Source organism: Ambystoma mexicanum, chromosome 11 (genome assembly GCF_040938575.1).
Source record: "Ambystoma mexicanum isolate Mex_15411 chromosome 11, UKY_AmexF1_1, whole genome shotgun sequence".
Lineage (NCBI taxonomy): Eukaryota > Metazoa > Chordata > Amphibia > Caudata > Ambystomatidae > Ambystoma > Ambystoma mexicanum.
Genome location: NC_090934.1, coordinates 1,377,123,100 through 1,377,195,188, shown reverse-complemented (window position 1 = coordinate 1,377,195,188; position 72,089 = coordinate 1,377,123,100).

Below are 72,089 nucleotides of genomic sequence, written 5' to 3'. Positions count from 1 at the left end.
CAGCAGCCCGCTGCGCGCCCCCTCGACAGCAATGGTGGCAGGGCCAGTCCAGGCCCACGGGAAAGACAGGATGGGCCGAAAAGCGGTCCCAGTACATCAATTTCGGCCAGAACTGCACACGCAGAGAGCCCAATATGCCAACAATGCAGGGAGACTAGTAGAGATGCAAGATGATGAAGAATGCCGCAGATGACAGCGGATATAGTACGGCAGTGCACAGAGCTAATAAGCTTGGCAGCCATTTTGTCGGCTGCTCAACAGCGCCCCTGCAGATGTAGTTTTTTTGAGGTGCAATAATGGCTTTGAGACGGAGTGCTCATTTTATTGTTAATTCTTTTTTGGGAGTCAAGCAAAGTCGATGGAGAGGTCTGAGCTGACTCACAAGTGGGCAAACCGTTGCTTCGTCTCACGCATTTATATTTAACACTTTCCCAGATATCTTTGTTTGAGTCTGTGAGTTTGGTGCTGTTTCTCTTTAAAGACATTTTTGTAGTATGCTCATTTTCTAAAATTGGATCTCGACCAACATTGAAACCGCCTCAAGTGTCCAAAACGCAAGAGTACTAAGGCGCCATTAGAAGTTATAGATAGGTTAGAAGTGGGAGTGGTATGAGGATCCACCAAGGGTGCCGCACTGAAAACTTCATCATGTGAGCCTAAATCAGCCAAATTAATCGACTCATGGGTCGCCAGAGGTCTTCCTCGCATCTCTGTCCTGTTAAGGTTGCTAATTTCATGTGAAGCATCTCTTTCGTGACAAGTAGCAGCCATGCCACATTGTGTCAGTGCAATGTCAGTTTGATTTTGAGCCGTCTTGTGCTGAGATGAAATATGTTCCGGCATAGGAGACCGTGGTATATGCCTGACACCGGCTACCCCAGGCACTCCACCCGCGTCACTACTGGAACTACAGGCCAGGCTCGAGGGGGAGCCCCGCCCCTCCAGGCCAGCTGCCGTGGATACGGAACACAGGCCATGTCCAACTCCAAAGAAGGCAGCCGCCCGCCACGGCAAGCCGCGCAGAGAGCCGGGTGCAGCACGCCCAAAGTCGCCCCCGTCCCCGAGCACGGCAGCACACGAGACCAACGAGACGCACATCCCCTGGGACGGCGACGCACCCGCCCCCCGCAGGGAAGACGAACTTCTTGTTGAACCAGTAGTAAGTCCACTTGAGCCATACTAATAAGCATGGTGTGCACCAATGTGGAGTCAATCAACAAAGCGTCTTCCTTAAATTCCACATTTAAATCAATAAGGCTTGTGGCAACAGAAGGCAACGTTTTTCCTTGTTGAGCATGCATAGTAAGATTCTCAGTATCCTCGGTATCGGATACACATGAATAATATTGACTTACTTGCGTCTGTCTGGAACGTCCCACCACGACTTCTTTTTTCTTAGCGCTCCGCTTTGTTTCAGCGCATGTCCGTGGAGAACTAGTCACAGAGAGCGCCGTCCGCATTGCACAGAAGACATCCTATGAAATTAGTTTCGAATGAAGTCGTGGTTTCCGAGAGTCCGCCACATCCCGCCACTCGCCAAACAGCTCAACAGCAGCTCTCCGCCCTTTCTCCTCAGGGCTTTACCTGTTTACTGTCTTTATGATCCAAACAGACAGGGATTGCACAGAAAAAGACAATTCTCCGGCATTCCCATCTTCTGAGCCTGTGTCACACGGTTTTATACAAGTATGACGTCACAAAATTGAGTCCACCCCAAAAACCGACAGGGTGTCCCCATTGGTCAGTTTAGGCTAACTATTTATATAACTACACTGTTACAGAGTCCCAAGAAGACCATTGGCCCTTGCAACATTTTATACAACCTCACAAATGGAGCTTCTGGATTGTATAGAGCGGGTCCTCCCAGGATTGGGACCATGTATGGTCACACAGTTGATTGTACCTATTCAAGGTGATGGGAATGAACATGGAGGGCTGTGTTTTCCATATTGTTACCACTGTCTGATCAACTAAGCCGGAGAGAGTGCCTGCAGATTGCAGTTTTGGTGGGCAACACTTGTATCATTCCACTCCGTCTGGCTGGGAACAGCTTCTCTTCCCATCAAAAGTAAATGGAATTGTCCTGTTCTGCTGGGTCACATGTGAGAGGACCGCAAAACAAAGTTCTTCTTTCTGCAATTATGAGAATTTTATTCTGAATTCTTACAGGTGGCTTGCTGCCTCGGGAACCAGGAATTTTCAACCCGTCCCTATCCCTGGCTGTGAACAGTAGCTCTGCGTCTCATGCTGCAGGGATCATGTCTCCCCTTCCATGTATCTGAGACCTGTCTTTCCAACCTGATTCACTTCCGTAACCCTATAGTTTCCCAATGTGTCTTCCTGGCTTCTTGTGGTTAGTTGCAAAAACAAGGGGGGTTCTGGGAGTTTCTCTACTACTGGTCTATATCCCAGGTTAGAGCATCAACCAGAGTCTTTAGCTAACCAGCCTTTCACAGAAGATTAATTTCCACTACATATCAGTCTTTGTCCTGCCCAAGGCATTCCAGCACCGAAATGCCTGGCAATTCTCTTCTGAACAACAGTAACAACAGCAACCCCAGACACGTGTTTCAGCCTGGTTGGGCCTCGTCATTGAGGTAGAGCTGTGCCGCTCTAAGAACAGTGAGCAAGGGTTCCACGTCTGGATTACCATAGTAATTTAGGGTGAAAACCCAAAGCTACTTAATATGCAAAAACACAGGGGTTTCTGGAACTTTCTCTACTACTGGCCTATATCCCAGGTTAGAGTCTCAACCAGAGTTTTTAGCTCATCATCCTTTCACAGAAGAGAAATTTCCACTACATTTCAGTCTTTGTCCCCTATCCCTGGCTGTGAACATCAGCCCTGTGAACACCAGTTCTGCATCTCATGCGGCAGGGATCATGTCTCCCCTTCCATGTATCTGAGACCTATCTTTGCAACCTGATTCACTTCCGTAGCCCTATAGTTTCCCTATGTGTCTTCCTGGCTTCTTGTGGTTAGTTGCAATAAAGCATAAGCAAGCTTGGTCCACCTATATTCTGCATCTTGCGGTTTCGCTTTGGCGATTTAAGAAAAGGTTCTTAGCATTATGTAAATGTATCTGTCCTCTACCTACAGGAGTTATAAGGATGTTTTTCATGCCTACAAGCTATAAACTAGTGCATGTTTGTATGCGGCTATGCCATGATGTCCATAATGATGTCATAGATACCTGGCTTTATTGTCAGTCGACCTGGTCCATTGATGAGACCTCTGTCTCCTCGAAACCATCAACTGGAGACGGTTTAAATGGATGTCTGAGAGAATATCTCTTGTCATATCTGTGATACATTTGTGCAGTCAGTGACTGGCCAAAGAGCGAGTTACACCTTTTATTCTTCATTCTGCGGGTTCACAGTCACATAGAGGTCATAAGGGTCATTTCTGGGACCCTCTCTTCAATCCCTCCTTTGGTCGACTTGTCAACCACACCTCCAGCCTTATTCCCTTATTCAGCTTCAGCTTTGGGAGCCAGATCTTTCTCACTTCCCTAGGTGTCCATAGTATCTTGCATAATCTTCAAAGCTACATGCTATGTAACTGCAGTCTCCTCTAGGGTTGCATCAAACCCATTTTCCCCAATATTACTGGTGTCGTAGGGTTACTCAAACAATACTCAAGCTGTAAACAGAGGATAGTCTGTGATTTGAGCCCGCAGCATGTCTCAAGCCTTTATTATCTTGTCCCCGTCTGCTTCCTAGTATACTAGTACTTTCATCCCTATAATCTTTTCAGTTGTCTTTCGGCATTGTGTGACCAATATTCTGATAACACTGTTAGGAGTGCATGTATCTTGCTCCCCACCACTCTTTATTTCCACCCGTCAGCTATGTATACTTGTCCATACACCTGCATCTGTGGTCTTTCGCAGCATCCATATTCTCCTACTATCTCTACTGGTGCTCTTTTGGGACATGGCAACTCCTTTTGTGTCACTACCCGGTTTGCTGCCTTTTGTGGACCTTCAGTTATGTATTCTATGGCCTGATCTTTTTTCCATTTATAATCCATCATTTCTTGAGTCTTGATATAGTTATCTTCATATGGAAAAGTCTTTTTGGACATCCATATTAAGGTAGCTCTTTTCCCTTGAAATTATGGTGCACAACGATAAGTGCATAAGGCATTGTGCTCTTGCTGCTTGGATTTCAGTTGCCACAAACGTTCTAGAGGCACACATGGCATAGGGGATGAGAGAACAGACATAACAACTTCTCCAGTAGTTTTTTTACCTACTTTGGTCATGTGCTTATACCACATGTTATAAGATACCCCGGCCGAATCAGTTCGATATGAATCAACCTGACATAAATCTAAGTCTTCACTGCACCTACTTCTCTTTTCTGGTTTGGCAGTGCTTATCGCCTGACCCGATATGGCAGCCATGCCTGCCTGGATTGGGGTTGCGTTAGTAGGGCTCACATCTTGTGCATATACAAAAAAAAATCTTTGTACGATGATGAGGGTAAAGAAGTAGAACCAACAGAAGGCACAGGACATCACAATTGCATTAGTAATAATTGTACCCATAACTTACTGTGTTGCTCCAAATGTGATGAAAAACCCACCTGAAATTCCTCAAATATGTATGAGTATGTTGTTAATATATGTTAGATCAAGCTCTATGGGTATAGTACTGTGCAAGTGCGATGAAGAACAATCGTTCCCACACAATACAGATTCTGGTGTCACTGAGCACTTCTATGGCAGATGGGTTTCTGTGATTAAGTTGTGGATACATTTGGGCCAAATAAAGCCAAAAAGCCTGAAAGAATAGACTCGAAGGCGCCTTCTCTCTGATTAGGAATGTATCACAAATTGTACAAAGTGCTCCTGGAATGTCAGTGGCCACTGGGCAATCATGGAGCACAGAAATAACAGCCTCTACTTTCACAGCAAATAGCTATTTGTAAGAAAAAGACAGCGTGCCTAGTCTCAGTGTACAGGAAGTCCTTGCCTTAATTCTCTTGCTTTAGAGCGTGTGAGTCTTGGCTGCAAGTCTTCTGTTTGTATTTGTCTTGGCCTGGTATTTGGTTCTTCCCCTTCCCCCAAATCGCCCTTTCTTCTTCGCGGCTGGGAGAGGTCTTTGTCCGACAGGGTTTCACGTTCCCAATGTAATTCCAGGCTCGCCTTCCTGGAATTTTCACTGCTCGATCGGTTGCTTCCTCAACGGTATATGGGCTTCTAAACCTAGGCTTATACGAAGTCTGGGTAAAATTCCTGAGCAGCACTAAGGTAAAATAGTGGTGGTGCTAAGCAATTTTCGTTGGCATCTGGAATGTTGTCCTCATGCTCTTTTCTTTGACTTCTCCTGCCGTGCCGGAAGTTGGTGAGAAATAAAAGATGCACTAGCCAGCAAAGAAGCCACATACTCATACATCTCTTTACTGAAACCATTGGAAACAGAATTAGCACCAGTTAAAGCCCTAGTGGGGGGTTCCATAGGGAGTCACATGCATGTCCGGTTACCACCTTGGGTGGCGTTAAATGATGGTCGGACCCAGGCTTATTGCGCAATGTGAACAGGGCCAGGGGCAAGCAATGTAGCAAACTCTTATTTAAAGTTGCTTTTATTTTAGCAATTTTTTTCTTTCAACTGGCCATTTAGGCATTCATACATCCCATTCGCTTGCGGGTGATAAGCACAGGAAAACCTATGCTGTATCCCCAGTAAACTTGTTATGTGCTGGAATACCTTATTGGCTAAGTGAGGACCATTGTCAGACCGCAGGACCTAATCCCCAGCGTGGGAAAACCTCTCTAACCAGGAACCTTGCAGCTCTAAGATCATCGGGTGTGAACAAGGACTGGCCTCGATCCATTGGGAAAATGGGCATACAGCCACAATTATATAGCGGTAGGCCTGACATATTTGGATCATATCGATATATTCTACTTGGAGATGTTGGAAGGGACCTAGCGGACGAGGTATGGCTCTTCTCACTACCCTCAAAGTATGACCTGCAGTAAAACACTTACAGGTAATACAATTCTCTACAAAGGCGGTCACTTGTTCTTGTCATGATGCCTACCTCCAAGGAGCCAGGTCCGACCCAGCAACCCCAGAGGCAGGCATCATTTCCCCCAGGGAAGTGCCAGCGGGCGCAAGCTCGGGCCCTTTGGACACAGTCCTGGCGCCTTAGGCGCCAGGCTCATGTTGGACCCCTGTCCTGGCGCCTTAGGCGCCAGGCTCATAAAGCTAGACATGTGTTCAAGTGTGTTAAGGTGCACTTACCTGATGCAGACCATGCTGCTACATCCAGGCCCTCTTGAGGCCAGAATGGAACTACTTTACCTGTGGACCTACTTTCCCCTGGGTGTGGTCGGGGAAGGATACATACCTGATCGGTGGAAGGATACATACCTGGAACTTCTTCCAAAGCTATTTAACCCACGCCTGATCAGCAACTCACGCTTCGCATTGTTCTGCTCCTCGCAGCTGGACGCTCACCCTGTCAGCTCCTGCATCTGGACCTCAGCCACGCCTGTCAGCATCCTGGGTCACCTGCTAAGAGAGAATTGGAGAGAAAGAAGACCTTACCTGCTAAAGCTGCATCACGGAGACTTCACACCGACGATCCTGAAAGGGAAGACATCATTTTAAAAGCATTTCGCTTCGATCGCTGCAGCGCTGCATTTCACTCACCTTTCCTGGGCACCCCCATCTTCAGCAGCGATCATCCGGATCCGCAGCCACTTCCCAGAGCCTAGAGAGAAAAAGACAAGAACACAAGGTGAGAGAAGGAAGGGAATAGGAAAAGCTCAGTTTCCTTCTAAGACTTACCTGTTGGGTCATTCCCATTTCATTTCGGGTCCTGCCGCTTCCTGGCATTCCGGACCCCGGCCCCTATGGGGAAAAAAGACAAAGACATTGAATGAGCGAATGCAAAGACATTACCCGAACGCTCATCCAGAACTTACCTGTCATTTACTGGAACTGCACGTTTCACTTCGGGTCCGCGCCATAGCTCCGGCATTCCGAACCCCGGCCCCTAAGGGGAAAAAAGTCATAAGCGTTAGCGCTTGCTGCAATAAGACAATGAACATTATTATTAAGCTTGAACTTTTGAACTTGCTACAGAACTCTTACAGCGCCTTACCTGAATAGTCAAGCTTATTTGAACTCCCATCAAACCTCAATCCAGTGAAGTAACTGGGTTTCAACGCGCCCCTGCATCAGAAGCAGGATGGAGAACTCATCCTTCCAGACCCTAAGGTGAGACTTCACGGGGAATCGAGGAAGGGTATCGTGGAGGGCTGGAAGGGAGTGGGAGGCTTGAGCATTATTCCGTCAGTAGGTAATACTCCCTTTTCACGCACAGGGGAATATTCCAGCGAGCCAGTGAGTTCATCTTCAGAGTCCTGCGCTTCACCATAGAAGAAGCATCAGCACTCGAAGCCAGACCTGCGCCTCCGTGGGAATCAGGTGAGCGTGACAGAACGCGAAGCCTACCCACAATTTCCCACCCGGGCGCTATGGAGACTTCCGAGACAGATCAGCTGGCCCAGCTTTTGGGGGAATTACGGGCAGAAGTGCACTCTGCCCGCCAGGAGACTAACGCTCTCAAAAGAGAACTGATCCTATCCAAGGAAAGAACAGATGACCTGGCCAAAAGGTTATTGCAGGCCCAGGCAGGGCACACTCCTTTACCTAATTCCAGAGATACTTCCACATCAATGGGTTTGAATAACCCGGTACAAATCAATCTACCTGGACACATGCCTTTGGCCCCGCCTGAACGTTTTGCAGGGGATCCCAAGAAATATGCCGTCTTTATGAACCAAAGTCGTTTACACTTTCTATGCAGACCCGGGGCCTTCCCTAACGACCAGACCAAGGTAGCCTTTATACTATCTTACCTCAGTGGCAGTGCTGCCGATTGGTCTATTCCATTGGTAAATCAGGATGATCCCATTATCCAGAATTTTCAGGGTTTCCAGGCCAGCATGGAAAGATTGTTTGCTCGACACTCTCAAGGACAGGCCCTTGATAACGAACTGCTATCCTTACGACAAGGTAATCAGGATCTTCTGCCCTACGTTGCCACCTTTAATAGACTGGTTGTGGAAACTGGATGGCCAGAAAACAAAAGGATCACATTGTTTCATCGAGGCCTGCGAGGAGAGCTTAAGGATGTTCTAGCTCAGATAGTAGATCCACCCCAGGTCTGCGCAGACTACATAGACTTGGTGGTTCAACTTGATCACAGACTTCAAAATAGAAAAGCAGATCGGTTCAAGTACGAAACCCGAGTACCGATCAAAACCCACGCTAACTCCAAGAGTACCGACGTATCCGAACCTATGCAAATCGGCGGTGTTAAAGGACCATTAACACAGAAGGAACGAGAGAGAAGGCGGAAAATGCAACTTTGCCTGTATTGCGGGACTTCCGGTCACTTTCTTCGAAATTGTCCGGTTAAACCACCTAGGAAGGTGGTTGGAGCCACTGATAACGATTTATTGACAACTGATTCGGGAAACGACCTAGCCCGACAAGCGTAGGGGTCCGCTTGCCGAGCTTGAAAACAAACTCTTTGACCTCGCATTTTGTCATGGCAATGGTGCTCGTGGACCCAAAACAGCCTCAGCTGTTGCATGCTATAAAAGCATATATCGACAGTGGAGCTATTGGAAATTACATATACCGTGAATTGGCTTCCAGGATTAAGCTCCCTCTCCGCCCGAAAGTAACCCAAGATGTCATTACTACAGTAGATGGAACTGAAATTGCCTCAGGGCCTGTAACGCATTCCACTGTTGAAATGACACTGGTGGGTCAGGATGGTCATCGGGAAGCAATCTCCCCACAATTTCAAGTAATTCTTGGAATTCCTTGGTTAGAAACACATAATCCCAGAATTGATTGGCGAGCAAAGAAGATAAGTTTTCCTGATTGTGAACCAACTTGTTACCCAAGAAATCCAGTTATGGGTCTAGCCTCAGCAACTTCCACCCCTGTACAGCTACCGACAGAATACCAAGAATTCCAAGACGTTTTTCAGAAGGAACAGGCTAACACGTTACCTCCCCATCGGTCTTATGATTGCCAAATCGATCTGGTACCCAATGCTCAACTACCTTGTAGTAGGATTTATGCTCTTACGGAACCTGAGAACCTACATTTGCGTCAGTATTTAGATCAGTACCTAGCCAATGGTTTTATTTGCCCGTCCAAGTCTCCTGTCTCCTCAGCTCTGTTCTTCGTGCCGAAAAAAGAGGGCGACCTTAGAACATGTATAGACTATCGCGCCCTAAATCAAATAACGATTAAGAATCTTTATCCTCTGCCCCTGATGCCTGAGCTTATCGACCAGGTGAAAGACGCTTGTGTGTACACCAAGTTAGATCTCCGAGGAGCCTATCACCTGGTGCGTATAAAAGAAGGCAACGAATGGAAGACTGCATTCCTCACCAAATTTGCGCTCTTCGAATATCAGGTGATGCCTTTCGGTTTGTGCAATGCACCTGCCGCCTTTCAGTACTTTATGAATGATGTTCTTCGGGAACTTATCAACGTCTGTGTCATTGTTTATATTGATGACATCCTGGTGTACTCCTCTTCAGAATCCGATCACAGAAAACATGTTAGGGCAGTTCTTGAGAAATTGCGCCAGCACAGACTATTTGCAAAGCTCGAAAAATGCGTTTTTCATACCACAGAAGTGGAGTTTCTCGGCTTTATCCTGACACCTCAACGAGTCCGAATGGACTCGCGAAAGGTGGACGCCATCCTCAAATGGCCATCTCCTAGCTCGGTGAAGGGAGTTCAGAGCATTCTCGGCTTCGCCAATTTCTATCGAAGATTCATCCCGGAATTTTCCCGAACAGTCCAACCCATCACAGCTCTCCTAAAGAAAAACAAATGCTTTGAATGGACTCTTGAGGCCGAACAAGCCTTTCAGGACATGAAAACCAAATTCACCTCTGCACCTATATTGAAGCACCCGCACCCAGATCTCCCTTACATTGTGGAAACCGACGCATCCAGTTCGGCCATGGGAGCTGTCCTGTCGCAAAGAGACCCAGAAACTAACCAACTACACCCTGTGGCCTTTTGGTCCAGGAAATTTTCTCCTCTTGAAATCAACTACGCAATTACCGACAAAGAGTTACTGGCTATTAAACCTGCTTTCAAGGCTTGGCGTCACTACCTTCTCGGGGCAAGACACACCATCACCGTAATTACGGACCACAGAAATTTACAGTATTTAAAGACGGCCAAGGCTCAATCTTCACGACAACTCAGATGGGCTCTATTCTTTGCGGAATTTGATTTTGTAATTACCTATCGCCCTGGCTGCAAGAATGGTAAAGCGGACGCCTTATCCCGGATTGGCATGGAAGAACCCAATTCGAGTTTAGAACCTGTGCCAATCATACCAGAACAAAGGATCTTAGGCCTAACTTCATTGCAAACTATTGAGGACATCCAAACACAAGTAAAACAACTTCTAGACTCTTCAGCCTTACTGGAATGGAGTCAAAAGGGTCCTCATTACACCGTTAAGGATGACTTACCCTACTTCCAGGAGCGGTTGTTTCTGCCTAGTAAAGAATTGCAAGAACTTGTTATTGCCCATCATCATGAATCATTAATGGAAGGACACCTTGGTATCGCTAAAACGGAGGAAAAAATCAAACGCCACTTCTGGTGGCCTTCTTGGAGAAAAGACATAAAGTCTTTTGTTTTGTCTTGCGGAATTTGCGCCCAAAACAAGGGTCAAAAGAAAAGGCCAGCCGGCCTACTTCAACCCTTGGATATTCCACCGGCACCATGGCACACCTTGTCAATGGACTTTATAACTGACCTGCCTCCTTGTGCTGGTTACAACACTATCCTTGTAATTGTGGATCTATTCTCCAAAATGGCCCACTTTATCCCTTTAAAAGGTTTGCCTTCAGCTTCCACCTTGGCCAAGGAATTTCTGGAGAATATAGTTCGCATACATGGTTTCCCTTCCATATTAGTCTCGGATCGTGGAAGTCAATTTATCTCCCATTTTTGGAAGAAGTGTTGCCAACTAGTACAAATAGATGTGCGGCTATCCACCAGCCACCACCCACAGACCGACGGACAAACCGAGAGAACCAATCAGACTCTCGAGCAATATCTTCGGTGCATGTTACACCAATCCGAGTTAAATTGGAAAGACATCCTTTGGATCGCAGAATATGCATACAAAAATTCAGTGCATTCTGGAACCGGACAAACTCCTTTTTATACTTTGTATGGTCACCATCCTTGGACCTCTGATCTAGATCCACCTCTGACCCTGGAAATGCTCGCAGTAAATCATCTGCATTCCACAATAACCCAAGCCTTCAAAGAAGCTGCAACTCATTTACAGCAAGCCAAGAAAAAGTATAAAGAAAACGCTGATTTGCACCGAAGTAAAACTCCTCCTTACCAAGTAGGAGATCAGGTATGGCTAGCAACGAAACATTTACCCCTCAAGGGCCCGCGAACCTTCAATCCCAGATTCATAGGACCTTATCCCATCAAGGCTATAATCAATCCCGTGGCCTTTAAACTGGATTTACCGTCTAACATGCGTATTCATCCAGTTTTTCATGCATCACATTTGAAGCCTGTACAACCAGGGACCCGACTGTCCAAGCCTCCAGACCCAGTTCAAATTGAAGGGGAATTAGAATTCGAAGTTAAAGACATTTTAGACTCCAAGGTGTTAAAGTCCAAACTCTTCTATCTTGTTGACTGGAAGGAATATGGACCTCAGGAGAGATCGTGGGAACCTAGTAACCATGTTCACGCACCTAGATTAATACAAAGGTTCCACCGGAGATTTCCGAACAAGCCAAAACCCCTGGAGGGAACAACCTTGGGAGGGGCCTTGCGGGGGGGTACTGTCATGATGCCTACCTCCAAGGAGCCAGGTCCGAACTAGCAACCCCAGAGGCAGGCATCATTTCCCCCAGGGAAGTGCCAGCGGGCCCAAGCTGGGGCCCTTTGGACACAGTCCTGGCGCCTTAGGCGCCAGGCTCATGTTGGACCCCTGTCCTGGCGCCTTAGGCGCCAGGCTCATAAAGCTAGACATGTGTTCAAGTGTCTCAAGGTGCACTTACCTGATGCAGACCATGCTGTTACATCCAGGCCCTCTTGAGGCCAGAATGGAACTACTTTACCTGTGGACCTACTTTCCCCTGGGTGTGGTCGGGGAAGGATACATACCTGATCGGTGGAAGGATACATACCTGGAACTTCTTCCGAAGCTATTTAAACCACGCCCGATCAGCAACTCACGCTTCGCGTTGTTCTGCTCCTCGCAGCTGGACGCTCACCGTGTCAGCTCCTGCATCTGGACTTCAGCCACGCCTGTCAGCATCCTGGGTCACCTGCTAAGAGAGAATTGGAGAGAAAGAAGACCTTACCTGCTAAAGCTGCATCACGGAGACTTCACACCGACGATCCTGAAAGGGAAGACATCATTTTAAAAGCATTTCGCTTCGATCGCTGCAGCGCTGCATTTCGCTCACCTTTCCTGGGCACCCCCATCTTCAGCAGCGATCATCCGGATCCGCAGCCACTTCCCAGAGCCTAGAGAGAAAAAGACAAGAACACAAGGTGAGAGAAGGAAGGGAATAGGAAAAGCTCAGTTTCCTTCTAAGACTTACCTATTGGGTCATTCCCATTTCATTTCGGGTCCTGCCGCTTCCTGGCATTCCGGACCCCGGCCCCAATGGGGGAAAAAAGACAAAGACATTGAATGAGCGAATGCAAAGACATTACCCGAACGCTCATCCAGAACTTACCTGTCATTTACTGGAACTGCACGTTTCACTTTGGGTCGGCGCCATATCTCCAGCATTCCGAACCCCGGCCCCTAAGGGGAAAAAAGACATAAGCGTTAGCGCTTGCTGCAATAAGACAATGAACATTATTATTAAGCTTGAACTTTTGAACTTGCTACAGAACTCTTACAGCGCCTTACCTGAATAGTCAAGCTTATTTGAACTCCCATCAAACCTCAATCCAGTGAAGTAACTGGGTTTCAACGCGCCCCTGCATCAGAAGCAGGATGGAGAACTCATCCTTCCAGACCCTAAGGTGAGACTTCACAGGGAATCGAGGAAGGGTATTGTGGAGGGCTGGAAGGGAGTGCGAGGCTTGAGCATTATTCCGTCAGTAGGTAATACTCCCTTTTCACGCACAGGGGAATATTCCTGCGAGCCAGTGAGTCCATCTTCACCATAGAAGAAGCATCAGCATTCGAAGCCAGACCTGCGCCTCCGTGGGAATCAGGTGAGCGTGACAGTTCTGCTAAATTGGGACAAAACCAGCTGACCACAATGTGAGCAGCAAGTACATCCTTCGTCTTGTGGGTAGGATGACATAGTTGTATGACAGCAGTCTGCAATATTGATAGTGTAATTACTAGCTTTCCTGTACTTTCCTGTCACTATAGGGCATCTTGTGAGAAACCTAAGTGTATTCTCCCAATAAGACCTTGACAATCCCTTATTCAGGTGGCCAGGGAAGGGCTGACGCTCTCAGGTCCCAACCCTGGGGGTGGACGAGCGAGCGAGGATCACCTGGGTAGGAGAACCCGGGGTCATGCTTTGGGGGATACCCCAGGTGAGATGCAGTATTATACAGGACAGAGGGGCAAGGAAGATGAGGTCTATGCAGCCTTTATAGGCTGTACCAGATTGACCTCCCTTCAATCCAATAAACCTCCTCTTCTAAAAACCAACAACCCCTCCGTATGTAACAAATCCCTAGGATCCAAATTTCCATTGCTCCCAGAAACTACCTATTCCAGAATCTTTGCTTTTCTATTTCCTACCTGAATGATTCCAAACTTTCTTCTTTAATGTCCCTCTGATTATTGTTTCCCACACTCCCAACAGGCTCAGATAAAACACTATTGTTCCCGCAACCCCTATTATTTATTTTATGATACAAATCTTGGTCAGTCCCGTTAATTTCACAAATCCTACCAATCTTCCCCTTTTAAGGCCATCAAACCTCCTGACGTGAGGGTTGTAATTCCCTATAACACCTCAAACCCCTCCTTTCCGACACAAACACTTGGGTACACTACAGACAACAGACTAACATGCAACCGGTTCACCTGACATGTCCCAACCCCAATGTCAGGCAAAGTCAGGCAATTAACCTGAATCGCACACACCAGGGATAAAAGGTAGAGCAAGAGAGCACAGTACGAGCATGGCAGACAGCACAAAGGGATGGCTAATCAGGCACGGCAGTTCAAGAGAAGGAGAATGGCGGCAGGAATCTAGAGGGTGGAGAGGAGAGAAGTGACCTTGCCCTTTTCGTCCCAGGCCCGCAGAACCGTTGTGGAAGAGAGCCTAAGAACTGCGAACAATAGCACAAATATTTTGCAGCAGTTGTCAACGGTACACTGGGCAAGTCTACGCCGATAAGCAGGAGCGAGGGAAGCTCCCATGACCTTCATACCAGTCTTGACTTCAGGGAGGCTGAAAGCCAACCGGTCAATCACAGCCAGTGAGTCGAGGGGAGAACCGATAAGAACCGGGCTGTGTTGAGTGAGAATCGCAAAGTGGCAAGTTTGACCCAAGTTCAATGAACTTTGAAAGAACTGTTAAAAGTGTAAAAGAGGGAGACCAGCTGCAGAGGGATACCGGCACCAGGTTGGTGCTAACTGAAAAGACTCTGGTCGGTCCCCATCTGAGCGAAACTACAGATACCAGAAAGCCATAGGAGGGTCAAAGTGGTCATACTGAGGGTCAAGCAAAATCCTCATAAAATCGAAAGACTTTGATCTACAAACTGTGTGAAAGCAAGGGGCATGAATTCCGCCATGTGAGAAAGTAAGGGAAGTGAATCCTGCAAACAATTGTGAATGTGAAGTTGGTAAGAGTGAACCCGACTGAGGGATGCTGACAAGAGGTGCGAAGTCTAAAATCCAGAGCAATAGCGTGTTGACAGAAGTGAACCCGGCCAAGGGATGTTGTCAAGTTTAAGAACTTCCTCCCCCTCCTCCTCACCTGGCTCCTCAGAGGTATACTCTATTGGGATGGTCTTGGTCTTCTTTCGTTCCTTCCGTGAAGTGGGGGTATATCTCTTGGGTGTCCTGATCTTCTTTTCGTGCAGGTAGGCCACCTTGGCAGAGAAGGAACCCTAACCGCGGGGACCCCCGTGGGGGGCCAGCCTAATCAGGGAAAAAGCACAAAGGCTGAAAAAACCCTGTAAGTTCAGATGGGTTCGGTTGGCTGTAATTCACTTCCTTGATGACCTGAAGGCAGCCGGTGTAGGTAGAATTCAAGGGAATGTTTGTTTGTGGCTATATAAATCCTTGGAGTTAGGGTAGGAGTTTGATGAATAGCTGGAAAAGGAGGGTACACAAAAATAGAAAGGAGTCAAAGAAAAACCCGATAGTGAAGGTGACAAGGGATAGTGAGAAACAGTCAGAGCTTGTAGTAAGTACCGAACAAGGAGCAATAAGGTAAGCCGACAGGAAGATGCTTACGGAGCGAGAGACCGCTCAGTAAACGAAATTGAGGAGCCGGGACCGGCTGCAGAAAATAGCAAGGGCGTAGTAAAGGCAGCCCTAGCAAAGTATAAGGCAGGAAGACAGAAAACCTGGAAGAGTGGACAAACAAACTAGGAAGGAACCTGACAGAACAGGAGGATGCGAGGAAGTAGAACAGTAGGACGTAAGAAACCAAAAACAATACAGGTAAGTCTGGAGGCGGCAAGGATAAAAACGGATAAGGACTAGGGAGAGGCAGGCAAAGGGGGCTACAAAAGGTAGAAGGGAAGTAGACGTTCCGACGAGACGGACCAGGAAGGCTGTAAAGGAAAAAGAAGGGAAGAGGCAAAGAGAAATTCACGGACAAAGTTTTCTCATGAACCGTAGCGTTGGTAAACAGATACAACGCGTAGGTCGGTGGGAGGAGTCAGCATATAAGGACTCGTCCGCCATCTTGGGTGAGGACTGAAACGCGCGTACGGCAATCAATACCTCCAGCGTTTCCAGACCCTCCAATCCGAGTTCCTGACAGATGTCCACTATGAACTGTTTGAAAATACATTGAGAAACTAAGGGAGGAGACATCATCCTAAAAAACTACGGGGTCCAAGCCCGACCGAGGGAGATCCGGGGGTGAAGCCATCACCCAAGTACTGGCAGTCAAGAGGGATCCGAGCCTGACAGAGGGAGATCCAGGGGTGAAGCCATCAACCAAGTACTGGCAATCAAGAGAGATCTGAGCCCGACCGAGGGAGATCCAGGGGTGAAGCTATCATACAAATTTCATTGAGAAAAGAACTGATAAGTAAATTAAGGAATACGATATGTGAAAGGTCAGCGCCCAGACGAGGAGGAACCAAAGGTGAAACCATCACCCTGTGTGTACTGTGGATAACAATTGAGAAGGGTCAGCGCCTCCGTGGGAATCAGGTGAGCGTGACAGAACGCGAAGCCTACCCACAATTTCCCACCCGGGCGCTATGGAGACTTCCGAGACAGATCAGCTGGCCCAGCTTTTGGGGGAATTACGGGCAGAAGTTCACTCTGCCCGCCAGGAGACTAACGCTCTCAAAAGAGAACTGATCCTATCCAAGGAAAGAAGAGATGACCTGGCCAAAAGGTTATTGCAGGCCCAGGCAGGGCACACTCCTTTACCTAATTCCAGAGATACTTCCACATCAATGGGTTTGAATAACCCGGTACAAATCAATCTACCTGGACACATGCCTTTGGCCCCGCCTGAACGTTTTGCAGGGGATCCCAAGAAATATGCCGTCTTTATGAACCAAAGTCGTTTACACTTTCTATGCAGACCCGGGGCCTTCCCTAACGACCAGACCAAGGTAGCCTTTATACTATCTTACCTCAGTGGCAGTGCTGCCGATTGGTCTATTCCATTGGTAAATCAGGATGATCCCATTCTCCAGAATTTTCAGGGTTTCCAGGCCAGCATGGAAAGATTGTTTGCTCGACACTCTCAAGGACAGGCCCTTGATAACGAACTGCTATCCTTACGACAAGGTAATCAGGATCTTCTGCCCCACGTTGCCACCTTTAATAGACTGGTTGTGGAAACTGGATGGCCAGAAAACAAAAGGATCACATTGTTTCATCGAGGCCTGCGAGGAGAGCTTAAGGATGTTCTAGCTCAGATAGTAGATCCACCCCAGGTCTGCGCAGACTACATAGACTTGGTGGTTCAACTTGATCACAGACTTCAAAATAGAAAAGCAGATCGGTTCAAGTACGAAACCCGAGTACCGATCAAAACCCACGCTAACTCCAAGAGTACCGACGTATCCGAACCTATGCAAATCGGCGGTGTTAAAGGACCATTAACACAGAAGGAACGAGAGAGAAGGCGGAAAATGCAACTTTGCCTGTATTGCGGGACTTCCGGTCACTTTCTTCGAAATTGTCCGGTTAAACCACCTAGGAAGGTGGTTGGAGCCACTGATAACGATTTATTGACAACTGATTCGGGAAACGACCTAGCCCGACAAGCGTAGGGGTCCGCTTGCCGAGCTTGAAAACAAACTCTTTGACCTCGCATTTTGTCATGGCAATGGTGCTCGTGGACCCAAAACAGCCTCAGCTGTTGCATGCTATAAAAGCATATATCGACAGTGGAGCTATTGGAAATTACATATACCGTGAATTGGCTTCCAGGATTAAGCTCCCTCTCCGCCCGAAAGTAACCCAAGATGTCATTACTACAGTAGATGGAACTGAAATTGCCTCAGGGCCTGTAACGCATTCCACTGTTGAAATGACACTGGTGGGTCAGGATGGTCATCGGGAAGCAATCTCCCCACAATTTCAAGTAATTCTTGGAATTCCTTGGTTAGAAACACATAATCCCAGAATTGATTGGCGAGCAAAGAAGATAAGTTTTCCTGATTGTGAACCAACTTGTTACCCAAGAAATCCAGTTATGGGTCTAGCCTCAGCAACTTCCACCCCTGTACAGCTACCGACAGAATACCAAGAATTCCAAGACGTTTTTCAGAAGGAACAGGCTAACACGTTACCTCCCCATCGGTCTTATGATTGCCAAATCGATCTGGTACCCAATGCTCAACTACCTTGTAGTAGGATTTATGCTCTTACGGAACCTGAGAACCTACATTTGCGTCAGTATTTAGATCAGTACCTAGCCAATGGTTTTATTTGCCCGTCCAAGTCTCCTGTCTCCTCAGCTCTGTTCTTCGTGCCGAAAAAAGAGGGCGACCTTAGAACATGTATAGACTATCGCGCCCTAAATCAAATAACGATTAAGAATCTTTATCCTCTGCCCCTGATGCCTGAGCTTATCGACCAGGTGAAAGACGCTTGTGTGTACACCAAGTTAGATCTCCGAGGAGCCTATCACCTGGTGCGTATAAAAGAAGGCAACGAATGGAAGACTGCATTCCTCACCAAATTTGCGCTATTCGAATATCAGGTGATGCCTTTCGGTTTGTGCAATGCACCTGCCGCCTTTCAGTACTTTATGAATGATGTTCTTCGGGAACTTATCAACGTCTGTGTCATTGTTTATATTGATGACATCCTGGTGTACTCCTCTTCAGAATCCGATCACAGAAAACATGTTAGGGCAGTTCTTGAGAAATTGCGCCAGCACAGACTATTTGCAAAGCTCGAAAAATGCGTTTTTCATACCACAGAAGTGGAGTTTCTCAGCTTTATCCTGACACCTCAACGAGTGCGAATGGACTCGCGAAAGGTGGACGCCATCCTCAAATGGCCATCTCCTAGCTCGGTGAAGGGAGTTCAGAGCATTCTCGGCTTCGCCAATTTCTATCGAAGATTCATCCCGGAATTTTCCCGAACAGTCCAACCCATCACAGCTCTCCTAAAGAAAAACAAATGCTTTGAATGGACTCTTGATGCCGAACAAGCCTTTCAGGACATGAAAACCAAATTCACCTCTGCACCTATATTGAAGCACCCGCACCCAGATCTCCCTTACATTGTGGAAACCGACGCATCCAGTTCGGCCATGGGAGCTGTCCTGTCGCAAAGAGACCCAGAAACTAACCAACTACACCCTGTGGCCTTTTGGTCCAGGAAATTTTCGCTTCTTGAAATCAACTACGCAATTACCGACAAAGAGTTACTGGCTATTAAACCTGCTTTCAAGGCTTGGCGTCACTACCTTCTCGGGGCAAGACACACCATCACCGTAATTACGGACCACAGAAATTTACAGTATTTAAAGACGGCCAAGGCTCAATCTTCACGACAACTCAGATGGGCTCTATTCTTTGCGGAATTTGATTTTGTAATTACCTATCGCCCTGGCTGCAAGAATGGTAAAGCGGACGCCTTATCCCGGATTGGCATGGAAGAACCCAATTCGAGTTTAGAACCTGTGCCAATCATACCAGAACAAAGGATCTTAGGCCTAACTTCATTGCAAACTATTGAGGACATCCAAACACAAGTAAAACAACTTCTAGACTCTTCAGCCTTACTGGAATGGAGTCAAAAGGGTCCTCATTACACCGTTAAGGATGACTTACCCTACTTCCAGGAGCGGTTGTTTCTGCCTAGTAAAGAATTGCAAGAACTTGTTATTGCCCATCATCATGAATCATTAATGGAAGGACACCTTGGTATCGCTAAAACGGAGGAAAAAATCAAACGCCACTTCTGGTGGCCTTCTTGGAGAAAAGACATAAAGTCTTTTGTTTTGTCTTGCGGAATTTGCGCCCAAAACAAGGGTCAAAAGAAAAGGCCAGCCGGCCTACTTCAACCCTTGGATATTCCACCGGCACCATGGCACACCTTGTCAATGGACTTTATAACTGACCTGCCTCCTTGTGCTGGTTACAACACTATCCTTGTAATTGTGGATCTATTCTCCAAAATGGCCCACTTTATCCCTTTAAAAGGTTTGCCTTCAGCTTCCACCTTGGCCAAGGAATTTCTGGAGAATATAGTTCGCATACATGGTTTCCCTTCCATATTAGTCTCGGATCGTGGAAGTCAATTTATCTCCCATTTTTGGAAGAAGTGTTGCCAACTAGTACAAATAGATGTGCGGCTATCCACCAGCCACCACCCACAGACCGACGGACAAACCGAGAGAACCAATCAGACTCTCGAGCAATATCTTCGGTGCATGTTACACCAATCCGAGTTAAATTGGAAAGACATCCTTTGGATCGCAGAATATGCATACAAAAATTCAGTGCATTCTGGAACCGGACAAACTCCTTTTTATACTTTGTATGGTCACCATCCTTGGACCTCTGATCTAGATCCACCTCTGACCCTGGAAATGCTCGCAGTAAATCATCTGCATTCCACAATAACCCAAGCCTTCAAAGAAGCTGCAACTAATTTACAGCAAGCCAAGAAAAAGTATAAAGAAAACGCTGATTTGCACCGAAGTAAAACTCCTCCTTACCAAGTAGGAGATCAGGTATGGCTAGCAACGAAACATTTACCCCTCAAGGGCCCGCGAACCTTCGATCCCAGATTCATAGGACCTTATCCCATCAAGGCTATAATCAATCCCGTGGCCTTTAAACTGGATTTACCGTCTAACATGCGTATTCATCCAGTTTTTCATGCATCACATTTGAAGCCTGTACAACCAGGGACCCGACTGTCCAAGCCTCCAGACCCAGTTCAAATTGAAGGGGAATTAGAATTCGAAGTTAAAGACATTTTAGACTCCAAGGTGTTAAAGTCCAAACTCTTCTATCTTGTTGACTGGAAGGAATATGGACCTCAGGAGAGATCGTGGGAACCTAGTAACCATGTTCACGCACCTCGATTAATACAAAGGTTCCACCGGAGATTTCCGAACAAGCCAAAACCCCTGGAGGGAACAACCTTGGGAGGGGCCTTGCGGGGGGGTACTGTCATGATGCCTACCTCCAAGGAGCCAGGTCCGAACTAGCAACCCCAGAGGCAGGCATCATTTCCCCCAGGGAAGTGCCAGCGGGCCCAAGCTGGGGCCCTTTGGACACAGTCCTGGCGCCTTAGGCGCCAGGCTCATGTTGGACCCCTGTCCTGGCGCCTTAGGCGCCAGGCTCATAAAGCTAGACATGTGTTCAAGTGTCTCAAGGTGCACTTACCTGATGCAGACCATGCTGTTACATCCAGGCCCTCTTGAGGCCAGAATGGAACTACTTTACCTGTGGACCTACTTTCCCCTGGGTGTGGTCGGGGAAGGATACATACCTGATCGGTGGAAGGATACATACCTGGAACTTCTTCCGAAGCTATTTAAACCACGCCCGATCAGCAACTCACGCTTCGCGTTGTTCTGCTCCTCGCAGCTGGACGCTCACCGTGTCAGCTCCTGCATCTGGACTTCAGCCACGCCTGTCAGCATCCTGGGTCACCTGCTAAGAGAGAATTGGAGAGAAAGAAGACCTTACCTGCTAAAGCTGCATCACGGAGACTTCACACCGACGATCCTGAAAGGGAAGACATCATTTTAAAAGCATTTCGCTTCGATCGCTGCAGCGCTGCATTTCGCTCACCTTTCCTGGGCACCCCCATCTTCAGCAGCGATCATCCGGATCCGCAGCCACTTCCCAGAGCCTAGAGAGAAAAAGACAAGAACACAAGGTGAGAGAAGGAAGGGAATAGGAAAAGCTCAGTTTCCTTCTAAGACTTACCTATTGGGTCATTCCCATTTCATTTCGGGTCCTGCCGCTTCCTGGCATTCCGGACCCCGGCCCCAATGGGGGAAAAAAGACAAAGACATTGAATGAGCGAATGCAAAGACATTACCCGAACGCTCATCCAGAACTTACCTGTCATTTACTGGAACTGGACGTTTCACTTTGGGTCGGCGCCATATCTCCAGCATTCCGAACCCCGGCCCCTAAGGGGAAAAAAGACATAAGCGTTAGCGCTTGCTGCAATAAGACAATGAACATTATTATTAAGCTTGAACTTTTGAACTTGCTACAGAACTCTTACAGCGCCTTACCTGAATAGTCAAGCTTATTTGAACTCCCATCAAACCTCAATCCAGTGAAGTAACTGGGTTTCAACGCGCCCCTGCATCAGAAGCAGGATGGAGAACTCATCCTTCCAGACCCTAAGGTGAGACTTCACAGGGAATCGAGGAAGGGTATTGTGGAGGGCTGGAAGGGAGTGCGAGGCTTGAGCATTATTCCGTCAGTAGGTAATACTCCCTTTTCACGCACAGGGGAATATTCCTGCGAGCCAGTGAGTCCATCTTCACCATAGAAGAAGCATCAGCATTCGAAGCCAGACCTGCGCCTCCGTGGGAATCAGGTGAGCGTGACAGTTCTGCTAAATTGGGACAAAACCAGCTGACCACAATGTGAGCAGCAAGTACATCCTTCGTCTTGTGGGTAGGATGACATAGTTGTATGACAGCAGTCTGCAATATTGATAGTGTAATTACTAGCTTTCCTGTACTTTCCTGTCACTATAGGGCATCTTGTGAGAAACCTAAGTGTATTCTCCCAATAAGACCTTGACAATCCCTTATTCAGGTGGCCAGGGAAGGGCTGACGCTCTCAGGTCCCAACCCTGGGGGTGGACGAGCGAGCGAGGATCACCTGGGTAGGAGAACCCGGGGTCATGCTTTGGGGGATACCCCAGGTGAGATGCAGTATTATACAGGACAGAGAGGCAAGGAAGATGAGGTCTATGCAGCCTTTATAGGCTGTACCAGATTGACCTCCCTTCAATCCAATAAACCTCCTCTTCTAAAAACCAACAACCCCTCCGTATGTAACAAATCCCTAGGATCCAAATTTCCATTGCTCCCAGAAACTACCTATTCCAGAATCCTTGCTTTTCTATTTCCTACCTGAATGATTCCAAACTTTCTTCTTTAATGTCCCTCTGATTATTGTTTCCCACACTCCCAACAGGCTCAGATAAAACACTATTGTTCCCGCAACCCCTATTATTTATTTTATGATACAAATCTTGGTCAGTCCCGTTAATTTCACAAATCCTACCAATCTTCCCCTTTTAAGGCCATCAAACCTCCTGACGTGAGGGTTGTAATTCCCTATAACACCTCAAACCCCTCCTTTCCGACACAAACACTTGGGTACACTACAGACAACAGACTAACATGCAACCGGTTCACCTGACATGTCCCAACCCCAATGTCAGGCAAAGTCAGGCAATTAACCTGAATCGCACACACCAGGGATAAAAGGTAGAGCAAGAGAGCACAGTACGAGCATGGCAGACAGCACAAAGGGATGGCTAATCAGGCACGGCAGTTCAAGAGAAGGAGAATGGCGGCAGGAATCTAGAGGGTGGAGAGGAGAGAAGTGACCTTGCCCTTTTCGTCCCAGGCCCGCAGAACCGTTGTGGAAGAGAGCCTAAGAACTGCGAACAATAGCACAAATATTTTGCAGCAGTTGTCAACGGTACACTGGGCAAGTCTACGCCGATAAGCAGGAGCGAGGGAAGCTCCCATGACCTTCATACCAGTCTTGACTTCAGGGAGGCTGAAAGCCAACCGGTCAATCACAGCCAGTGAGTCGAGGGGAGAACCGATAAGAACCGGGCTGTGTTGAGTGAGAATCGCAAAGTGGCAAGTTTGACCCAAGTTCAATGAACTTTGAAAGAACTGTTAAAAGTGTAAAAGAGGGAGACCAGCTGCAGAGGGATACCGGCACCAGGTTGGTGCTAACTGAAAAGACTCTGGTCGGTCCCCATCTGAGCGAAACTACAGATACCAGAAAGCCATAGGAGGGTCAAAGTGGTCATACTGAGGGTCAAGCAAAATCCTCATAAAATCGAAAGACTTTGATCTACAAACTGTGTGAAAGCAAGGGGCATGAATTCCGCCATGTGAGAAAGTAAGGGAAGTGAATCCTGCAAACAATTGTGAATGTGAAGTTGGTAAGAGTGAACCCGACTGAGGGATGCTGACAAGAGGTGCGAAGTCTAAAATCCAGAGCAATAGCGTGTTGACAGAAGTGAACCCGGCCAAGGGATGTTGTCAAGTTTAAGAACTTCCTCCCCCTCCTCCTCACCTGGCTCCTCAGAGGTATACTCTATTGGGATGGTCTCGGTCTTCTTTCGTTCCTTCCGTGAAGTGGGGGTATATCTCTTGGGTGTCCTGATCTTCTTTTCGTGCAGGTAGGGTCCGGCCCCTCCGGAGGCCACCTTGGCAGAGAAGGAACCCTAACCGCGGGGACCCCCGGGGGGCCAGCCCTAATCAGGGAAAAAGCACAAAGGCTGAAAAAAACCTGTAAGTTCAGATGGGTTCGGTTGGCTGTAATTCATTTCCTTGATGACCTGAAGGCAGCCGGTGTAGGTAGAATTCAAGGGAATGTTTGTTTGTGGCTATATAAATCCTTGGAGTTAGGGTAGGAGTTTGATGAATAGCTGGAAAAGGAGGGTACACAAAAATAGAAAGGAGTCAAAGAAAAACCCGATAGTGAAGGTGACAAGGGATAGTGAGAAACAGTCAGAGCTTGTAGTAAGTACCGAACAAGGAGCAATAAGGTAAGCCGACAGGAAGATGCTTACGGAGCGGGAGACCGCTCAGTAAACGAAATTGAGGAGCCGGGACCGGCTGCAGAAAATAGCAAGGGCGTAGTAAAGGCAGCCCTAGCAAAGTATAAGGCAGGAAGACAGAAAACCTGGAAGAGTGGACAAACAAACTAGGAAGGAACCTGACAGAACAGGAGGATGCGAGGAAGTAGAACAGTAGGACGTAAGAAACCAAAAACAATACAGGTAAGTCTGGAGGCGGCAAGGATAAAAACGGATAAGGACTAGGGAGAGGCAGGCAAAGGGGGCTACAAAAGGTAGAAGGGAAGTAGACGTTCCGACAAGACGGACCAGGATGGCTGAAAAGGAAAAAGAAGGGAAGAGGCAAAGAGAAATTCACGGACAAAGTTTTCTCATGAACCGTAGCGTTGGTAAACAGATACAACGCGTAGGTCGGTGGGAGGAGTCAGCATATAAGGACTCGTCCGCCATCTTGGGTGAGGACTGAAACGCGCGTACGGCAATCAATGCCTCCAGCGTTTCCAGACCCTCCAATCCGAGTTCCTGACAGATGTCCACTATGAACTGTTTGAAAATACATTGAGAAACTAAGGGAGGAGACATCATCCTAAAAAACTACGGGGTCCAAGCCCGACCGAGGGAGATCCGGGGGTGAAGCCATCACCCAAGTACTGGCAGTCAAGAGGGATCCGAGCCTGACAGAGGGAGATCCAGGGGTGAAGCCATCAACCAAGTACTGGCAGTCAAGAGAGATCTGAGCCCGACCAAGGGAGATCCAGGGGTGAAGCTATCATCCAAATTTCATTGAGAAAAGAACTGATAAGTAAATTAAGGAATATGATATGTGAAAGGTCAGCGCCCAGACGAGGAGGAACCAAAGGTGAAACCATCACCCTGTGTGTACTGTGGATAACAATTGAGAAGGGTCAGCGACCAGAAGAGGGGGACCTAAGGGTGAATCATTATCACCTTAAAGAACTTTCATTTGGTTAAAGGAACTTTTGTTTTTGTCATTTTAAACACGTCAGGCCCTCGAATGCAAGAGACTTTCAAAAGAAACAAGACTTGGTCATCAACGGTCCTGAGAGCTGCCATTGGAACTGTCATCTCGTGTTGGAGAGGCCAGAGAGTGTACTGTACTCCAAGCTCCCATTTTATCCCGCGCTCACAACATGGGGAAGGGAGACCCAGGCTACTGCATCCTGACATATTATTTGAGAACAGTTCTTTCTTTTCTTGAGAACTATCCCACAGCCCTTTTTGTATTAGCTGTAAGGTTTGGCAATAGGTTTCTTAGTATAAGCCCTTTTATTTGACACAACACCACTGGGACTGCCTTATTTTTATTTGATTCTTGACGCTTGCTCCCATCTTAGATTTAGGTTTATATTAGGTGTTTTTCCAACCTGCATACAGAATTCATTGTTCAATAAACACCTTGGAACTGTGATCACTTGCGTCTGTCTTACTTATTGCCACCATGAGTTCCTCACAATCTGACAGAGATATAGAGCATTCCCTTTTTACCCATAATTCCTTTTCTTCCCTTGGTGCATTTTCCTGTAGCTCCATTATCTGTGTCACTGGTAGCGTGCTGTACCCTTCCTTTAACACCATCGAACGCACATGAATACGTGTGTGGGATGGAGTATCAAAATCTGAAACATCAACAAAATATGCTGCACGCTTCACTTCTGCATCTGCTGCTTCGTTGCCCGTGGAGACAGGGTCCTCCCCCCTCGTGTGGGCCTGGCACTTGACGACCGCTACGTCTGTGGGAGTTGAAGCGTCTCTATAAGTCTGCCCAATAGGGGTGCATGCTGCACTAGCGTGCCATCAGCACATCCAAAGCCCCTCCTCTGCCATCATGACAACTCAGAGTGTACTGTAGAGGTCCCATAGTCAGAGTCCGAATACACCGATACTTCCTGGTCCTTGCTCTGCTCTAATGCTGGTATAAGAGCTACTAATTGTGCCGCTTCTGCTGAAAAATGTGATGGCAACCGTGCGCTTGCTACTACTTCAGCTGTTCCGTCTCTATTCATTTTCAATATTGCCGTCCCAATGTGTCTCTCTCCTGTAGTCTGGTCTATCGTCGAAGAACCATCAATATAAAGCACTTCTCCCCTCTCAAGTGGCTTCTCTTATACCTTTGGAAGGTTGTCATACTGCTCCATGTATGTGGTACAATCGTGCATGTAGTCTCCCTCCTCGATTGGTTTGGCTACAATTATCGCTGGGTTAATGGCTCTGCATCTTACTATCTTTATGGCTGCATTCGAGAGTATTATCTCATTCCCTGAAGCCCTCTGTGTGGTCAGAATACTTTTAGGTCATTGAGTATTGCAAAGAGAGCATTCTCCACAAAAAGAGTGGTGCTGCACCCCATTGTGATACTCGCTGACTTCTCTACTGCAATTGCAGCAGCAGCCACAGCTGGCTTGCAAGGGTAATGTCCCCTCATTACTGGATCTAATTTTCCACTATAATATGCTAATGGTTTGTGTCCTAAAGTAGTCTTCTGTGTGAATACCACAGTCATCACTACTCCATACGAGTGTGAGAACAGATAAATGTGTCCTGGTAATATGGGATCCCTAGCATGGGAGATGTGCATATTGCATCTGTCATCCCTTCTGTACATTGTAGTATGCCCTCCTCTCTTTGTGCTTATTTCAGTGCACTTAATGAAGGTCTGGTGTAGGTGCTATAGTCAAACACCCAAGTTGTGCAATAATTACAGAGACCTAAAACCTGTTGCATCTGCCTCACTGTTGGAGGTGTCGGTGTCCTAAGGATAGCCTCCACCCTTTCTGTTGTCACTGTCCGCCCTTCCTGTGAGATTAGCTGTCCAATGTACTGCACCTCCTTCTGGCAATACTGTATTTTCGCCTTATCTACCTTGTACCCCTTCTCTGCTACAACTGTCAACATGTGCACTGAGTCATTTATGCATTGTATTTCTGACTTTCTGAAAATCAAAATGTTGTTAATGTACGTTATGGCGGTACTTTCCAATTGTACGTTGCCTAGGTCCATCTAGAGGACCCTATTGAATATGGAGGGTAATTCACAGAACCCTTGTTGGAGTGCCGTGTGTTTCCACTTCCGGTTTCTATATAGGAAGGAAGTCAAGTGCTGTCACTGTGTGTGAAGTAGTATAGAGAAGAAAGCATTCTTCAAATCTATTACCGTGAAGTGGGTAGCTTCTGTTTATGTACTGCACAGAATTGTCACTGGATTTGGAACTAAAGGAAATTCTGCCTCAACAATCGGGTTCAAAGGGTGCAAATCCTGTATAAAACACCAAGACCCTCCTGTTGCCTTTTTCACAGGGTACACTGCGGTATTGCACTGTAATTCTGATTGTACTAGAATGCTCTGTTTCACAAATGCTGCAATTGCCTCATAGATGCCCTCATCTGCCTCTCTTGACTAGTGATACTGTTTTGCCATCGGTAAAATTGCGCCTGGTTTAAGCTTTATCTTTACTGACCCTATCCCTTTCAGTAGCCCCACATTATAGGGACTTGTAGTCCATAAGACACTGGATACTGTGGGAAACCTGAAGGGCACAGCCATCGCTATTGGATCCAGTTCCTTGGGGTGGACCATTGTGGGAGGCTCACCTGGGTGAGGGGTCTTCAGGGAGTGGAAGTGGGACGACGAAGGGTGAAGCACGGTACCCTCTTCCTTATGACACCTTTTCCCCATCCTACCCCATTGGGTATCTGAAAACACAACCGCCCCAACCCCCTTTCTTGTCACAAACACTTTCTCACTGACCGATTATAATGAAAGACGATGGACTAACACCAGAGCCGTACACCTGACATGTCCCAACACCAGGGTCAGGCAGAGTCAGATAATTGCAGAGAATTGTCCCAGGAGGATAGCTCAGCGGCAACGTGTTCACCTTGGAAGCAAGACGACACAAAGCAACACAGGTTCAATGCCCGGGTCCGCGCTTAGAAAACTCTGGGTATTTAAGCGCATTATAAATACGCAACTAAGACAAAAGGAAAAAAAACAATACCAGAAACAGCGACTCCATGCCCGCGGGCTGTGTGAGTGCTTTAAAAATGCAAAATAAATAAATAAAGCATTACACACACCTGACTTCTCTTCCCTTTCCCCGTAGGGATAAAAGGCAGAGCACGAAAGCACACTCTGAGCAAGGCCGAACGCACAAGGAAACAGCTATTCCAGGACGGCAGTTCAAACGGAGCAGAAAGGCGGTGAGACCTGAAAGGACGTCAAGGAGGGAATTGCCCTTGTCCTTTTCAACCCAGATCTGCGAAGCCTCTGACAAAGGAAACATAAGACCGGGAATTGCATCTGGCGAATGGTGTGACAGATGTCAATGGTACGTGGAACCCTCCCGTTCTGATAGCCAGGGCGGTGAGACACGGTTGACATTGTGGTACCGTCCTTGACTCCAGCAGCCAAACAAGTTCAGCACAGCCGGTGAGTCATAGGAACCTGATACTAGACCAGTCTGTGTTGGGCTCAAGGTTGTGAAGAGCAACATTGCATGAAGAAAGAAGATTAAAGCATGGAGGTCTTTTGGAAGCAGAATAAGTTAGAGTGGTCCGGCACCAAATGGGCGTTCAATCAAAGGACTCCAACTGATACCCTGCTCCTTTTTTAAAAACCTTTTTTTTAACAACCGTAATTAAGTTTGCACCAGTTGAGTACCCATTACACTGTCAAAGCATTGAGCGCAAGGCTCCAAGCAGCACACAATTGTACAGCTACAATGAACAACAACTTCAGAGGTCAAGAGAAGCACTCATGTTTTCATGTTTCCCGCCCAGATGGTGCTCCTTCAACATTCCAACAGATTTCCGGCAGTTCAGAGATCAGTCTCCACCATTGGCGGAGTCCGCCAGGTACAGATAGAAGTTTTGCCATATGTCTTTGGGGCAGCTGGGTCCAGCCGCCAACGAAAAATATAGCTCCTCCACCGTATGGGGCCACATTACATCATGCAGCCAATCTGACCACATGTTTTTTTTATGTCCATCTCTGTAAAATAGCCCTTTTTGCCAACACCAAGCACAAATTCAACAGTCTGCGGTTCGTTGCATTCATTTTCTCTGTGTAACCCAGGATACACTGCACACGTGTAAGTTGCAGCGTACGGCCCTTTATTGCATCTAAAGTCATTCATACACACTCCCTTTATCAGTTGGCATGCACACTCCCATAACGCTAGTCATTCATACACACTCCCTTTATCAGTTGGCATGCACACTCCCATAACGCTTCGGGAACCTCTTCCCCAAGGTCAGCCTCACACTGTATTGTAATGTCAGGGCGCTTACTCATTGTCCTTGCCTGGGCCAGCCTATAGAGAGTTGAGACAGACATCTTACTCCCGCCCAAAGCGAGTATATATCTCAGACAAGTATTCGATTCTGGTTCAAATGGAACCCCCGCCAGTGCGTTGCCACTGCTGCTCTAATTCTCAAGTATTTCAGCTTCTACAGGGGGAAGCCCCCAATTATCAGGCCCATAGTCTCCCAATGTACAAACTTGCCCTGCATGTATAAATCCCCCACCTTTCGGACTTCGTCCCTTTTCCACACCCCCTTGATTGATTAATCTGTGGTAGGTCCCACCCCTGTCATTCTCCATAGTGGTAAATTACGTTTGTAGGATGTCTGCGTGTTTGTTTTAAGATACAGCCTATTCTAAGCCCTCCAGGTCACTTCCACCGGATCTAATGACTGTGCCCTTTGGTATTTATTACTAGCCAGAAGTAGGATCAATGGGGTCGATTGCACTTTCAGCTTTTCCAGAAGGGAGTGGGGGAAGTCCGGGTGGCCCTCAGCCCAGTACGATGCATAATGTGCCTGCACCGCTGGGTAATACAGTTCAAAGTCTGGTGCTCCTAGGCCTCCCCTCCCGGGTGGTTGAGCCAGTCTTTCCCACTTCATACGTACAACCCCTTGGCCCATACAAATGACGTGCACAGGCTCACAAGCTCAGTGAAGAATGCCCATCCTGGCCACATAGGAATATTATGAAAGTAGTATAATAGCTTGGGTACTATGGTCATTTTGATCAGAGCTTGGCTCCCAGCCAATGAGAGCAAGAGTTGCCCCCCATCTTTGCAGCTTTACTCTGAGGCTGGTTAGGTAACTGCCATAGTTTAAATCGAAGGTCAGTGCCTCCGTGCAAGCTACCCTGATCCCTAGATATCTAAATTCAAGCAGAGCCCATTTGAGTCTGGCTGCAGTGACCATTTGATGTGTGGTTTCTGACAACGGGAATATCTCTGACTTGGTAGAGTTGAGCCGCAGCCCTGAGTGTCGCCCAAACTCCACGACTGCCTCCAGGATCCTGTTCAGATAAAGCTGCAGTTCTCTAATCTACAATAAAATGTCATCGGCATATAAAGAAATTATCTCAGAACCTCCCGCTAGTTGCAGGCCCGCCCCCTGGAAACGTTCTCAAATAATGTCGGCCAAGAGTTCAATTATCAGCGCGAAATGTAAGGGCGATAGGAGACAGCCCTGTCTCGTGCCGCCCCCAGCTCCAGAGTTGGAGAGAGGGTGCCATTAGTACAGACCCTGGCGTGTGGGTTGAGTATAGCAGGCGAATCCACGAGATGAAGTTAGGCCCGAAGCCATAGTTCAATAGTACTTGGAACAGGAATGGCCACAAAACTGTGTCAAAGGCTTTTTGCATGTCAAGAGCCACCGCAACGGCCTGAGCATCAGGTGGTATAAGTGCCATAACGTTATAAAGCCTATGTATGCTTAGTGCTGTGTGTCGCCCCGGAATAAAACCAGACTGGTCCCCGTGGACCAGATGTGGCATCAAGGGGGAGAGGCGTTTTGCTATTATTTTTGCATAGACCTTTGTATCAGTATTAATCAGTGATAAGGGCCTGTATGATTCACATTTATCCGCCGTGTTCTCTGGTTTCAGGAGGAGTATAATTATTGCTTCTCGCATGGTCTCGGGAAGTGTCTCAGACTCCAATGCTTCATTCCACACATCTAACAGGTGAGGGGCCAGGTCGCACTTAAATTCCTTATAGAATTCTGCGCTAAACCCGTCAGACCCCGGCGCCTTACCGTTGGGCAATTCTGATATTGCCGCCTCAATTTCTCAGAGAGTTAGGGGGGCGTCTCAAGTGAGTCCCTAGTCTCTGCTGACAATAGCATGGTAGGAATACTGTTCAAGTATTCAGCTATTTCAATCTCTGAAGTTACCCCCTTGGGTGAGTATAACTCTTTGTAGAATCTGTAAAATACTGCATTTATATGTTTGTCTGAGCGTGCTATCTCCCCATCCACACCATCTATGCAAGGAATGTGCGTGCTCCCCTTTCTCTCTTCACTGTGTTGACAAACATTCTGCCTGGCCTGTCTGCCTCCCCATAGCGTCTGGCCGACATGGGTATGTCCAGGTATTTGACCCCCCAGTCTGCCGCCTCCCTGTTTGCATCAAGGCTAACCTTCATGGCATTCCTAAGCTGCGTGGTAGGCGATATAGCCTACCTCTGTTGGAGGTCAGCCAGCTTGATCTCATTATGTCTCAGCTCAGCCCGGATGCCCTTCATTATCCCGAATTCAGTGGACATGATCACCCACCTTAAGTATGCCTTGAACACTTGCCAAAGTGTGACTGCTTATTCAACCGTACCCACATTAGCCTAAAAATACAGTGCAATCTGCTCCTGTAGGTTAGTGAATGAACACAGGATCCACCAGTGCTGCAGGCTTAAATCACCACAGCGCCCTCCCCTGGGCCTCCGTTCCCAGGCGTAGTGTCAGCAATAATGGAAAGAGCTCAGAGATAGTGTGGGGTAGGTTCAGGCACTCCTCTGTTACTGACAGCAAGGATTCAGATACCAGCCAAACATCTACCCTGGAGTGCATATCATGGTTACTGCACTGGTTACCTAGCCACCCTTCTGTTCTCGGGCCCAAGCCCTGCCAGTTGCACACCTGCACTGCCTCCCTGGCAACCCCTGCACCTGGAGACTATTTCTGTATCCCTACAGTCCCCCCACCAGTACTTATGTCTGCACTCATCCTGCACTTGACACCAGCTGGCCGTTTTTTATTTATCTCGTTTATTTTACTATCCCATGTACTGCACTTTCCCCTCCCCCTGCACTTTTCCCCTTCCCCCTTCCCTTGCGCGATCTAAATGACACCAGTCCTAGTAAGATCGTTGTCACTTATGTATAGGCGCGTTACAAATGCCATATCATATCATGCACAGATGAATAGAATGTGTATCCTTTCTCCCTATGTAATGCCCCCCACGCATCCACCAGCCCTAAGTCCTCCACGTGTGTGTGCACGACCTTGGCAGCGCTAGTTAGAGCCCTGGGAACAGTCGACGACCGGTCCAGGTCAACATCCAATATAGTGTTCAGATCCCACCAATTATACCTGCGCCATTGGGTAGTTAGAGCAGTGGCCAAGTAGCCCTACATAAAACCCGGGGTCATCCACATTGGGGCCAAGCACATTTGCCAGCAGTACTTCCTGCCCATTGAGTGTCCCAATGCATCAATACATAGCGAACCCCCCTTCATCAACCACATTCCCAATATGAGTGAATCGCAAGGTTCGGTGAATCAATATCATCACTCCCCTTGTGTTTGTTGAGTATGATGTGTAATACGTCCCACTGCCACACCCTTTTGCAACACTCTCTGCCTGACGTTGCAGTAGATGCGTCTCCTTTAGGAATAGGATCTTAGCCCTGTTACAATTAGCATACAAGATTACTTTGTGCCTTTTAACAGGGTTCCCCACTCCTCAGACATTCCAGGATATCAGAGTCACCTGCGCGGTTAATCCGGCCACATATGCCATCTGTGCTGTTCCCAAATTCTAGTGCATGCTGGAGTCTCCCTCTCTTCAAAAAACATGCAATGAGCCTTCACCAAGTGCCTTTTCTGTTTTCCCCTTGAACCAACAAACGCCCCACTCCCCACCCTCAAGACCACCCAAACCTTGGTCTTGTCAGTACCCATCCCGCCCTCTCAAACGTCCATCCGCCTAGTTGCACTTGCATGGGGGCTGCGGACACAGCACAGGATGGAGCCAGAACTATAACACGGTCCTAGGTCCAAATTGCATGCCTGAACCCACCTATTGAGTTTGAAACCCTTTGCACATAATGACAACAGACACAACATACAGTACACGCCACCAACAGACTTCCTGCAGAGGTTTAATCAACAGCATCTGTACCACCCCCTCGGAGTAGGATTCTGGATTCGATGAATGACGTTGTCTCTTCTGGGACAGTAAAAAAAACATTTTTGCCGTTGAATTGTATCCTGAGGCATGCCGGGAACATCATGGTATATTGCACTTTTCTTTCCCTCAGTAGTTTTTTAATTCCCTAGAATGTGTCCCTCTCACGCTGCACTGCCACCGTGTAGTCTGGGTAAATATGAATGGTATTCGACCCCAACTGAAGAACCTTTTTCTCACGTGCTGCTCGCAGTATTAAGTCTCTGACGCGATAATTCAATATACGGGCAATAATGGGATGGGGTAATCCCCAGGCTTGGGTCTGGCTGATATGCCCCTTTGCGCGCAACCTGCCGGGATCCCCCACCAGCTCCCGCAACAGGCCCTCCACCATTAATTCCATGTTCCCATGTAGCGGGTGCTCCGGAACCCCAATGATGCGTACATTGTTCCTTCCGTGACCTGAATTCCAGGTCCTCGCACTTAGCCTTCACATGCCTCATATCACTGGTCAAGGTAGCCACCACCGTTTGCAGCGCTGCCACGTTGTCCTCTGTGCTGCTGATGCAACCCTCGGCTTCCGTGATGCGGTGCGTTTCCTTTTCCAGTTGCGCCCGTATGGAGGATACGTCTGCCGTAATACCATCAAGTTTAGTATTGACTGACTCAAAATCTCTTTCTACCGTCTCCAGTACACAGTGTAGGTTGGGGGCATTGGGTGACTGTGGTGTCGCTGGGTCTCCCAGCTGGTGAGGCTGCTCTCCAGAGCCCAGTGGCTACCTAGCTGCTGAGGTGGTGTAGCGGTCCATTGCGCTTTCCTTCTTCGCACCCACTCCTTTTGTCATGGTCCTGGCCAGTGGTCTGTGCTGTAGCAGTGGATATCCCTCAGGTTTGTACTTCTAGGGGGTCTCCTTGGCTGTAATTGCACAGCCCCACGCTGGTCTAGTGGCCAGTTATGGTCCCTGTAAGCTGCTCCTGTACTCCACTCGAACTGGGTGTTGCCCACCTGTTGTTGCCTCTTGCCGTGTGTTGCACCCTTAGCTTAGCCCCCAGCCTTTTCTTTATATGCACCCTTCGCTGTCCCGGCCGGCAGCACCTCCAGTTGTCGTGTGCAGAGTGCGAAGAGAGAAGAAGGAAAAAAAACACACCGATGTCTATGGCCAGGGATCCCGTGCTGGCTCACAGCCTCAGGTCCGTCGCTCCTCCCTGTGGATACACGGGGGGCACACCAGAGGGTCCCCACAGCTCATTCCCGGCCCTATCTAATGGCGGCCACGCTGCAGCCGCTGCCCAGTCCACCCAAAAGAAAGTGCCCGCAAGCTCCACCAAGCCCAACCTCTCAGCGGGCAACATGGCACAGCGAGTCCCGCACCGCACAGAGGGAGAGCACAGCCACGGCAACTGGTCGATTCACTTTTAGATACACCGGCCCTTTCACTCCGTCATGGGCAACGGGGGGCACCCGCACCTTCAGCTGGGCAGCTGCACTGTGTTGCTATACCACTGTCGCCAGTGAGTTTATTCTGCCTAACCTGCGACACATCCATAGCACCACTGTCTCTTCAAATGGGCTCACCCCAACATTCCTCTCAGCTTGGCGGCCACACCAGCACAACTCAGTTCCCAGTGACACAGTGGCTCCTCTTCCCGGCTAGAGGAGCAAGCGTGGGCTGGCGACTCCCGCAATACACGGCCACGCCTTCACATGAAGAGGGCACTTCTCAAGCCAGCATCGATACCGCTGGAACCCCAAGGGGTCAGGGGGGCAAAACAGTGTATCTGCAATGGCAATCTGGCAGGTTCAGACGGGGTTAAGCACACATCTGGTCCATCCAAGCACAGAACTCCGGAGAGGTCTGCCATCTTGGCTCGCTGCTCCACAGCAGGATACCCAGCTCCTGAGCAAGGAGAATGTATTGAACTGAGAAATCGAAGTGGTCATACAAGGCTCAAGCCAAACCCCTTGTACAGTCGAAAATCTTCGGTTGTTGTTAAAAAGTACAAGTACCAAGAGGCCCTAGGGGAGGCCGGCGTGAGGTGTCAAGGTGGTCATATAAGGGTCAAACCAAAACCCTTGTACAGCTGAAAGTCCTTGGAATGTTGCAGAAGTCTTAAGTGAACAGAGTTATCTTGACAAGTATGAACCGGACTGAGGGATGTCCACAGTGAGTTGTTTGTCTGTGCCTGACCAAGGGAGGCTAACATTGAGAGAAATATCAGAGCCCAGCTGAGGGGGATCCAAGGGTGAAGAGTAAACGCCCAACATGAAAATAAATAGAAGGAACTTTTGTTTTGTTGTTTATGATACATCAGGCCCTCTGAAGCAAGAGACTTTGCATGAAAGAGATTTGAACACAGAGGGTGCTGATATTGAGAAAAGTAACTGTAACTTCGTGCCGAAGAAGCCCAGGAGTGTGCTGTGCTCAAGAGTTCTGCCTTGTCCCATACTAACAACGTGGGCAAGGGAAACCCCGATCATAACATCCTGACTTATTATTTTGTGAACACTGCTCTCTTTTCCTGTGAACATTATCCCACACTATTTTGTAACATGGTGGTAATGATTGGAAATATTTTTTTTTTAGTATAGGCCCTTTTTATTTGACTAGACTCCACTCTGACTGTATTATTATTGTTATTTAATGGTCGTAGCTAGCTCCCATCTTAGATTTAGGTTTAGAGTAGGCATTTATCACACCCATTTTACAGTTTAAAAAACACCCTTGAACTGTGATCACTTGTGTCTGTCTTACTTTGATACCATGCCTTCCTTACAGAACTCTCTCCAAGTCTTCCTCGAGAAATGATAATGGTGCTTTCTGCAACATAGCCATTCTCTGTAGTACTGGCCTGTAGTGTATTCTCACCCAATATGTGATGCTGATTTCAAACACCACTTTGTGATCTGATCGATCGTCCTGGAACAGTTCCTCATCAGTCACATCAGTCAACGTGTACCCTTCCCCCACTGCAATCATTGTCCTCCAAGATTGTCCTGTGTCATCTGTCCCATGTAATGTTATCCTGTCTTCCCCCAATATTACTGCCTCAAGTTCTATTGGGACACCTTTCCCTTCAGGCTTATCTAAAGGAACTTCTGGCCTGAATATACACTCATTAGTTAATCGCGATAGCTTTCCTTGAATCCCTGGAAGCCATGCTATCAACACCTCCACCTCATATTGGAACAGTTCAATGTCTGCTGGTACCCCCCTCTGTACCGTGTACCCACAATATGCCTGGATAATCTCCCTCACATTCATGTAATGGATTCCTGGTGTCGAACACACTATCCTCTGGTCTGTAAATCAGATGATCATATTGAGCTTACTCATTATGTCCCTTCCTATTATGTTCACTGGTGTCTGTCAAGAATACAATAGTGGCAAAGCTAATTCATGCTCCCCTATAGAAGGCGAGAGTTCATCTGTAAAAGGAACCAAGTCTGTTGCCACAGAGAATCCCTGATACAGGATCTAGTTGCCTGTGTGCATGAAAAAGGAAAAAGTCTTGTCACCTATCGGTACCCCTATACGTGATTCCTCTGCCGGGTTGGGTATAATTGATAGGATTGAACACATCATGTCTGTCAGTGGGCTCTCCTATTGTGGGTATAATGACATCCCTGTCCCCCTGAATGGGTTGCTCCCCCACAACAGTAACCCCTCTAACTTTCGAATGGGAGCCTATCCTATGGTGTCTGCAAGCGCCAGTGTCCCAGCATCCTGCTGTGCTGCTTGTGGTGGCTGCATGTGTCTCAGCATCTGCAGTACATGTGGGTATGGCTGTACGGGTCCCTGCATTTGTGGTGCCTGTGTTATAGGCTATGTTTGCAATTACGTGTCTTGGGTCTGTGCCTGTCGCTGTGTTTGGTCCTGGGCATAATAGTCAGTCTGTTCTGCCTGGTATGTGGGTTAGTGCAGTATTCCCCCATTCTGTTGCATTCCACCTCTGTTTCTACACACTCGAGAAATGTGCCCAATCCGTCTGCACACCCTACATTGTGGTGGTCCCCCAATGGTCTCTGATAGCCCCCCTGAAACCCTTCTAGTGCTTGCTCCATACCCTCTTCCCCTGGGTGCTCCTCCTCTCCCTCTAAACCTTTGGTGCATGTCTCCCCACCCTGCAAAGCCACCTCCCACTGGTGGCGGTCAGTACTGTGACTGCGGCATACCTGCTCCTTCCCTGCTGGTTAACATCGCTCCTTCCATTGTATACTTTGATAATTCCTTCTGCACTAGTTTTGCTTCCTCCTGCTTTCTGTCCTCACACTTTGTTCTTGCGCTCTCTTGCATTAGCCTGCAATAGTGTACTATAGGCAGCTGAAATTCTGACCAAGGTTTGGCCTCCATCCTCACTAGTCTACTAATTGGCTTTGCCAATTTGCCCTCTGTGCCGCAAGTCTATTCCATGCTATATTTACAGATTCTGTCCCTAAATCAAGGGAAGGACTTGAACATATAATGTAGGGGAGTGTCCCTCATGTTTTTACCTGAATACATTATATATAAATACTTACTTGACCTCAAATCTGGATTTCGACACATCCACCTTTTAAGATGCACATAATTTATTTTTCACCTCGATATCACGTAACAAATACCACGTATGACCATTAAATCACCACATTAACCTCTGCATCTATGGCTCTCGACCAATACCACAGGTGTGCTGCGCGCACCACCCTTCTGCAGATCTCTGCCCCAAAGGCACACCAGCCCCGCACACGGCAAGGCAAATAGGCTAGAGCAGGACCAATACCAAACAAGGACCAAAATCACTGATAGAAAGATCCCCTTACCAGGAAATACTAGGACTTGAACAAAATATATTTCAACATTGTCGGAACCTGACCTATATGAAAAGGAATGACACAAGGGCCACTGGATGCTCTTGGATCTGCCACCTTTTAGAACAAAACAAAATACTTCAACTACTTAACCTAAGAACCCTCCTGAGAAACCAGACCATATAATCTGGAGAAACACGTGTCGAGGGAGTAAACAAAGATGGGACCAATTCAGAACTTTAACTAAACCCAACAACCATAAACATGTAACAAAGATACAAAGAAGGCATCTTAAGTGGTCACACTCCATACGGTGGAATCAGAGGAACAACAAATTGTATTGAAGTTTTCTGAAAATTTGTATCAATAACTTTATTTCTCTTCAATTATGTGGATCTGGCAAATAATATTGCCCTGAAGAAAATCAGCTAAACTAATGAGACGCTCATTTTTTTGTTGAAATACATAGAAAGTGAAAGAAAAGAGCCTCTAACTTTGCTGGATAAACTACAAACTGTTTAATTACAATATTTGAAACAACAAAATGGCTCCATCTTGAATATCTTTCTTCATAACCAAGGGCGCGGATCACCATTTGGTGTTTCTTGATGTTCTAAATCAAGGGAAGGACTTGAACATATGCTGTAGGGGTGTGTCCCTCATGTTTTTACCTAATATACATTATATATCAATACTTGCTTGACCTCAAATCTGGATTTCAACACATCCACCTTTTAAGATGCACATAATTTATTTTTCACCTCGATATCATGTAACAAATACCACGTATGACCATTAAATCACCACATTAACCTCTGCATCTATGGCTCTCGACCAATACCACAGGTGTGCTGCGCGCACCACCCTTCTGCAGATCTCTGCCCCAAAGGCTGTGCTGACAACTCTGCTCATGCGCTTACCACGCTCCGCACTGTAAGGAAGGCATGGTATCAAACAGTGAAGACAGACACATGTGATCACAGTTCAAGTGTGTTTATTGAACTTAAATGGGTTGGTTGAACGCCTATCTAAACCTAAATCTGAAGATGGGAGCAAGCTACGACCATCAAATAAAAATAACGGAGTCCTGTCAAGTCTGTCAAAATAAAAGGGCCTATACTAATAAACCTATTGCCAAGCCTTACTTCTAAATACAAAAGGGTGTGGGATAATTGTGTGTGCAAAAAGGAAAGTGTTCAAGAAATAATATGTCAGAATAGTTGAGCAGTTGGCTTCCCCTTCCCCAAGTTTTCAGCACAGGACAAGGCAACCCGTTGGAGCTTCGGGCACACTCTGGCTTCTCTGCCACAAGGATATAGTTCAAAACAAAAGTATCAGGGCCTTTTGACAAAGCTTCTTTTCCAATAACAGTCTGTTACTGCAGAGGGCCTGTCGCAACAAATAAACACCAAAGTTCCTTTCTTCTCAAGGCTTTCACATGTACAAGTTCTCGTTTTCAATATTCATCATAGTTCTCTCTCCTTCAGGCTTGGCCCCCTTTTTGCCACAATGTTCGCAACCGGTCTCCCTCATTTAGCTCGGGCCATGGTCCTCCCTCGTTCAGGCTTGCATCATTTTAGTACAATATTCATCCTTGGTCTGCCTCTTTCGGGCTCGGACCATGCAATCTCACTTTATATGTTTTCCTCTTGATATCAAAAAACAAAGACTTCAAAATGTCTCATGGGTTTTGCTTAACCGTCGCAGGACCCCTTCGATTCACTTCACACAATGTTCTTACTTTAGCTTCTGCTACCTCTTGACTGGATACCTTTACAGAGACCTTTGATTCAGCACCCACGTGGTGCCGGACCACTCTGTCACTGGTATCGTGTCTTTCCTTCTCAAAGTTCAAACATTCATCAGAAATTTAGCTTTACTTGCGTCTTTCATTGCACGCATTTAACAATGTTCATTCCTACGCACATTGTACAATATTGCTGCTTGAAACCTTGACTTCAACACAGACCGGTCTTGCATCGGTCTCCCCAACTCGCCGGCTATGTTGATCTCTCTGGTGCTACTTTGTTCTTGGGGCCAAGGACGATACCACAGCGGTTGCTGCTCCTCCCCGACTTGGTGAACTATGCAGGATGGCCTCTGGTATCTCTGACATGCAATGCATGATTCTTTAGATGGTTTCTTGGCCTTACATTTTCTGATCTACAGGATTTTCGAAAGTAACGGTTTCCTGTCAGAAAGGTCAAGGGTATTTCCCTCCTTGCAAACCCTTCTTGGTCTGATGTCTTTCTCCCCTTGTTCAGCTGCCTTCTCGAAACTTCTACGCCTTTGTGTGATTTGCATCTCTCAGAGTGTACTCTCGTGCTCCGCCTTTTATCCGTGTGTGGAAGTTTAATGGAAATCAGGTGTGAGTTATCGCTGGTAATTGCCTGACCTCGCCTGACCATTGTAGTGGGACATGTCAGGTATACTGCTCAGGTGTTAGTCTGTTTTCTCCCAGAGCGGGCTGTCCATGTGGAAGTTGTTGTGAAGGGAAAAGGGGGGGTAATATTCCCACATATCCTACCTGGTAGGATGCAGTAAAGGTGTTACAGGGGGAGGGATCCCGCGTCTCGTCATCCGGCACCCCACTCGCACTCACTGAAGACCCCTCACCCAGGTGATCCTCTCGTACTGGTTCACGCCCAGGGTCTGGAACCAAAGGCGATGCCGTGCCTTGGCCACCTGAGAGAGAGATCCCTGGGAACTGGCGGGTGAGGTACCTTCTAGTTTCTCACAGCCCCAAAGGCGCGACCACTGTTTCAAAACTCGATTATAGTTCTCATCCACCAAAAAGCTCTGCATCTCTTGTGCACCTTAAGTACTACACAATAACCTCACTGTCATGAACCGCCGTCTGCATCCCTTCTGGGCTTCATGGTCCCTGACACATAGGGTATTGAACTCAGTAATCCTTCCAACATGGCCGCTTGATGCGGAACGCTGCTTGCCAGTCTCTGCGCTACACGCTCCACGTTCTACAAAACAGACACGCCCCTGTGGCTCTCCGCGTCTCAACGCTACTGCTCGCTGTAGCTGGACGTGTGCTGGCGGGGTTCGCTCGGGGCTAATTTCCTGAATTCTATTTCCCGGTTCCTTGATTCCTCCTCCTTTCCTTTCATCCTTCAAACTTTACCGAACATTCCTGGATTTACACCCGCGCTCGAGTCACGGCTTCCGTGCCTCCACGCGCAGACATTGTTCCTTCCTGGTACCATCCCAGACAATCTGAACGAAGCACGCTGGAATCCGAAGACCCGCGGACAGGCTTATACAAATCCCGGACCGTGCGAAAGAAGTCACAAAAGAAGGTCGCAAGCAAAGAGGAAAAGCAGGTGAGAAGGGGAGAGACTTTTGACAGATTGAGACGACTAAAAATCGATACGGATACAGGGATGGAAGCCACGGTTCAAGACCTCATGCGAGGCATGCAGGAACTCACCACAGAAGTTCAAAACCTTAAAGCTGAGAACACTGCCTTAAAGCAGCTGGTATTGTCTCGTGATTCTGCTACCAAGGAAAGTGTGTTATTGGGAGGAGTGGTGGACAAATATGATGGCTCTCCAAAGACCCTTCATGCCTTCCTTGATTCATGTTTGGTGCATTTCACCTTCAAGCCCTACTACTTTTCCACCCCTAGAGCAAAGATGGTGTTTATGATATCACACCTCACTGGCAACTCATTAACCTGGGCAACTCCCCTAGTCAATTCGGGCAACGCCCTCCTGGATGATTACAATGGATTTATGGAAGCCCTAAAGGCCATGTTTGATCATCCTGAGCAGGTTTACAGTGCTCAAGAACCTCTACTTGATTTTCGACAAGGATCCCAGCATATGCTTACCTATGCCACCTGTTTCAAACAACTTATGAAGGAAGCTGATTTGTCCCAAGATGCTAGCTTCACTCACTTTCGCAGAGGCTTGAATGAAGAAATAAAGGACAAGCTAGCCAGGGTAGCTCGCCCTAATTCCTTCCAGGCCCTCTTGCACTTTTCCTTGCAAATTGATTTTCGAATCCAGGAAAGAAAGGCGGAGAGAAAGAAGTCGAAATCATCATTCCAAAAGGCTGTCATAGACCACCCTTCTAGCCCAGAACCCGCAGTTTCTCCGACCTCAGATCCAGAACCCATGCAACTGGGTGCATTCCGTGGACCCATCACCCCATAAGAAAGGATGCGCCGTATTAACACTGGTCTCTGCATGTATTGCGCCTCCGATAAATATCTTGTCAGAGAGTGCCCTATTGCTCGTCCACAGCGTTCGGGAAACGCCAGCTCCCAATCCTAGATGGGGCACAGTTCCGGGAGAATGATGTCTGCTCCACATCAATTCCTTCCTTGAACTCTCCTGGACCAAATAAGCTTGTGATTCTTCAGGTCTTTCTATCGCCTTCCAAGAAAGAATCTTACCCCATTCTGGCATTAGTGGATTGCGGAGCCATGGGTATATTTATAGATCATGATTGGGTCACTACTCACAACATTCCACATGAAACTCGAGAGACGATGCAACATGTAGAGGCAATTGATGGAAGACCCCTATCTTCAGGACCCATAACCCTTCAAACTAAAGAGATCCTACTCTCTATAAATCACCATCAAGAGAGGATCAAATTTGACATCATAAGATCTGCCCACTATCCAATGGTTCTAGGCATGCCCTGGTTACAGAAGCATAACCCCTACATCAATTGGGCAGCAAGCTCCTTGTTTCTTGGTTCCGAACACTGTATGCCCTACTGCTTATTCCTAGATTCCTTACCAAAGTCCTCTGAAAACTCGCAAGAAATCCAGCAAAGTCCAGTCACTGTCTCTAACATCATCCAAATTCCCAGGGCCTATCAGGCTTACACAGATGTATTTTCGACTGCCATAGTTCAAGCTCTTCCTCCTCACAGACCTGAGGATTGTGCCATCGATAATGAACATTCAGCAGTGATCCCTTTTGGGAGAATGCTTATTTTATCCGAACCTGAAAAGAGGGCCCTCTGGGAATACCTGGATAGTAACTTGGAAAATGGCACCATACGACCATCCAAGTCCCTGGCGGGCGCTTCATTATTTTTCGTTCCCAAGAAAGATACCAAGGAGCCTAGACCATGTCTAGATTACCGTGGCCTTAACCAGTGTACTTTCAAGGACCGCTACCCATTGCCTCTCATCTCGGATATCCTGAAAGCAGTAAGAGGTGCAGTACTATTCACAAAATTAGATCTCAGGGGTGCCTACCATCTAATTCGTATAAAGGAAGGTGACGAATGGAAAACAGCCTTTAGAACACCTTTTGGCCATTTTGAATACCTGGTTATGCCCTTCGGACTTGCTAATGCCCCAGCGGTCTTTCAACGTTTTATGGACCGGGTGTTTTCTGACATGCTGTTCCTCTTCGTCATTGTATATCTGGACGACATACTGATATACTCTAAGGACCATCTGAAACATGAAGAACATGTAAAGGCAGTTTTACAACGTCTACGTAAACATAAGCTCCTGGACAAACCCGAGAAGTGTCTTTTCCATGTATCAACTGTTCACTATCTGTTACGCTCACCTGGTTCCATGGGGACGCCACCCAGCAGTCGTGACTCAGGTATCCTTCTCTGCGGTTCCCAGGTTGACCAGCGGGAGGGTTCTGCCTGGAATACAGGTGGGCAATGTTCCAGACTGGGCAACTGGGGTAAACAGTCCCCCGCCGCCCCATATACCCACAGTCTCTCTGGACCTCTCCTCACCTTGTTTTTAATGCAGGTGTGCTCTCCGTCCTGCCTTCTTGGCAGGGGCGTGTTGTGCTTGGTGGGCGATTGCGATCAAGTTACTTCACTGATGCCGGCCCGCTTTGAGTCTTTCAGTTAGGTCTTGTTGCTGTGGTATATTGTTGTCCTTGCATGCCTTTTTTGGTCTAACTAATGTCTTTTTCTCTTCCTTAGGTGCGCGGAAGTCCAATATGTGGCATAGACTGAATTGGGTCTCGCCGGTAAGTAATGGCGTATTTAGAGCACCTTGATGCGGTGAGTTGGTGCCATGCGCAGCGCTATGATGTCTTGCCTTTTGCTAACCTGTTGTCTTTTCTTCCCCACAGGTAGCGGTGCTCACCCGGTGCATGGAATTCCTGAGGCGATGCTGGTCGAGGAGCGGCTTGAGAGGTAAGCTTTTCGGCACCGTTCGTTAAATTGTAAAATGTCTAATGCCTTGTCTCTTCCTTTTTTGCAGATCCGACAGTCCGGGAGGAGCGCTGGTTCCGTGATGCTGATCGCAAGAGCTTTAGACAGCTAACGATGAAATTACAGGTAAGCTGCTGCTGCTAACGATGTCCTTTTCCTTCTTCACAGATGCTGTTCTTCCGAGGTTCGCGGTGCTGGACACGATGAGCGTCACATTGCAGAATTGCAAAGTAACACGAAGCCTGTTATCCCAGTCGTGTGTGGTTTAAATAGTTTCAAGAAAGTAGTCCCGGTTAAATAGTTCTTATGGTACCACACCCAAAAATACTATACCGCATAGCTTGGTTCCAAGGAGCCAAGCTATGTGGATGCCTCCATGTTGACTGGCACTGAAATAAAGTAGTTCCCAACACAAGTCCTTTATCAAGTATGAGCCTGGCGCCAAAGGCGCCAGGACTGGCCCCAAGAAGGCCTAGGCCAAGGATGCCTGGGTTTAGTGGAGACCCGAGTCAAGACCCTTCCTGGCCCATGGGCTTGCCAGGGGGTCTTTTGGATGTGGGTCGTGACACCATCTTGGATTCGTTCTTAACCCTAAGGGGATTGGAATGGACCCCTCAAAGGTAGATTCCATTCTATCCTGGCCCGTTCCAACTACTGTAAAACAAATTCAATCCTTCCTGGGGCTTGCTAACTTCTATCGGAAATGTATACCAGCCTTTTCGGAGATTATACATCCTATTGTTACATTGCTAAAGAAGGATGCCCCCTTTTAGTGGACCTCAGCCCAAGATACGGCTTTCCAACGGTTGAAGTCGGAGTTTACACAAGCTCCCATTCTAGCTCAACCCAACATTGATCGCCCTTTTCTCGTGGAAACTGATGCCTCCAACTACGCCATCGGGGCATTCCTAAAACAGGAACTTGATGATAAGTTAGAACACCCCATCGCCTATCTTTCTCGCACCTTGACTCCCAGAGAGTCAATGTTGTGTGTTCCAGGGACATGATGGATTTGAAACTGATATTGAGCAAAAAAGAAGGCTCAACGGGCTTGACGACTGTTTCTACATTCTAGGGATTGCAGGAATCGAAGATTCCGATGGTCTATGCGGACCTGTACCGGGTGATTGGCTCCCAGGAGTAGATGAAGCCACTCTGTGAAGGCTTGATGGATGGCTAATAGTTCCTTTCCAGAACAGAATAATGGTTCTCGCTAGGAGTTAGGGTTCGCGAGAGATAAGCGATGGGGTGTTCTAACTTGTCCTCAAATTCCTGTTTTAGGACTGCTGCAATGGCGTAGTTGGAGGCATCCGTCTCCACTAGGAAAGGTCGATCAATGTCAGGTTGAGCCAGGATGGGGACTTGTGTAAACTCTGACTTCTGTCTGCAATTATGAGGATTTTATTCTGAATTCTTGCAGGTGACTAGCTGCCTTTGGAACCAGGAATTGTCAACCCGCCCCTGTCCTTGGCTGTGAACACCAGCTCTGTGAACACCAGCTCTGAGCCTCGTGCTCCAGGGATCATGTCTCCCCTTCCATGTATCTGAGGCCTGTCTTTCCAACCTGATTCACTTACGTCACCCTATAGGTTCCCTATTTGTCTTCATGGCTTATATGCAAAATTGTTCGACGTATATTGTGCATCTTGCAGTTTTGCTTTGGCGAAAGAAAGGATTATCTTAGCATTATGCAAATGTATCCATCCTCTACCTTTATGAGTTATAACCATGTTTGTCATGTCTACAAGAAATAAACTAGTGCATGTCTGTGTAGCTTCATGAATGGATGCATATTTGCTTCATGGCTAACGTTGCTATGTTGTGATGTCCATAATTACGTCATCAATACCTGGCTTTATTGTCAGTCGACCTGGTCCATTGATGAGACCTCTGTCTCCTTGAAACCATGAACTGGATAAGGTTTAAATGGCTGCCTGAGAGAATATCTATTGTCATATCTGTGATACATTTCTGCAGTCAGTGACTGGCAAAAGAGCGAGTTACACCATTCATTCTTCATTCTGCGGTTTGACAATCGCATAGGGGTCATAAGGGCCAATCCTGGGACCTTGTCTTCAGCACTATGACTGAAGTGTTAGTATACAAGATTTTAATGAAGAAGAAAAGATGAAGGTCTATCCCCTAGAGTTCAAGCTTCTTCCATAAAAGAGGACGTGAAACTAAGTCAGAATCCTTGCTCTAATCTACGTAGCAGCAGTTTAGGTTTTGACTAGAACGACACTCAGTCTCTGCCATCAGATAGTGGATGGCGATTATGTTGTGCAAAGTGCAATGTTCTTTTTTTTAACCCAATCTGGAAAGCTTTCAGCAAGTTGCCTTCTTGCGCCTACTTGGTTCACTTTTTAATAGAATAGTAGAGAATATTTTTTTACTAGAATCGAGCTTCGCAAGCAAGCAATAATTAGCTGGATCCAGTCTGTCCCCTTTTTTTTTAACCCAATCTGGAAAGCTTTCAGCAAGTTGCCTTCTTGTGCCTATTTGGTTCACTTTTTAATAGAATAGTAGAGAATATTTTTTACTAGAATCGAGCTTCGCAAGCAAGCAATAATTAGCTGGATCCAGTCTGTCCCCTTTTTTAAACACAGGAATAAGGATGGGCGGGGAGGGGCGTGGCTTGGAGCAGAGGCGAGTGGCATGGCTCCATAGAAGCTCCTGGCGAGCCCTAACCTCCGAATGAAATTCCACGGGCCCGAAACTCTGATAGTGAACAAAATGTGTTGCATGGAGTGAGGAAAGGACGGGACATAAGCCGGCCAAAAGAATTGGCTGTGAAATGCAGGCATCTGCATGAATGGCCCCAGCGAAACCTCTCTGCGACGGCCTGAAATCGGGAAGATGGTGGCCGACCCATCCCGGAACTCTTCCCAGCCTGGGGAGTATGAGCCTTGAGCTTAGGAAAGACCTGGGTGTCTGACGGTGGCCTGGCGGGTAACGTGAATCAGTAACCTCATATGCTACATCTACGAAATTATTCTGGGGTTCCCAGGGAAGATACTGCGGCATCAGGGCTGGGCCATGGAGCGGTTTGGTAATCGCACCCGCCACTACCCACAACCTGGGCTGGCTCCGCCTCGATATTACGCGGAGCACCAACCTACAGCGAGGCTTAGCGCTGCAGCCGGTCGTGCCCAACGTCCCTCCCAAACACCTACGGACCCAGCGCAGCTGTGACACTGGTCCCCACAAAGACAACCCGAAACCGTGGCGGAAGCAGGAACCTTCGCGACTGAGGGAAGGATGACAAGGTAAAGGGGAAGGGGAGATAATTCCTCCATAGGCGCATGAACGTGGAGGGCCAGACCCCCATCGAGGAGCAGGGAACGGAGAAGCTAATAAGGCTTATCCACGGGAGCCTCAGACGATGGACCACTCTCCGGATCACAGGGGAAGGGGCAAACACACTACGGGACAGTCGGAATCCAGCAGTCAGTTGCCTCAGGAAGCTACGGTGACAACAAACCATTTCAACGCCTGAGCAAACTCTGTTGCAGCCCATTCCCATGATGGGGAAACGGGCCTACAGTGCACCCCTGGTGAGTGAAGGAGGGAACTGAGGGCAGTGGACCGCGGGTCCCCCTCAGTGCCCTACACACAACCTGAACCACTCTGAGGGGGAAAAGAGAGGCGATCCCCCCCCCGCCTACCCGAAGCGCAGAACATTCCTGGCGCGAAGGACCAAGCACTTCCCGGAGGCACCTTGTAACCCTCCCAGCGGCCCCGGCCCCACCATTCCAGGGTGACACTGGGATAGGCGGCACCGGACTAGACGACCCCCAGGCATCTCAAAATGCTCACCCACACTGGACTGGCTTCTAGACCCTAAGGAAGAACCAAGCGCCACCCAGCGCCACTCCAGGAGTGGGCCACCCCTGCCCCCCCCAGGCCAGGAGAGTTCTAGAGGTGGGAGGAAGAGAGCCACCTACCTGCACTGTCAAGCCCCACTGGGGGGGGGCACCTGCAGTAACCTCGGTAACAACCACAATTTTTGGCCGCAGCTCCAGAAGCTGACTTATGGTGGAATTGGGGGATCTAGAGTCCAGAGATACCGACAGATCAACAACCTCACTCGCCCCCCCACACCTTGAGGGCAGGTCAACCACGATTGGCGGCATCAAGGGAACAGGGCAACCCTGGGCCCTCCAACACTGAGTTACATCGGAGGAAGCAATGGCAAAGAGAGGCAAATCATCCAAACAGGAGGACATCACCACACTGATGGGTGGTGCCTCCCTGGAGAAAGCAAAGAAGGGAGAACAACTTGAGGGATCCCTGCTAGAAATGGCAGCTACCACTAGTAACCTGCAACAGACCCAATCTACCACTAAATCAGACCTCCAGGACGGGCTATCGGCCGAAACTAAAGAAATCCAGAAGGGTACAGACAAAGTAATGAAAAAGATCACCACCCTAGACAAGAGGGTCGAGGCGGTGGAAAATGGAACAGCCGACATTGAGAACAGCCTATGTGATCAGGCGTTCGAATTCGAAAAGAGACTGGACAGGATAGCAGCCCTGGAAGTCAGGTGCAAAGCTCTTGAGGCAAAACAAGAGGACGCAGAGAACCGCTCAAGGCGAAATAACATACGCCTCCCGGGCATCCTTGCCTCAATTACAGATGCAGAACCAGAGAAATACACAATGGACCTGTTCAGATTCATATTAACCCTCCCAGACAGCACCTCGCTGGAAATTGACCAAGTGCACAGAACTTCGCACAGACAATCATTCTCATCCCCCCCGGACGTGCTGGCTAGAATCCACATTTACAAGGTAAAAGAGGAAATAATGAGAAAAGCCAGATTAGCTAAACAGATCCTGTTCAGAGATGCTACCATCTTCATATATCAAGATCTTGCGAACCTCAAGTTTCAAAAAAGGAAATTGTTGAAACACCTTACAGAACGACTACGGGAGAGAAAGATACCTTACCGATGGGGCTTTCCGACCTCGCTGAACTTCTCCTGGGAAGGAACCCAGAGGCAAATTTGCTCCCTGAAAGAGGAAGAGAAATTCCTCGGCACAGGCACTGAAAGCGGTGAATCGGAAATTGAGTCAGCATCCCAAGAGCCAACTAAAAAGCAAACTGCAAACACCTGGACAAGAGTCAACAGGAGACGTAGACTCTGAGGCCCGCCCCCAAAGAACACTAATCCAGACTGAGCAGAAGGAACTGATGCAGCAGAACCAAGGTTAGTCTGCACTGCCTGAGGGCTCTCACCCATTACCATCCATCAAACAGATGGTCCAGAGAGACACTCAAGGAGAGGGATAATGGTGAGGCCCTAATGAGTTCCGAAGGGGAAGGATAGAATTCCCCAATAACAACATTTTGAGGGAACCACGATGTTATACCCAAAGTAGAGTGACAACCAATTGCTGAAACCTGTTTCCTACCCCGCTGGCCCCTGGTTAGGCCCTGTTGGCCTCATTCAATTTCAGTGTTGGGGCACAGCCGGTAACCCTGTTGGGTGAGAGCTGGTTGCATCCCTAGTAGTTATGGGGGGAGGAGGTGGGCAGGGGGTATGAGAGGGAGAGGTGGGTGACACCCTGCGGCTTTCCCGGAAACCCAGAGAAGACAAAACATCATCATCTGCAGACATCACAAGTACATACAAACAGGGCAACTCATCTCCGGGCATTAACAGGGGACACAATAGGAAGCCACACATTGCCAAAATCACTGAGGGACATTGTGGGGTCAGAGAGTGAAAGAGAAATTTGTATAGTCACATGGAATGTCCAAGGCCGGAGATATAGTAATCCTTCAGGAGGCTCATCTACTATCGGCAGATGAAAGTCGCATCAGGCTCCAAAGATTAAAAAAAATCCTACTTCGCTACATCTGGGGAGAAAAAGAGAGGGGTGGCGGTTTTGCTGAGCGAAAAAGTTCCCATAACACAAATCACAGTAAAGAGAGACTCTGGGGGTAGATATCTCTTGGTGAAAGGGCACCTTATAGAGCAACCGATTACTATAGCAGCCATATACTGTCCCAATACTGCCCAGGACAAATTACTCTCATACATAATTCCGATCATATCAACATTCACCAAAGGGTTCCTCCTGATGGGGGGGATTTCAATACGGTCCTGGACCCGCTGTTGGACAACCAGGACAGACTTCGCCCGGGTGCTATCCCTTGCCAGACTCCTCAGGGAGACTGAAAAAGTAGATGCGTGGAAATTGGCGAATACTGGGTCCAAGGATTTCACCTTTTATTCCCACGCACATAAAGGCTTCTCTAGAATAGACCTGATTCTGGTCACAAACGCCCTAGTTCCCTGCCTCCACAAAGTGGAGATCCACACTAGAATGATATCAGAGCATTCCCCAGTTATGGCAGAGATACGCATAAGAGGGTCCCCGACCCCCCCTCAAAGGTACTGGAAGTTGCAAGATGCCACTTTACTGGACGAAGTAATCAAAAGGGAGGTAGGAGAAACGCTAACCCACTACTTCACCAAAACACTACTGCACACACTACCATAGACACTAGTTGGGATGCTATGAAGGCAGTGGTAAGGGGTCTCTCATTAGTGCAAGCACAGAGCGAAGATGGATGTCCCAACTCCAGGGAGCCAGAATAGAAGAGGGAATAGCTGCGCTGGAGAAGGAACTAAAAAGCCAAATGACTAGAAAAGCTGAGAGAGAACTGAAAAAAGCTAAAATAGCCCTTGAAATGCACTGGGCTGACAGATCAGCCAAATCTTTGGCTTACTCAAAGCAACATTATTACATTAAGGGCAATAAAGCAAATCTCATATTGCCATACAAACTAAAGAAGGTACATAGGAGAAACAATATTGCACGACTCACAGGGGATGACGGCACAGCCCGATACACTGATAAGGAGAAAATGGAAGTCTTGGTAGCCCACCATAGCGAAATAATGACAGGCCCCCCCCACACACCAACAGACTGCCAGACCCAATATTTACGCACTATTGAGGTCCCCCCTAAGAAAACCCAGTTAGAACCCTTGGAAGCGTCAATTATGGTGTAGGAAACAGTGGAAGCGATCAAATCCCTGAAAAGCACAGCCCCAGGCCTGGACGGTCTAACAGCTAAATTTGACACATTTTACTCACACATATTAGCCCTACAACTCACTGGCTTGTTCAATTCCGTCATAACTACCGTTAGCGTCACAAAATCAATGGCAGAATCCCTGACAATTCTGGCCCATAAGCCAGGGAAAGATCCTGAGAAAAAGTGCCTCTTACAGACCGATCGCCCTCATAATCAATGATGGGAAGATATTCTCCAAGGTGCTAGCATCCAGACTGAGCAAGGTCCTCCCCGAAATAATAGCCCGAGATCAGACAGGATTTATCCCAGGGCGTGGGCCCCACAACAACATAAGGCGCACGATCGACCTCATAGAAAGCGTTAATAGAACGGGAGGAGTTACTGGTTATTTCGTTGGATGCTCATAAAGCATTTGACCTAGTAGATTGGGGATTTGTCAGAAACGCACTCACCCACTTGGGGTTTGGCCCCAACTTTATAACCTGGACTATGGCCAATTATAAAAACCCAAGCACTCAATTGAGAGTCAACAGCACCAGATCGGACAGAATTAATATCACCAGGGGCACCAGACAAGATAAAATCTGGCAAAATCTGACTATACGGGGGCTCACAGTGGGGGGACAAGAGTATAAAGCCGCAACGTACGCGGACAATGTACTCTTCACAGTAACACAACCAGGCACGTCCTTAGGTCCCCTTTGGGAGGAGATTGAAGCCTTTGGTAAGGTTTCCGGATTCAAAGTAAATTACAACAAATCATATGCGCTAGCAGTAAACCTCTCAAAAAAGCAAAGGGAGGAACTCAGCCCCAGTCTCCCCATTCCCAGACTGATTTATCAATGCCCTGCACTACTGATACACATCCCAGAAAGCGATTTAAGCAACCTGCAGAGAAATATTTTAAAGTTCATCTGGGAGTGGTGGGGAACCCTGGGTAGCGAAGAAGATTATGCTCTGCGGGTAGAGTTCTGGGGGATTGGGAGTCCCGGACGTATCCAGATATAAGCAAGTAGCACAGCTGTCTCATGCGTTCACATGGACCCAATCCAGGGACCAACCACATTGGAAACAAATAGAGGAGGCACGGTGTACATCCCCCCCTAGCAGATCTTCCACATAGACCCACAGCCGGAACCCCTTCAAACCAAGGCCCCCTTACTGCTACGAAAAACACTCTATCCAATTGGAAGCTAGCAGCCCACAAATGGGTATGCACTGGCTCCCTTAGACCCCTTATGCCAATCTGGAATTATCCAGACTCCTCTCCAGGAACTTCCCCCCAAAGCTTTGTTTCTTGGAGGGAGAGAAGCCTGCAAAGAATCTCTGACTTCTTGGTGGGGGGCTCCCCTTTGACATTCGTAGAGTGTAAGCCTAAATTCCACATCACAGAAGTGGAGCGGTTCCACTACACTCAGCTACGACACTGGTTATCACACAAGGTAATCAGAGAGAAAGAAGGTAGGGGCCTGGCAGCATTGGAATGAATTCTAACATCATCACCGCCACGGGGAAAGATCTCCACTCTGTATTGCCTACTGGATAAGTCAGACCGGTCCATAAAAGAAAACTATATGATCAGTTGGGAAAAGGACCTGGGGCATACGATAGAAATAGAAGATTGGGGTAAGATCTGGACCAGACTAAATAAAAGCACCCAATGCATAACCAACAGGGAAGGAGGATATAAAGTCTGCTGTAGGTTCTACATAACTCCAGAACAGCTACACAAAAGCAATCCAGAAATCCCCCCGGGTTGCTGGAGGGGATGCGCAATCAACGGTTCCCTGTTCCATTTATTGTGGTCATGTCCAAAAGCACATGACTTCTGACAGGGAGTGCTGAGCCAGATCAAATCTATCACTGGGTTAACAATCCCATAGGACCCGGGAATGGTACTATTGGGGGACACAGGGGCTGGGAAATTCCCACTCACTGGGCAGATAGCTCGCCTGTGTACGCATCTTCTCACGGCGGCTAATATAGCAATGGGCCGACTTTGGAAGAACCCAGACGGCCCCTCAATCCAAATGTGGTGGTCGAAATGTTGGGACATTGTAGTATCGGAAAAGATAACAGCGATCTGCTCAGGAAACTTAAACATTTTTCGTGCTACCTGGGCCCCATTTATGAACTATGAAGAGAAATTTCCAGGAATCATCCACCGTCCCCCCGTAACCCGCTGGCTCCAGTAGGACTTGATGAAGGCGGAAGGAGCCTTCAGAACAAAGAGCCTGAACAATGCGGGGCCCCACGGGAACTCAGGCCTAGACCCATAACAAATCAGCAATTGAATTGTCCTGTGTTTTGAACTGTATTGTTGAAAATGCTCTGATGTGATGTCGATGTAAACATAAACAAAATGCTTAATAAAAAGGTTTTGTTAGAAGGATGGATTTTCTCTAGCTTTCTGGAATATCACCGTTACTCTCTATTGTACAGAATAAATTCAACAGGACATTGGCCCAAAATAATGAATTTGTTCTAATAAGAATGTTAGAAATGCCATCTGGCCTTTTTTGTTTTTTAATGATAAAAATGATATCATCCAGCTCGCAATCAAATGTTATGAATGTAGGCTGAAAAGAGTAAGTGATGTTTTCAGTGTCCTCAGCGTCTATCGGGGACAGAATATAGATCCACTATATGGGTAACCCAAGTGGCTTCCGAAACCAGATTGAGTTCCGTTGGAGTAGGCACTGTCTGAAAGTCTTTGCAGCGAACCCAAAACCTGCGGTTGTCGTTCGACTTAAGTAGTCCAAACATTAGTTTCCAATTGGCATTACTAAGTGAGTGCCTATGTTGGCGCAACCAATTTTTGTATCGGGTAGCGAAGGTGGCCAAGTGGGCCTCTTTATCCTTAGTTGTAAAGGAAACATTCCTCCTGATAATAGCCCTGGCCTTTTGATACGTAAGCTTTCTTTCATGTATCAATATGTCAAACAGGCCGTATGAACACTACAAGATTTGCCAAACGGAGATTTATTTAAATGTATATGCTGCGAGATGTTACTTATCATTTCCTCTATGTCCCAATTGTGGGAGACCAACCAAGACCCTAATGTTGGTTGGTTTGCTAACAAAATGTTATTATCCTTTGTTACCATACTTCCCGCACAGGTAACACGGTAACCTTGTGCATTAACTCGGATTACAGCGTTAATACCGACTCTAGGTCTGACATATGTGACTTTAACCATCCAGCTTAATAGTGCATGATCACTTATGTACTTTAATTGAATTTTTACTGGGCCAAGTGAGAAATCAAAGGGTATCTCACCCGCTAGTCCTCAGGGACTTATCATCTAGGTGGCCAGTACCTGGCCATCTCTTTTGGATCTAGTTCCTGGGGATGGACCAGTGCGGGAAGATCGCCCGGGTGAGGGGTCTTTAGGGAGTGGGGGTGTGATAGATGATGGCGAGATACGGTGTTCACCCTTATTTTGTTTATTGAACCTATCCTATGTTTTAGGATGCTCCAAGATCCCAACTCGCCCCTCCCCCCTTTTTACACAAACACTGGGCAGAGGAAGTGGATGACTGAGAATAACAACAATGACTTGCATACAGCATAATCATACATCGTACTGGCCATGTCCCGCTAATCGGGTCAGGCAAAGTCAGGCACTTAATCCTAAGTGCATACACCTGATACCATTTAGCTCTCCTCACACGAATAAAAGGTAGAAACCAAAGACACACTCTGAGCAAAGGGGAACACAAGAACAAGCAGAACGTCCGGGACGAGAGCAGCGGGCCGAAAATCCCATGGCTTCCCTATTGGAGGTTGTTGGCCAGCGACCTGGGTGAACGGCAGAGTTAGGGAGGCGAAGTCAAGCCTGTGTTAATAACCTTGACTTGAAAATCGGAAAACAGCAAACAAGAAATAAGCGCACACAGCCGGTGAGTTGGCAAGCGACCTTAGAGACCGGTGTGTGTTAAAGTGAATGAAGTAGCAAAATCATATCACAAGTGAAGGCTGCACACGTGTGGATGAGACGCGAAGAAAGGCAGACCTGTGAATGAACTTTGATGTAAAGATGATCTGGGAAATCAGCGAAACTGAGTAACGGAGTGGTCCGGTGAAAGGAAGTAATCCACTCGATAGTCGCTGTGAAAAGTATTGTTTAAAGCAAGAAAGCAAATGATCAATAAAAGTAAAAGGAGGAAGATTAATTCCTAGAGAAGGGAAGAGTGAACTTTGAGTCGACGTGGTCCTGCAGTAGTCTGACAAATAAGCCATACACATTCGAAATTCTTCAACATCCAAAAGGGGCCCGAGCCCGACAGAGGGAGACCCGAAGTTTGTGTTGAAAGTTATTGTGAATGATCGAAGCCCGACAGAGGGAGACCCAAAGTGAAATAAGCTTGGAGAAGGGACTCCCCTTGCCAACTTGTGCTGAACTTTATCGTAGGAGATCTGAGCCCAACAGAGGGAGATCTAAAAGAACTGTGTAGTGAAAGGTTTGAGCCCGGCAGAGGGGGTTCTTTTGGGAACGTTTTGGATAAGATATTATTTTGGAAGAAAGAGAAAGAGTGTTGAGCACGGAAGGCCAGGCGGGCCTTGATCCATGGCTTTTTGAACTATGTATATTGTGTTGAAAACCGAGCCAGAGTGTGTCATCCTGCCGACAAGGATCGCCTTACTCCATGAGGCCTAACGATGGGAGGAGAGCTGGTTCAGCCACATTATCATTTGAACACTGATTTTTCCTTTTCACGCTTTTTGTACAAGAGATAGGGCAGACATTAGGTTTTTTAGCATAGCCCATTTTGTGTATTATTTAATGGTCGAGGCTACTCCTATCTTAGTTATAGGGCAGAATAGTAGTTTTTTCAATCCAAACCATTTAAATAAAGGTTTTACAAATTGTACCCATTGTGTCAGTGTCTGCTTGTGATACCATATGTCCCCTACAGCCACAACGCGTAGCCATGATAGAGTCTGTAATAACATAATCAATGTGGGACATAAATCGCCTATTAGTTCAGATGTAACTAGGACCAGTGTTGGCTGAATAATTATAATGTAAGCAAACCAATTTGTGGGTAATTAAAAACCTTTTCCAATTCTGGTTGGCTTTGCCCAAGTTACATTCTTTTAGATGAAGGTCTTTAACATTTAAATCACCCGCAATTAATAGCGGGCCATTTGGATTGATTTTTTAATGCTTTTAGTAAAAACTCCATTAGGTGGGTCATAGAGATTGATGATCAGCATTCTGATACAAGTTTTTTGTAGGTCAGAAAATATAGCTGATAAAACACATGGAGAATGAGTGTTGCCTGGATACAATACTGGGGGCTTAGAATTAGCCGTGGTGCCAATTGCCAGGCCTCCAATCGCTCTTACCCGAAGTAAATGTTGATTTTAAAGGTTTTTATACCACACACAGGTGCCACTTGCGTGGTCTCTCTGGGCTCTGGCGGTTCTGCAAAAATAAGAAGATGGGAGAGGTGTTAGTAGGAGGAGAGGGAGAAAGAGCAAGGGAGCTGTGATGTGCTGTTGGCAGCTTCACTTCGGATGTACTGTTCACTGAGCTTGGGTGCGAGATTCGGGAGGCTGACGTCATGTGGTGTTGTGCAAGGTTGTGTGTGTTATGTCTTGTTGTTGCAGTATTGTGAAGTGTGTGCAGTTTGCTGTGCTGAGGAGTTCTGGTTGTTTTAGTACAGTATGTGGAAGGTGTATGCAGAGGGTTGATAGTAACAGTTTGGATTGCTGGTGGCCGTTGCTGATCTTCAACTTTTCTGGTTTAATAGCTGTATCTTCCCTTCTTCCCTATGCCCTATCTAGTTGTGTTAGTAGAGTCGCCTCTGGGTGAGGGTTCTTGAGCTATCTTGCTACTCCGTCAGTTGCCTGAATTCAAAGTGCAGGCCCTATTTCTGACTAGATGCCCATTCCTAGCCCAGAGGGTGATCAGTGGTGCAGGAAGTTCTTTAACTGGATTCCCTTGGGGGTTAAGTTCTAGTAGGGGCGCAGTTAGTACTTAGACCTGTTCACTCTAGTTGCCCTTACTTGTGGCAAGCCTGGGGGTGAACCTCTCTTTCCCATTTCAATCCCTGGGGTTTCCTTGGCCTACTTTCCTGGCTCCAGCGTTTTTGGTTCATCACCCTCTCTTTCCCGGAGCTCTATGTTGGCTGGGAAGGTGGGTGGCGGTATGGGGTGCTTAACTTTCCGGTCTTATCCCTCATTCTTGTTTTTCTCAGCTACCTCTCCTTTTCCCGTGCTCGGTTGGTGTGCATACGTCGTTCAGTCTGCTTCCTTGTGTTCGACGTTGAAGAGCCAGGTTTTCAGCAGTTTCCTGAATTTTGTATGGTCTTCCACGGTTCGAATTTCCCTCGGAATGGAGTTCCATAGATTCACGGCTAAGCAGAAGAATTCTGAGCTGCCGAGCTTTTTCTTCCGGTACTGTTTGGGTTCAACACGGATATCATTGCAGGATCTCAGGATTCTGGCTGGTTTGTAAATGGAGAATTTCTTTTGGATAAAGTCTGCTCCCTGGCTGTGTATTGCTCTGTGCTTTATGCAGAGGGCTTTGAAAGAGATTATCTTTTTGGCCAGGAGCCAATGTAGCATCCTGAGCGCTGGTGTGATGTGATCTCTTCTGCTGAGTTTGAGGAGAAGTCTGGCTGCCGCATTTTGTATTCTTTGTAGTTTTCTCATTAGGTATTCTGGCATTCCGAAGTATAGTCTGTTAGCATAATCAGTCCTGGACATAATGAGGGATATGATGGCCAGTGTTTTGTGCATGAAGAAGAGGAATGGTAGAATCTTTTTTATCATTTGTAGGAGGAAGAAGCATTTCCGGATTATGGCATTCACTTGGGGTTCAAATGTTAACTTATTTTCCATCAGGATTCCAAGGTTTTTTTTACATCTTTGGATGGTGTAGGTTGGTTTCCCAGCTCTATCTGCCATGGCATGTGCTGATTGTACCCTCTCTCTTCCGGTGTAATGATGATTTCAGTTTTTGTTAGGATTGATTTTGAGTTCATTAATGTTCATCCATTCGTAGAGCTCCTTGAGACACTCTCCTAGGGGTGTGTTCTCTTCTTGTATGTCCTCAAATTTGAAGATGATTTGTGTATCATCCCTGTAGTTGTAGCATGTTAGTCCAAGCCTTTTGATGAGGTTGATTAGCAGTGTCATGTAGATGTTGAAAAGAAGTGGGATAGTGGGGAGCCTTGTGGTACTCCACAGGAGGAATCCCATGGCGTGGATTTGAAAGGCTTTAACCAAATTCTTTGCACACTGAATGATTTGATTCAGAGCATGGCTGTGTCAGTGAACCCAATTTCTTCCACTCTTTTTATTAGGATGTTGTGGTTGACTGTGTTGAAGTCAGCTGAGAGATTGAGTAATATCAGCGCTGGTTTAGTGTTGGAGTGTGCGTTCATCTTTAGGTCATCCCATAGTTCATCCCATATTGAGACTGGTTCTGTTTCAGTTCTCCGCAGGGGTCTGAATCCTACTTGTGCCTATTCCAGTAGTTAGTTATTTTCAACATGCTCCAGTAGTTGTTCGTAGTCATAGGTCTCTAGTATTTTTGCTGGATAAGGAATGTTCGAGATTGGTCTATAGTTTGAGAGGTCTTCTACATTGTCCGTTGTTTCCTTGAGTAGAGGTTTGATGTAGGCCATTTTGAAAGCTCTTGGTACTTTCCCTGTTGAAAGGGATTGATTGAAGAGGTTTAGGTAGTATTCTGCTGGTGTGCCCTGTGCAAGGATAGATTTATAGATATCTGTAGGGCAGGGGACCATCGGAGAACCTGCCTTGTTGCAGGAATGTCATTTCACCAAAATGCCAGTGGTAGAGGAAGTGACATAACACAACCCTTGACTCCCCTGATGACATCACAGGAAGTGATGTAATTTGACCGGACTCACCCACCCACCCCAAGTGACATCACAGGAAGTGATGGCAAACAACCTTTAGATTTTTTAGATGCATCTAGCACCCGTGTTTCCAGGTGCTCTCATTTCAGCCAGATATAAGAACAGAGGTACAGCGGGAGGCATGATTTGTCCACGATTACACATTTGGGGAATGCCATTTTCCAGATTCTACGTGGGATCTATGTGTACAACATACATAATGCAGTATTTCCAACCGGGCAACCTAATTCAGTAATGCAGGCTACAGCTAGTGTATGAAACATCTATAGATCAATAGACACAGAAGTATGTGTTATCTGTGGCGTTGCTGTGTTAAACAAGCCAAAAAAGCACTGACCTGGGCAGGCGTGCGCTGATGTTTAACCAGGAGAAAAATGCTGCACGAGCAAGTCATGAAAATTAAATCTTGGACCAGGATTTAGTATTAACGAAATTCCCTGGTTATAAATGTATATATGATTCAGCTATCACTACGATAGAAGAAACCTATTAGACTGCTCTGCGTGCACAGAGGGGAGTGCACCTGATAATGTTATCTTTGCTGGAGTATAATACCTGAGAAAGTTTCTTTCAGTATACTCAACACCCACCATAGTTTATATTATCTAAGCGTAATAAAGGGTGCCAGAGGACTTTAAAAAAAACACTATTTAATGTTATATCATTGCTGCACACATAAATTCATAGCACCACACATTTATTTAAAATTAAAAACACCCACAAGTTGCTTCTCACCTGGGGACACATTGGCAGACCTCAAGGCACGCACTGCACACTACTCCTTTCTCAGACCCAGTGGTGTTCAATGGCGTAGCACAGACTTTAGCAGCTCCCCTGTGAGCCATGCTGTGTGGGCCCCCGCAAGCTCCTTAACAAAGCACAGGGTATGCCACAAACTGGGCCGGTCCAGACCACCACATGTGCAGAATGTCCATGACGATTATGCCGCTGCAAGGGCATGCACTACTGCAAGTGAAAGAAGTAAATATGTTTTTAAATCAAAGCTTAAATCTTTAATGTAACATGGGGAGAAGGGAGCGGTGCCCGGTCCACAAATATACCAGCCACCACTAGTGGCTGGTGAGTTGTTTTTTTGGAGGGTGTAAATATTTGCCACAAGTATGTGATTGCGACTGAGCATAGCGAGGGAACCTGAACTAACAAAAATGGGTGGGGAGGGGGTCCCAGGGGATTCCTTTCCCTCCCCAGAGTAAATGTTTTGAATAATGGGTTAAAATGGTGCACTACAAAGCACACTTTCTGGGAAAATATGGGTAAAAGGCCAACAATCGGTTTTGTAGGGTGTAGAGTAAATCATGAAAAATGTATGATAGATGCAAGTTACCAAAAGTGCATAGGGCTTCAAGATGCCCACCGACACAAGATAGACGTGTTGACGGCGCTCCCGAGCCCATAAGCTCCAGGAAGCAGACACACAACTCCACAGGAGCTGTACAGGGCTTAGGGGGAAATAGAAAAGCATTAGGAGACCCCGGGTGACGTCTAGACTCGTGGGAGGGGTCCGAGCCTGCCACCAAGCTACGGAGGAGAATCAGCACATAGGAAGTGACGGCTGGCCAGGAGCGTGGCAAGCTGTACCACTGCGCACCTCAAAAGGAAAACAGCTATGCTAGGAAGGCAGACGTGCCAGAGGAACGGCGCAGGAACCCATGGATCCCCACGGAATAGAAAATGGCTGACTCAGGAGGTCCTTAGAGGAATCCAAAATAGCTGGCCTGGGAGTGCAGCAGAGCGCAATCCCCACTCACCCCCGCAGGGGGAGAAGAGTGGCCCAGCAGGAGACACAGAGGCACCCAAAAGAAGAGCAGTGTGAAGCCCGGACACCCATGGGCAGCAGCCGGGAGGAGGAGAGGACGGCCTGGAGAGGGCAGACTAGACCCGAAAGGAAACATCAGGCGGGTGAGCAGATCGACAGCCCAGCGAGGAAGGACTGCCACGGAGGCTAGTCGCGTCCTCCCGGGCAGAGGAGGACCACAGAGGGAAGATACCACCGGAGTGAGCAATATACTGCAGGTGAGCCCTCCATCCCCCAATAGGCTCTGATCTTATCCCCAGGAGCTAGCAAAGGGGGAGGGGTGACATGGTGGAGTAGCCTGCCCCCCAACCACGTGGACAAGCATATAGGGGACCTGGAAAGCGGCATAGCCGAGGGGGCGGAGGAGGTGCCTCAGGCATAATAAGGACTGCAGTCCCAGGTACTGCTAAGGATTGAACTGAGACCTCGCAAGGGGAGAGCCACTGCAATAAGGGGAGGCACCAGCATTAGAGGAGCAAAGGCACAGTAAATAAAGCATGGACACAAATACTGGGCCAGTCAGGGTCCACCCTCTCATAAACCACACAGGGGAGAGGGGAACATACACACAGAGCCCCATGATCCGTAGCCTAGACTCACCTAAAGGCTGGGTAAACAACTGAGAACAGCCCAACAAGGCGTTATAAAGGAGCAAGGAAGGGGTGACACCAACCCACCCACCGGATTGAACCAATGCACCCAACTGTGAGAGCGGTCCAGAAGATAGCTCCCTAAGAGGAGGGGGAAGCAGGGCGACGAGAATCTGGCAGTACTGGGGAACAGCCAGAACTAAACATAGGGAGACCCCCTGAGCGGTGGAAAAGGTGAAGCAGAGAACTATCACTGGAAGAACCCATTGCTGGGTAAAGGGCCAGGAGGTCCGGCCCAGTCCAGAAGGATCAGGGCACAGGAGGGGGACAACCCGGTGTCCCCACAGCAAGAAGGGGGACTCCCTGAAGCTGAAGAGGAGGAACAAAGGACCGGGACCAGGGCGGGGAATCAAGCCGGAGCCCCAAAAAGATAAACAGACATGACAACAAAGACCAAAAGCAGGACGAACAAGGGGGGGCCGTCACAGAGGGACGCTCCTGGGTTGCTTCCAACGATGTTGCCGGCCCAGGAGATCAAAGAAGCATCCAGGGGCACCCAGGATGGAACAACAGGGCATAGTACCCCAGAGGACACAGGCTCAACAACCCCAATGTCATGCCAAGACTTCCATGGCGAAATGCTATCCTTACAGGCCACCTAAGTAAGGACATTCCACGAACAATTCCAACTACTGAGGTCAGACCTCAACTCGGCCCTGGGGGAAATAAGGCAGGAAATGGGACAGCTTGTCAAAAGAACAGATCTCCTGGAGAAGGGGCTGCAGGAGGTCGATAAAGAAACTATGGTGAACAGTGAAACCATTGAAAGGATGGATGTGGCAACGCAAAACCTGGAGTTCCAAATGGAAGACATGGAGAACAGATCCCAGAGACTTAACATCAGGCTGAATTTACTACCGGAAACGGTGGCGGACAGAGAGCTAAAGGGGGTCATGCAGGACATTTTTGCGGAACTCCTGAAGGAAACAAACCCAAGCTCTGTCGAACTGGACAGGTTTCACAAAGTGGGACGCTTAAACAAGAACCCCAACGCCAGACTTAGAGACGTTCTGGTGGCATTCACAAGGTATGCTCAAAAGGAGGCAGCTCTAAAAGCGGCAAGAGAACAGGAACCAGTGAAATACAAAGGCCAACAAATCGAGCTGTACCAGGACCTGGCTAATAGCACCCTAGTTAAGCGACGTCAAATGGGCCCGACCCTTGCTGTACTCAAGGAACGAGGGATCAAGTACAAGTGGACCTTTCCCTTCAGACTTCTCTTCGAATGGGCAGGAACACAGAAACGCATAGTCTTGCTGCAAGAGGGCGCAGCTATATTGCACTTGTACTTGGGCCTGCAACAACAGGATGACAGAAAGCCGGGGCCAGAGAATAGATCAAGACGTAGACCATGGGAATGGTCCACAGTAGGGGACAGGCGGAAAAGAAGAACAGCACTGTGAGGCCCGCCCTGGAAGGTTGAGGCAAGAAATCTAACGGCGAGGAGGGAGGGCAAGCCAACGGGGGAAACCATGATCAGGCAGCATAAAAATAATTTTAAAATAAATATGGCGTGGTGGACTCAAAGGGGAAATAAGGGTTAAAATGGGCAAAGAGGCCCGATAGGGGGCAAGGCAGTGTAAGAGGAGCAGGTGGCCCTCAGAGGGGAGGGGAGGGAAGGGGTTAGAAGGTGTGGGGGGAGGGTGCAGGACAACAACAAGGGGCAGGCAAGGACAGTGCAGTGAGGAGAAAGGGTTGGGGGAGATGAAAGGGTGGGCGATGAAGAGGATCATAATGGAGGGGAAGGGGTAAAGAGAAGAGGCACAAGGGAAGAAAGGGGAAACACTACTCCAACAGGCACTGATCGCAAACAACAACACATTCAAATGGCTGACTCATAACTTTAGAGGACTCAACACTCCCCTGAAAAGGCAAAAGTTAGAGAAATTAGCAAGGAAAGAGGGCCCGATGTCCTGCGACTAAGGAAACACACTGTTACGCTCACCTAGTATCCACAAGGACGCCACCCAGCGGGTTACTCGCTGGTATGCTTCTCAGCTTTGCCCTGATGTGGTCTGCGGGGAAGGTTCTGCCTGAAAATACAGGAGGACTGTGTTCAAGACTGACCGACTGGGGTAAGTATCCTCCCTCCACCCCCGTATGATTTCAGTCCCCCTGGCGCCCTCTCTTCACCTTGTGGTAGAATTAGGCATGCTCTCCCTCCTGCCTTCTTTGCAGGGGCGCGTTGTCTTTCATGGGCGAGTGCGGTCCAGTTACTTCACTGAGGCCGGCCCGTTTGATATTGTTCAGTTAGGTCTTATTGCTGTTCTTTAGTTTTGTTGCTATCCTGCATGCCTTTCTTTGTTTAAAATGTCTCTTTTTTCTCCCTGAGTAACTTCTCACGGCATTGGTCAAAGCGGAAAAGGTGAAGGCGTGAGGTCACATCCCAGGGGGTGATGGTATGGAGGGGGGGGGGATTTGTGGGATTGTTCTGAATGGTTTATATGTTGTAAATCCAATAAAAAGAGTTTCTAAAAAAAAGACTGCACAGGGCATTTCCTATTGCATTATCATGCCGGTCCCTGCACTATATGCCAGTATAAAAAACATTTGCATGCTGGCTGTGCCCATACATTTCCATGCTGGCTCCACCAACATATGCTAGTATTCCCATGTAAGACAATACTTATGTTAGCTTTAAGAAGTTTCTATATAGTGTTATTACTGGCACTGGGGACAAAACTGGCTCTGCCAATACATGGCAGTATTCCCATGTAAGTACATACTCCCGTTGGTTTGGCCATTAAAAGTGACATGTCACAATAGATAAACCTGTCCAAACTGGTTCCAATGTAAGCCAGTCTAGACCCATAAGAACACTTATCTTGCTTGATTCATCATAGATGCACATTTAATAAAAAGTCATGCTACATTGAAGAATATAAAGGCTGCTACTCCAAAACATCAGTCTAGCGAGGTAACACTACTTATCATGCTTGCTTTATTAAAGATGCAGAGTAATAAATGTCATGCCACAGTAAGCAATGGCTAGACTGACTGCACCAAAATGCCAGTCTAGCCATGGAATGGCACACATGAACTTGCCTTTGCCCAAAAACACCAGTAAAACATGCAAAGTCAATAAAGGATGTGGCAAAATGCCCCAGTGATCACCAGTTTCCCAGGGCCTTACACACACAAGCATCCCCTTTCACCCACCGGTCACTAACCCATATATCTCCTCTTGTACTCGACTCGCTCACAGTAGATTCAACACACAGGCACACACCAAACCCCAACCAGAACATTCAAACACACACTACCACATGTATGCTTATTCACCCACCAGTCAATCAATCAATCACACCTTCTCTTGCATGCACTCATTGCATTCTCTACACAGGCACACACCCACCCACCCACCCAGAACATATTGAAAAACATGCCATCACATTCATACTCATTCACTCACCAGTCACTCAATCATACGCCTTTTCTTACCTCCACCCATTGCATTTTCTACAAAGGTGCCACACACATCCACCCACCCACCCAGAACATTCAAAAACACACCATCAAATTCATACTCATTCACCCACCAGTCACTCACACAGTCTCTTACATCCACTCATTGCATTCTCTACACAGGCACCCACCCACACAGAACATTCAAAAACACACATCACATCACTTCTCATTCACCCACCAGTCACTCACAACTTCTATTACATCCGTGCATTGCATTCCCTACACAGGCACACACCAACCCACCTAGAATATTCAAAAACACACATTACATCACATCACATCACATCAGTTTTCATTCACCCACCGTTCACATACATACATCTGACACAAACTTCACACATGCAAAACACAAATCATATTACAAAAAAAAGCCTTCATACCTTTTTCTTGCATCTTTGGTCCCCCCTTCCAGGCCCCATCGGCTCCTCTGTGCTGCTCACTAACAGGAACCAGGAAGCTGCAAGAGCTTCCTGGTTCCTGTATGTGAGCTGCAAGGAAGCCAAGGGAAAAGAGATTGGAGCTGAACGTGGCATGTGACATGTTCCACATGTCACGTCTGGGTCAGCTCCAACGCCAACTGAGTGGCTCACTGGCCCAGCCTTCACCCTGATGGTTAAGTACTGTGTCGGGAACCCACCAGACTTGGTTTGGCAGGTGCCCCTGTGCTGCGGAAGGGCGCGCTACACCAGGAGCACCCTTTTTTCATTTTGGTAAAGCTTTTTTTTTTAAATTGGGGTCGCAAGGGAGTCCCAGGGGTTGCAACTGTGGCCCCCAGGTTTCACAGTTACAAACCCTGGCAACCCCCAAATGACATCCCTGCCTTGTTGCTCTTTTTCACAAAATAGAGTCGTTTTTCTCTCAACATCTGTTGGAAGCAGTACATTTTGTTAGCTGGTCCCGGGGTTGGTGGTAGGTACTGGGTTGTCTGGTCGATTGATCTGCTTTGTATGATTTGGTGTATGCTGGTGATTTTGCTCTTAAAATGATTTGCGAGATAATCGCATAGTTTTGGGAGGGTGTTGGTGTCAAGCTCTGTGGTCTTCCCCTTCCCTTCCTCCTCACCTGAGCCTTCAGTGGAACTGTCAAGGAGCTCTATCTTCTTTCTTAGGCGCTCTTGTAGCTTCCCTTTCGTCTTCTTCCTGGTCTTCTTATCGTGCAAAAAGGGACGAGCTCCCTGGGATGCCACGCTGTCGGTAAGTTGGAAAACCGAACAGTGGGGATTCCCGGGAGCCGGTTCCTGGGCAGGAAAAAAGCCACTTGGCAGAAAAAACCCTGCTAGCCGGTTCCACTTGGAAGATAGCGGAAGCTGGTGTACTAAGTGTCCATAGTCAGTTGGGTCCATACCGCAGTAGGGAGATGGGAGGCAGATGATCTGAAGCAGCCCAAAGGACGTGGACAAAGAGAAGCCACAGGTGGGTAGGTACAAACGGGATCCAAAAGGAGAAAGGGGCAAATCACAAGGGAAGAGTGAGAGGAGGAACGTAGGTGGAGAAAGGGCCAGCGCAGGAGCAAGGCAGAAAGAGAAGGAAAGTACCGCAGAACGCAGGAGGAGAGAAACGAGAGAATGCTAGTAACGCGGGGACCAGGAAATGGAGGAAGACACAGAATGAAGGGAGGCACCGCAGGACGCGGCGGAAGAGAAAAGAAAGAGAAAGCGCTGGCAGCACGGAGACCAGAAAGCGAGAGGACCAAAGACTAGAAGCAAAATCCACGAGGAGGGTAATAACAGGAGAAAACACACGGAACAGCGTTACCTTCAAAGAGCAACGAAGGTGCAACGCAGGGAACGCCGGATCGAGCGGCACTAGAAGATGCGGCGGCCATCTTGGGTGCAACAACTAGACAGACGCACCCAGACGGCAGCCGATGTAGTGGAACAACTAATGGCGTCTCCAGGAGTCCCGCAATCGTCGCCATGCAGAATGCATGACGGTATGTCTTCGTCTACTCGGGGGGCCTCCCGGTTTGCCAGGATGCAATTTGTGGAACCTTGTAATGAGCAAGGGAGCGTGTAAGTGCCTCATTGGTTCCCATGTCCGTTCTGCAGCAGGATACCCCTTCCAGTGCACCAGGTATTGCAGAACCCCATGACTGTAACGGGAATCGACTAAATAAGAGTTTTTGTATTCGGCTGGTTCAGATGAGGTGGTAATGGCCAATCTTTCAGATCTTCTCTTATAAGGATCGGGTTGGTAAGGCTTCAGAAGTGAGGTATGAAAAATAGGGTGGACATTTTTAAGGTAAGTTGGTAGCTTGAGGCGAAAAGCAGCTGGATTTATCTTCTTGATGATTTGGAATGGACCAATAAATCTTGGAGCAAACTTCCCTATATGTGTCCACCAAGGTAGGAACTTTTTTGGCCAACCAGACCTTGTTTCCTTCTGTCCATAATGGAGTATCTTTCCTCTTCTTGTCGGCCCATATCTTGTAAGACTGACGGCTGGCATTCAAGGTCTTGCTGGCTAGTTTATGCGTGTTCTTAAGATCTTGTAGAAGTTGCTCAGTGGAAGGTAACTTAGAAGGTTGCAACTGGGCAAGAGGAAGATGCTTTGGATGGTATCCATAGGTGCAAAATAACGGGGACATATTGATGGCTGTATGTCTGGTATTGTTATATGCGAAATCGGCCATAGGAAGGAAAGTACACCAGTCTTCCTGCTTCTCACCACAAAAACAACGGAGATATTGTTCCAAGGTGTGATTAAGTCTCTCGGTCTGTCCATTGCTTTGATGATGAAAGCCAGACGAGAGAGCATGTTGAATCCCCAAATGTTTACAAAGAGATCCCCAGAATAGAGAAGTGAATTGTGGGCCACGTTCAGAGACAACCGTGTCTAGAAGACCATGAAGTCTTACAATCTCTTTCAGAAATACTCGGGGCATTTCTGGAGCTGTGGGTACTCCCTTCAAAGGAGTAAAGTGGGCTAGTTTACTTAGGTGTCTACAGTCACCACGATGGCCGTATTGCCTTCAGAGCAAGGTAACTCTACGATAAAGTCTGTAGAGATGTGGGTCCACAGCTGTTCAGGTGCGGGTTCCTGTTGAAGCAATCCTATGGGCTTAGAGGTCGAATACTTATTCGATGCACAGATAGGACAGGCTGAAACATAAGACTGGACGTCTTGACTCCAGTCTGGCCACCAGAACAGCCTAGACAACAGATCCTTAGTGGCATGTATGCTCTTGTGACCTGCCAGAGGTGAATCATGACACCAGGAGAGGGCCAGATCTTGATGATTCTTATCAGGTAGATACAAGGCGCGTCCTTTAAATAGGAGACCTCTTTCTTCTAACCCTGTTCCTAAGTCTTACTTCTTGGGTTCGCCCCATTGTTTGGTCCGGACATCATGTAAAAAGGTGTAAACCACTGTCTTGAAATTCTTGCCTGCTAACAACAAGTCGTGAACGAGGTCAGGCTCATTATCGACTCCGTACTTGCAGGATAGGGCATCAGCCAATATATTCTCCTTGCCGGATAGGTAAGTGACTTCAAAGTCAAACTGGGAAAGAAAATATGCCCAGCGGGCATGTCGGGCATTACAGCACCTTGTACCGCCTCCAGTATTTCTTTGATCAGGGGCAACAGGTATTGATCCTTAATTGTAAGTTGGTTTAATCCGCGATAATCAATACAGGGGCGAAGTTCGTTGGAGTCTTTCTTAGGTATAAAGAACAATGAAGCCCCTGCTGGAGACTTGGACTCCTGAATGAGTCCGTTTTGTAGATTGATGTCCAAGTATTCTTTAAGGGCTTTTCGTTCTGGAAGGGACAAAGGATACATCATTCCAAAAGGGATTGAAATATTTGGTATAGTTTCTATAGCACAGTCTTCGTTTCTGTGAGGAGGAAGGGAATGTGGCTGTTTGTCGACAAATACCTCCAGATAATGCTCATGCACAGAGTGTAAGGATGCTGCCAGCAAAGGACCTCCCTGCCGGATTGCCAAGTTGGGTGAGGCTGGTGTAAGCATTCATTAAGACAATAGGAAGAGTGAAACTATATGGTGTTGGTAGACCAGTCAATGAGAGGGTTGTGGCGTCACAACCATGGGATCCCTAAAATCACTGGAAAATGAGCCGCCTTGATAAGATCAAACACCATCTCTTCCTGATGTTGGAACAGCTGAACTTGGAGAGGGAATGTTTCCTGGGTAATGGGGCCGGAGGACAGGGTTTTACCATCACCCCCTCCACTGGAATGGGTTGATTCTTAGTGAAGATGGGCACTTTATTTTCCTTGGCCCAGGAAACATCGATAAAGTTCCCTGCTGCCCCACAATCCAGCATGGCTAACGCTTCCCAGGCAGATGAGGATCCTAGGGACAACTTGACCTGAAATACCATCAACCGGTTGTCCTCTTGGGGTGAGTGAGACAATGTGTTGTTACAGGGATTCCTACGATCTTCCCCGGACCTACCCCTGTTTAGGTTCGGGGGTATCATTTCTCTGACGGCGTGGGGGAACCTCTGGACAGTTGCTCAGTAAGTGTTTATTGGAACTGCAATACATACAGAGGCCCAGATCTCTTCTTCTCTTCCTTTCTTCAGACGTTAAGGGTCCTCGGGAGGTGCCTATCTGCATACGTTCTTCCCCTTTAAGGGGAGTAGGATGGTCACCGGAAAGGGGAGGAGACAAAGGTAAGAGAGGTGGTCTAGGTCTTCGCCTTTCTTGTCTTCTCTCTCTGTCATGAACCGTCGCCTACGTCCCTTTTGGACCTCGTTGTCCCTGACCCATAGATCACTGAATGCAGTAACCCTCCCAACATGGCCGTTGAATTCAAAACTCAGCTTGCTAGCCTTTACGTTCCGCGCTCGGAGCACTACTAAACAGACACACCCCCGTGGCTCTGCGCGTCTCAATGCTACTGTTCGCCGTAGCTGGACGTGTGCTGTCGGAGTTCGCTCGGGGCTATTTTCCTGATCTCTCTATTCCCGGTTCCTTGGTTCCTCCTCCTTTCCTTTCATCCCTCAAACTTACCGAACTTTCCTGGATTTTCACCTGCGCTCGAGCCACGGTTTCCGTGCCTACGCGCGCGGACATTGTTCCTTCCTGGTTCCGTCCTGGACAATCTGAACGAAGCACGCTGGAATCCGAAGACCCGCGCGCGGTCTTATATAAATCCTGGACCATGCGGAAGAAGTCACAAAAGAAGGTCGCAAGCAAACAAGAAAGACAGGTGAGAAGGGGAGAGACTTGTGACAGATTGAGACGCCTAAAAATCAATTCGGATACAGGGATGGAAGCCACGGTTCAAGACCTCATGCGAGGCATGCAGGAACTCACCGCAAGTTCAAAACCTTAAAGCTGAGAACGCTGCCTTAAAGCAGCTGGTATTGTCTGGTGATTCTGCTACCAAGGAAAGTGTGTTATTGGGAGGAGTAGTGGACAAATATGATGGCTCTCCAAAGACCCTTCGTGCCTTCCTAGATTCATGCTTGGTGCATTTCACCTTCAAGCCCTACTACTTTTCCACCCCTAGATTAAAAGTAGGGTTTATGATATCACACCTCACCGGCAACGCATTAACCTGGGCAACTCCGCTAGTCAATTCAGGCGACGCCCTCCTGGATGATTACAATGGATTTGTAGAAGCCCTAAAGGCAATGTTTGATCATCCTGAGCAGGTTTACAGCGCTCAAGAATGTCTACTTGATTTTCGACAAGGATCCTAGGATATGCTTACCTACGTCACCCGTTTCAAATAATTTATGAAGGAAGCTGATTGGTCCCAAGAAGCTAGTTTCACTCTCTTTCGCAGAGGGTTGAATGAAGAAATAAAGGATGAGCTAGCCAGGGTAGCTCGCCCTAATTCCTTCCAGGCCCTCTTGGATCTTTCCTTGCAAATTGATTTTCGAATCCAGGAAAGAAAGGCGGAGAAAAAGAAGTTGAAATCATCATTCCAAAAGGCTGACATAGACCACCCTTCTAGTCCAGAACCCGCAGTTTCTCTGACCTCAGATCAAGAACCCATGCAACTGGGAGCATTCCGTGGACCCATTACCCCACAAGAAAGGATGCACTGTATTCACACTGGTCTCTGCATGTATTGCGCCTCCGACAAACATCTTGTCAGAGAGTGCCCTATTGCTCCTCCACGGCGTTCAGGAAACGCCAACTCCCGATCCTAGATGGGGCACAGTTTCGGGAGAATGATGTCTGATCCACATCAATTCCTTCCTTGAACCCTCCTGGACAAAATAACCTTGTGATTCTACAGGCCTTTCTATCGCCTTCCAAGAAAGAATCCTACCCCATCCTGGCATTAGTGGATTGCGGAGCCATGGGCATATTCATAGATCATGATTGGGTCACAACTCATCACATTCCATGCAAAACATGAGAGACTATGCAACCTGTTGAAGCTCTCGATGGAAGATCCCTGTCTTCAGGACTCATAACCCTTCAAACCAAGGAGCTTCTTCTCTCCATAAACCACCATCAAGAAAAGGTTGAATTTGATATTATAAAATCTGCCCACTATCCAATGGTTTTAGGCATGTCCTGGTTACAGAAGCACAATCCTTATATCAATTGGG